Below are 72,089 nucleotides of genomic sequence, written 5' to 3'. Positions count from 1 at the left end.
TATAAACGTGAAATATGTCATTTACATTTTTTTCTTCCATATGTATACACACATGTTGCTTTTTTTAAAATCCGAAATCCTTAACAGTCGTTAGTGTCGGAACCAATGACGATAATATCACGGAAGCAAAACTATACCGTTAGCTTATATAAGATATACATCACTTTTAAGAGAAACACAAAGACTTAGGTCAATTTAATACTTTTGTAACATATCAATAGCTTTGATCGAGAGGTTAATCGTGTTCATAGTGTTTCTAACGTAGGACATCAACTGTATCAGTGATAGTAAATCTGTATTGCTAAAACGGAAATAACAAAGGAAATACAGCAGAAACGATTTGCATGATCAAAACTACGCCTACACTAGAAGTATATAAATACATCAGGTAACATAAGTTCGATGAACTTTCTGACCTGGCTAAACTTGAAAAATTGAGAGCGCGAGAGAGAGATGAAATGAGTCAGAAAGAGTCAGAGTATAAATGCAATATGGATATTAAAATCAATGTAAATGATGCCAATAGACATTGAAACTAAAATTATGGTTTATCATGATAATTCATAAACTCAACATATAATAAAAAAAAAAACAGCGCCCAATCTTATGTTGATCGTTCAGTTAGAAACATAAGCCTGTCACACAATTTTACGAACAGAGTAATTGACATCATGATTTAAATATAATGTATTTTGTTTACTGTATGGGGTAAATAGGGTTACATAAATTCTACATTACAATCTGTCCGTTCAATTGACCACGCCTATCAACGACAGAGTAGTTTCGTTCTGAACTGTTTTTTTTTTTTAATTTGATTGAAGTGCATACGATTCATCCAGGTTTTTTGTTTTAAACTGGATTTTTAATTTGATTGAAGTGCATACGATTCCTCCATCTTTTTTGTTTTAAACTTGATTTTTAATTTATTGATGAAGATGAACATCAAGGAAACTTATGAAATTGAGTATTGAACCGTTACTGTGTAAAAGAGACATCAACACGACCGAAAAGCAGAAATCTGTTACACCCAATTTGTTTGTTTTTTTACATATTTAACTATTACGTCTGTAAGTTTTGCTCACACATTTTTGTCAGTATAATGGAATTCTATTCAACAATTATATCTTCAACACAGCAAGATGCATTATATGCATTATTTGTTTTAATACCTTTAGACAAATGACTTCAATAAATGTGCATTTAAACGTATCGTTGGACACCATTATTGCTAGTTTGAGTCAAGTAGTAATCCAGTTATACATTGACATAGTTTATTTTCAACTTGAACTGTTATGTTATTCATTAATGAGTATCTTAAGACTATTGCTATGCTGCTTTCAGCCAGTTTTAAGTATCAATTAAATGAAAACGGTTGCCTTTATTTAAGTATATATATAACTTAAAGCCAGAAGCATTCATCAACCTGTCGAAAGAACTTTTTTATCATTATGCCACTGCGCTTTAAAGCAAATGACACTTTTTTCAATGTTATAAGTCTTGAAATAAGTAAATTAATTGTTGTGCATACATGTATATCAAAGTATTTCTGTTTTTTCTTGAGTGAAATGCATAAAAATTGTTCATACAATTTAAGTCTAAACGACGACGGTATCGGTATTTTGTTTTGTTAATACTAAGACTAAAATAAACAGTATTAAAAGAATCTAAAAAAGCATAAAGGTTTATGAGCGTTACTGATGAGTCTTGTGTAGACGAAATGCGCGATTGGCGTACACAATTATAATCCTGGTACCTTTGATAAATATTTATAAATAGGAAATACAAACATAACGAAATTGATGATATAGCCAAATATGCTTCCTCAAAATTTGTCAAAAAGGCAGTATTTTATCAGTGGAAGTATCTCGGAGTTCGGTATTTTTGTGTTTTTACTTTTTATATATATACGCATTACAATTGCAATATTGAGCGTTCATAATGTCTAAAACAACCATATTATAGCGTTTAACAAAAGACATTGGATGACCTTACTATAGACATCAATACGTCTCTAAATTTTCATGTTCCTTCATTTTTTTTTTGAGATGAATACATACATAGGATTCTTTACAAAATAAGTATGAGGATTTTCAATATAAAAAAAGCATATAATAAAAATTTTCTGTCAATTTCAGTAGTTTCACATATGGGACCTTTTTTTCTCCAGTAGGGCGATGCTAGATCAGCAATCGCACCACATTTTCCATTCTCTATACTTGTGTTTATGGCGTATAATGCCATTTTTTTCCACAATTCGTTTTCTTAAATCTAAAATCGTTACCATCATTTTTGTTTTTCTCTATAATAATTGTAATTTGATTTAAGTGTTCATTTTTCAAATTCAAAATATTCTGTGTTGTACGTTACCCAAACATCGCCGTTTATGATAGATATAGGAAGATGTTGTGTGAGTGCCAATGAGACAACTCTCCATCCAAATAACAATTTAAAAAGTAAACCATTATAGGTTAAAGTATGGCCTTCAACACAGAGCCTTGGCTCACACCGAACAACAAGCTATAAAGGGCCCCAAAATTACTAGTGTAAAACCATTCAAATGGGAAAAACAACGGTCTAATTTGTATTTCGTGTTTCTCTTAACGCTATTGTTTCGTTATTTGACCTTTGACTAATTCCTTTTTATTATCTATTGATATCGACTATGTTATATAGTTGACATTATTATGTTATTGAATTGCCAGTTTTAAAGTTAGTAATAATCAGTTTTACTGATCGTATTTATATTCTTTTCCATGATACTACAATCAGTATTCCATTCAAACCGCAAAGAAAAAATACATTAGGATGATATGGATTGACCTTACGCATGAAATTCAGGATCTGATCACCCCTCCGGAGCATCTGAGATCACCCGAAGTTGTTGATGGGGGTCGTGTTGCATATTCTTTAGTTTTATATGTTGTGTCATGTGTACTATGGTTTGTCTGTTTGTCTTTTTCATCCTTAGGTATGGCGTTGTCAGTTTATTTTTTTATTGATGAGTTTGACTGTCCCTCTGGTACCTTTCGTCACTCTTTTACAGATCTAAAGAAAAACAAATGAAATTAATTATAAGACACGTCAATTATTTAAGTGTTAGAATGTAAGAACATGTATTTGATTTTGTACATCTTGGACCACAGTTACCATATTTAACCTGGTTTCAAGGCTCATATTGTATATGCTCTTGAAAAAGATTTATGCAGCATTTTACAAGATTTTATAAATAAAGGTTTAGATTTCACAAAGACAACTTTCAATTAAAGTTGGAGTTTTTAATCAGATAAAACAATTTATCGCTATTTTGTGCATCTTTTCCTTTGATCTTCTTTTGTGATAATTATTCATATCATGCCTACTAACTTGAGATTGAAAATTATCGCTGAAAAGGAGGCACGTGGCGTTGCTTATATAATTGACATGAAATTGACATCGTCGTCATAGATGAAATAGCGATAAGCAGATTATCATTGGTCATCGTATCGGTACAAACGAGAAAATCAATCTCGTTGAAATGACCAACGATAATTTATCAGTAAATAACTTTTATGCACCTAGGACAAACAGATACAAACATATAGTATATTATATTGAAGAAATAAAAATGTTTTCCATTACTTCAAATAAATAAGGTATTCGTTGATATCCTTGAAGTGGACAATTTCATAAAACAAAGCCAACACACACTTTTAATTATGAAATTGAAAATAAATATTGAGAAAAGTACAATGTTTTTTTTTAAATTCTTTATTATTTACAATGGAAAACATTGACCTTTAAAAGAAACGAACAGCAAAATAAGTTTTTTTTTTTAATATGACTTTTAAAGTCAATATGAAAATGATTCAGTTTAGGTTATGAAAAGAATCATTCAATGGTTTTTAAAACATGATTCTAATATGACGTGCTTTTTTCGGTTTGTGATATAACCCATGCTCTAAATTCAATAATATTTGTTTGCACATGTGTATATTGACTACGGCAGATTAATGAATTTTATCAAATTGCCTTGCATTTGATATTAATATTTCATTAACTTAAAACACTTCCAAATTCTTATATGTTTGCTTTATTTCTTTTGATATCTTTAATTCTAAACCTTCCGGAGCACATGAGATCACCCTTAGTTTTTTGTGTGGTTCGAGGTGTTTTTTCTTTAGTTTTCTATATTGTGTCATGTGAACTATTGTTTGTCTGTTTGTCTTTTTTCATTTTTAGCCATGGCATTGTCAGTTTAATTTTCTATTAATAAGTTTGACTGTCCCTTTGGTATCTTTCGTCCCTCTTTTAAAGCTTTTTTACAAATTCTATAGGGTAAAATCTGATGAAATATGTTTTAAAAATTAGAACACGACTAAGTATTAATAGTACACTTTTATAATCTTACATATCATGACTTTGGATTTATTTTCAAATCTGAAGTACATTTGAAGCCCTATTTGTTTATATTCATACAGCAATGTTAATATGACACATATATTTTATTGTACATGATGTTAATGCTAGAGAGAATACAATGTCAGATGCAATGATCGACATTTTTTAAAAAGTTTGAATTTTACTTCTTCCATACAAATAAAATACTTGTTTACTAGGATTAAATAATACCTCAGTGGATTGGATAACACGTAGAAACCACATATCTGTCTTTATATCAGTGAAGCTTGAACATATAGCATTACAATAGTTAAATGAATTGAATGATTTAAACATATATAAACTTGTTGGACCAATAAGGTATACGTGCAATACATTGATATGATACTCTTAAACTATTGTCAGATACATTGTACCAGGTATTCATAAAAACAAATGGTAAAAGATAATTTTGGGAAAATTATGATGTAAAATATCTTAAATTAGGTATCTATAAATAAATGTAGAGGTATTATAAAATGTTGATGTATGAGTGTATATTTGAGTTCGCCTTTACATTTCATAAGCAATAATATGCATATACATGTATATTTAAAACTTGTACATAGTTTAATCGAGATATGATTATGAAACAGAAATAAGAATTACTTTTATTGTATTTTATAATATTAGATATAATGTACATGTATGTGGGTATAAAAGCGAAACGTCTTTTTGTATTTTAAATTCCTATATTATGTACATTTTTTTGTTCGTCCATATGCATATACACATGCTTCTTTTGTTATTTCCCGATATCCCTAAAAGTCCAAAGTATCGGAATCTATGACGAAAATAAAAAGGAAATTTTCAAAATAGGCAAAAAATATACCGTAGGCTTATGTAAGATAAACATTATTATAATTTTTTTTTTTAAATAATGTAGAGAAACACAAAAACTCGAGTCAATTCAATCCTTTTGCAACATATCAATAGCTTTGATCGAAAGTTAATCGTGTTCAAGGTTATACTAACGTATGACATCCACTGTATCAGTGATTGTAGATCTTCATTTCTAAAACGGAAACAATAAAGGAAATAAACCACAAACGATTTGATTGATCAAGATTACTCCTACACAAGATTTATACAAATTAACCTGATATCATATTTTCGATGCCCTTTCTGGACGGACATCATTAGAAGAATTGAGTGAGAGAAACAAAGAAAAATATATTTATTCTAAAATTCGAGAAAATTTAAAATATAACGTCCCTTGTCAAATAGCAAAATGAAAAGCTCAGAAACATCATGTGAATGTACAACAATTGTCATATTCCTGTCTTGGTACAGACAATGTCACATTTTCTGCTGTAGAGAGAAATATTTAACTCAAGAGAAACCTGTCTCTTTAGTTTTTGTTTACTTATTCATAAATACAGGAAAAACATAAACATTGAACATTAAAATATTGCTTATTATTATAATTCATAAACTCAAAATACATGTATAATGTAAAAACTGCGCCTAATATGAAATATCGTTTACGAACATCAAGGTAGAAATATTATGTCTGTCACACGATTTCACGAAAAGAGTATTCGACGTGAGTTTTTGTAAATTTTACTATATGGAATAAATAATAGTAGTTCTAGATTTCTTAATACTTCTGCCACTTTGTTTTATATGTTAACAAAATTTCGAATTTTTGAAATACTAAGGCTGTTCTACCTTAGTCATAGATTATCTTAGCTGGATTTGACAAAACTTTTATGAATTTTGGTCCTCAATGCTCTTCAACTTCGTACTTTAGTTGGCCTTTTTTTACTTTTTTGGGATTCAAGCGTCACTGATGAGTCTTTTGTAGACGAAACACGCATCTGGCGTATATCGTCGCTGGGCTTCTAAAATGTTGTAAATTACAATTTTTGATAAAAATATCTTACAAACAGGCTTTTAAAATTTTGGCAAAATGCATGCTTCCAAAATGTTGTATGTGAACTTGAACATTTTTGTAAATAGATTTGACATTTCTTGATTATCCAAGAACTTAAATTATTTTCACAGAAATAAAGAAATGTACATTTATATTTTTCCCAAAGCCATTCTACAACGATTTTCAAGTTTTCATACAACATTTTGGAAGTCAACTTTTCAAACAACTGACATTGGCAATTTTGTAATATGTCTTATTTCACACATTTTGATTGATCTAACTGTATGCTATTTTGTAAAACCACAGATTTCCTCCCGCCCAGACCATCGGTGTCAAAAAGTATTTTTAGCAAAACAATTATATACGACATTTTAGCAGCCCAGCGACAATATACAAAATTTAGCCCTGGTATCTATGATGAGTTTATATGTTATCAAGAAGGAAGGGTTATATAAAGTGTACATTACAAACTGTTGATTGTCCAAGCTTATCAACGACAAAGTAGTTTTGTTCTGAACTAATTTTTTTTTTGTTAATTTGATTGGGAATCATACGATTCCTCCAGATTTTTTTTAACCTTGCTTTTAACATATCGATCGATGTGCTTATGAAGTTTGGACATCAGGAAACTAGTGTAAAATTGAGAATTAAACCGTTAATGTGTCAAGGAGACAAAAGTGAAAAGTATAAAAGGCTGCCTATCCATCTGATTATTGATATAATTTAAATCTAAAAAAACGACCGTAGCTGTCTTTTGTTTTGTGTATACTAAGACTTTAATAAACAGTTTCCAAAGAACCTATACAAAATCATAAAGGTTTAAAAATAGGAAATACAAAAAAAAACTAAAATTTAGGATAAAGTCAAATATGCTTACTCGAAATTGGTCAAAAAGGCAGTGAAATCTTAACTTCACAAGACCGGGAAATTGGCACTGTATTTATTTTGATTTGTTGTTTTTAAAAAGTTTTGCAACGTTGCATTTATGAAAGAGTTTTACATACTTTATAGAACTGAATTTGGTAAGAATGTAAAAATGATTTTAAAATGGAGTTACTTTTTTATCTAAATGAAGTGTTTTTTTCAAATTATAACCACTATTAGCATGATTTGTATTTTACTTCAAATGTTTATCACCACCGTGACTTGTATTCGATCCTCTAACATTATGAATACATAAGTAAAACAAAATGATTAAAATAACTGTTGAAACTAGAAAGGTTCGAAGTAAATTAATGATTAAAAGTAACTTTTGAAATTAGACATGTTTAAAATATGTCAATGTTGTTAGATAAGTAAAAAAATGTTTTTATTAGTCGAATATACACATTACATTTGCAAAACAAATGGTGTTCATTAAGCCTTAAACAATTTTCTGATAGCGTTTAACGAAGTTGCGAAAGAACTCGCGGCGTCCTTACTGTAGACATCCATAACGTCTCTAAAATTTGTTTTCTCTTTTTTATTGTGATAAAGCCATACGTATGTTATAGTTGCATTGATATCACATTTTCCATTCTCTATACTTGTATTGAATTATATTCTCTACCGGATCTGTTATAACATAAGCAACACGACGGTTGCAACATGTGTAACAGGATCTGCTTACCCTTCCGGAGCAACAAATCATCCCCAGTTTTTGGTAGGGTTCGTGTTCCTTATTCTTTAGTATTCTATATTTTGTCATGTGTTTTATTGTTTGTTTGTTTATTCTTTCATTTTTAGCCAGGCTTTGTCAGTTTATTTTTGATATATGAGTTTGACTGTCTCTCTGGTATCTTTCGTCCCTCTTTTATAGTAGACATTAGAATTTTAGTGCATTGCCAGTCTTGCAGCCAATTCAAAGGTAGCAATTTTCCGTTTAACTGATCGTTTTATATTCTTTTTTTTTATGATACAATCATCAGTACATTTGTAATCCATTCAAACAGGAGGGAACATATACCTTAGGATAAAGTACAGATACCTTAGGATAATATGAAATCAAGTTACAGAAAAAGGATAAGAAAAATTGATTAATCATAAGACACGTCAATTTTTCTAATGTCATAATGTAAGAATATGGATTTGCTTTTGTACATCTTGGACCACAGTTACCATATTTCAACTAATTTTAAGGCTTATATTTTTGATGACTTGAAAAAGATTTATGCAGCTTATCAAAAGATATTATATACGTTTTTGCAGCGTTTCGAAGTAAAAGATAAGAGGTTGGTAAACTCAAGAAGATATTTCATATAAAACAAGCGTTATTTCGGTATCATCTGTTAAGCTTTTAGTTATAAATATAAGCGTCGTTTTCATGAATTCCGTTTTCTTATCAAAGTATTCGTTTAGTTATATCAGGTTTATTGACTTTATCTATTGAAATAATGTTTGGTTTCGGTATTTTTGTTAACATCTTTTTCACTTTCTTTCATGATAACTGTTTAATATAGTATTTCAATTTAGTATTGTTTTATTTATACCTTTGTTTTTACAGTGTTCATCATATTATATTTTTTTCAAACCGATGATCGAAATGAAAATGAGAGGTTTAGCAATATAAATTTTAGACAAAGTAAGTTTTTTTATAAGCATTTATCATGTTCATGAAATTATTTTAGTTGTCGTTTTACTATACATAGAATTTGTCTACGATAAAACCATTTGTTACTACTGACGGCAGTATAATGCACTCTGCAAGTCTTTCAGATTCACATTACAGTTTCATGGCAAATTCAATTATATATTATGCACTTTGATACGTTCATGTTCACAAATCGATTGTTTGTGTATGAAAATCAATAAAAATAAATTTACATGATGAGATTGATAAAATTGTGTTTTCTCACGAATTATGAGTTATCAAGTCAATTTGAAAATAATGTTAAGACTGTTTTTGAAACAATGCATGTACATCCCTTCATTGAACTTTTCGAATTGGTGCCTTCAAAAAGGTTTCTTTAGAAGGGACGAAGTTATTGTAATTTTTTAAGGTTATTAGAAATGGCATATTTTGGTTTTAATATTGCCTAACTTAAGGGTTATAAGCATCAGAAATAAACACAAGTATGTTCTTAGTTAACTTGTTCTTAAGTGTTGCAATCCCACAAAATATGTTTCGGTGGCAGCTGAAGTCCACCTCTTTGAGCAGTATTTTCTTGCTGTGCTGAAGACGAATTGGTGGCCTTCGGACTTTGTACGCCGTTATCCTGATTATGTCGTATTGTTATCTACATTCTCTGACAATTATAAATAAAATAAAGTTTCCAGTAATTCCGGTTTGATGACCTACTATTTGATAACCTATAGCTTGTGTCAATTAATTGTAGGATAGTACCACTGTAAATACGACGAGTTGTATTTCCACTATTGATAACAGAGATTAATTGTAAACAAGAGTGAAACAACACTTTTCGTCGACTTAGTACAAACACCTCAACAATCAAAATGACAAAACTACGAAAAGACAATTGACACTCCATATACTCTTAAGAGAAACTTACGATAAGGAAACAGAACTAAAACCAAAAACTTTTGCCGCACCCAGTAACCCTTGAAGTGTAGGCAATAGTATTTGAAAATCATGTCATTATGAGTAACAGAAATCATTCGGGAAATTATGTCAACATGCAAATCCTAAAAGGCATAACATAACACTAACACATAGAAGGACTACAACATCATGGTCAAACGAAATTCTAAAGGCATAAAATAACACTAACACATAGAAGGACTATAACCTTGTGGTCAAATGAAAAAAGGGAAAAACATACAATCACAAAATCTAAGGAAACAGCAAACGTGAAGCGAAACAAAACAAGAACTATATTGAGCAAATATAGGGATGAAGTCTAGTGTTAAGGAAAGGTGATTGACAGGGATGAATTCTAGTGTTGAGGAAAGATAATTGATTTCGTCGTTAGTAATCACAAGAAAATAACTTCCTGGGATCCTATATGGTGCAAACTGAACATGCTGAATAGAGAAAAGAAACAAATGTGTTTAGGTATTGCAAATATAATGTTTTTGGAAATATTCTTTATAAGGCACAAACATGTCGCCAATCAACTCAAAGGCTAATTAAAACCTTTAAACAGATTTATTAAGAAGGGCTATAATAACGATACCATCGTCAGTTCATACATGTGAGATGTGTCATATATTTGGGGTTTAATAATTGAGATTTCAAAAAAATGTATCCATATAAATATCATTGTTTTTTGGTTTTATTTATATTTTTCTTTCTTTTTAATGAATAAATTCCAGAAAGAAAGTGTTTTTTTTTCTTTTTTCCAATCTTTTATCTTTTTCTCCCTGTCAACGTTTGTAATAAAAAAAAAACACTTAGTTCAGAAAGGTGACTGACTGGTGATACAATATGTGTTCAATAAATCGCGTGTAGGTTGACCTCGATCAAGCAAACTGTTTGCAATACATTTTCTTTAGTTGTTTCTGTTTCAGCAGTAAAAATCTGCAATCAGTGATCTGATAAGAGAACGGAACGGTGAACACGAATGACTTTCAACTAGAGCTATATATTGATATGTGATAATACGAATTGGAACTAATCTTACTTCTATTAATCAAGTTTAGATTAAAGATTAAAGCAATTACTAATGTGTATCTTACATCAACTTGCGGTAAATTTATTGCTCCCCTGTTATTTTCTACCCTGTTTGTACTCAAATTAGTCATTTACTTAGGTCTTTTATAATCCTCAGGGTGACAGATGCGACCGAAAAGGAATTGAAAGTTGTAAAAAAAATCAATATGTCCATGCACATGTTATAATATATATGGATAATCTTTAATGAACTAGGTATTTCATAAGTTCTTTTTGAGAACCCGTTATAGATGATCATATCGTATTTTATTTGCATTGAACATTGAAATTTCATAATCGATTTCAAGTCGTCTTTCAGTATGACGTCACACTGTCCCAAAATTGACAACAAATTGTCAAATGCGCATACTTATATGGAATGTTTTATTAAAACCGAAGATTTCCATTATTTGTTCAACATGCAATATATGTATAACAGAGAAAGACGGGATGGCATCATACATTACTATAAAACTTTGTAATTGTTATGGCTTTCAATTGTTTTACATCTGACGTTTTGTGTGGACGAAGCGTGCGTCTGCCGTATAAAAATATTGTTTATCCTGTTAACTTTTGATGGCTACTACATGTACTATATAATTGCTTTTCATTAACAGATATTATTCATATTATATGCATTAATTTATCCACATGTCAACAGTTGAGTTAATGTTTTGTATTTGGGTGAAAATATGTTCAATTTTATACTAATAAGACAAAAATAGAAAAAAAGAAATAATTTATTTTAATGCTAGATAATTTCCCGGGAGTGGTAAATATTTAAGCATATATGCTGTTAATGACACATTCTTTACAATCGGTGTTTAATTTATTTATGACTAGTCTAAACTCGGCTAACTTACATCTCTAAGAGACAACTCGTAATTTCTGAAGTCTTTGCCTTGAACCCCAGATGTATTTTTGGTTTATTGTTGTTTTATAATTATTGCAATCAATTAACTGTTTGATAATCAGTTTGTCTACACTTCCTTCATAAATAATTCAAAATAAACATACCGAGTCGAAAGAAATACATGATAGCATCAACAAATTTTTTCGGACCTTCGATCATCTGTATTTCTAGAGTTCAATAAATTTAAAATATAAAATAAATAAACCATAGATGTTCTCTTAAGTTAATCAATAAAAGATAATTATAATCGTTTTATAACGAATTGATTTAAAATGAATTACTTTAAAAAAAAAAAAAAAGTACTTGCATTGAGCAGGGGCCGGTAACAAGAAATTTTGTTAAGAGAGCTCGTAAGTATAGAATTAAGGGGAAGATAAGATAATTCTAAGATCACTCAAAGAGTTTAAATCAAAGCTCCCTCGTGTTGTTCGTAGATCGCTCTTATTTCTCCCTCAAGTTGCATCGTAATAGTTTTCAAGTTGCGAGTTCTTAATTATTTCCTGGTGTCTCCGTTTTTGGTTCCTCGCAAAGAAATTAGAATCACCTTAAATGAATCATAGAAACGTTTTAATGAACGATTAAATGCACATAATAATCAACTACCCATTTAATCTATCAAAGGAAAACAATTCTGGCCGCAGACCACCATTATTCTTCGGCCCTGTTTTGATAAAAGTAAAATTGAATTAAAAAAAAAATGCACCGCTTCAAACATGAAATTATTTTAACTGCTTATAGAACATTATTATTTTAATAAAAATATGCTTTTCTCAGGACAATACTTTTGAGGGCCCAAATATTCACCGGGCCAATGGTAGGATTTGAATCGAGTATGATGACGAGTCTCATATGACGTAGGCTTATTTTTCTATCCTACCGTCCATGTTGGTCAAATCACTACTAGAATGGTTTACTTTTATAATTTCTAATTTTCAAATGGAGAGTTGTCTCATTGGCACTCATACCACATCTTATATTTTTTTCACTTTAAACAATTATTTTTTACACATTTTAAAAGATCTTACAAAAAATAAAATCACCATAATACTAAACACCGAGGAAAATTCAAAACGGAAATTAAGTCCTGAACCAAATGGCAAAATCAAATGATTAAACAGACGACACTTGTCATAATCCTGACTTGTAACAGGCATGTTCAACGTGTAAAACAATGATGGATTGAACCTGATTTAAAGAGGTGAACCTCTCACTTGTATAACAGTCTTGTCAAATTCCATGATATTGATAACGATGCGTGAACAGAAAAGACACAATAGACAAAAATGTAAAAAAAAAACCAGGTATACAACAAAAACACCCAACCCACTAAAAACTGAAGATGATTTTAGATGATTCGGAAGGGTAAGCAAATCCTGCTCCACGTGTGGCGCCCATCATGTTGTTCATTATATATATTACAAAGCCGGTAAATGATAGGTCAACCAACTCATGATGGCTTCTGTAAAAAAGAGAAACTACTATGGCCAAGAAAACACTGATATATAATTTCCTTTTCAGATGAATTAAAAATTAGAATAAAAAAGTTCTAAGGTTAACGTACTAACTTTTTTAAGCAACTTGTTCTACTATAAACAAGTGAATGTACAGCTAAGAGTTGTCGGGACCACTCTTACAAAAAAGTTTCGAGTGAAGCTATTGCAAATCGTTCTTGGTACACCCCTAAATTGCTAAATTTGTTTTAAGAACACTTAATAACTTACCAAAATTTAAGAATGAATTTGTGTTACCGGAATTAGTTAGAATGCTTTAAGTTAGACGTAAGCATCGTTCTTAAGTCATGCACTTTTTCAAAACATTAAGGGCTGTCAATCATTCTAAGGTGGGTCTGAGGTAGGGTTTTGTTACATTCTTAAATCTTAAGACTCCCTTTAGACATTCATAAGACATATGAATGCTTCTTGTTACCGGCCCCTGGAAAGTAAAGAGGTTAACATCGGCTAGCTATATAAGGCAGTGTTCACATTGACCTAAACTCGGTGTTGTGTAGTGTACCTCACACATAAACTATACATGATTACGTTCCCATTGATAAAACTCAATGTTTACATGTAGTTTAAATCATGTGTGGTCTACATACAGTCGATAGTCGGTATAGGCCTTGTATAGGTTAAGTGTACACAAATCTAGGCATTCAGAACTTTATTTTCCCATGTATATTTAAAAAAGAAATGATTTTTATATAAAATTGATACTTATAACTCTTATTAATAAAGTTCTTTACAGAAATATTTGTCTAAACTTGATATGTTTATTTGCTATGAAAACACTTTGCATAGCCTTAGTAACCCCTTATCGACTTGTCCAATATCATTATCGTTACTCAAACAACGTTTCACTCATAAATGCATAAATGAAAAAGGTGAGGTTAATTGTTTGTTTGTGTAGTATCTCAGATCCATTAATCATCCAAAATTACTTTCTTAAAGGAGCAATCACTTTACTTAAAAAAGGGGGGGTCTGAGTTAGAATTTGTTCTCGGGCGAATGTTAATATTTAGTTTTTTTCGACGGTACCAATTCAATATTTAACACTATATTGTATGGGGAAACTTCGGATTCAGAATATGTGTTCATTCTAATCATCTGTATGACCCAGTTTTTATAAAAATCAAATTGTGGAAAATCCAACCGCCTTTTTTAAAGTCAAATGGTCGTTCCCTAATTGCAAGAAAAGTTGTTCTAAAATTTGAATTCGGTTCTACGTAATGAACATTTAATTGACATAGTTTACAAGTGTGACGAATCTTATGTACAGGTAGCTTAACAAGGTGAATAGATGTGAACAAATTTAATTTGAAACTAGTGTAAATAACATTAAGGTCAAGGAACAGTAAATGAGCTATGTCGCAAATTTTGCTCAAATTTTGCATACAATCTTGGCTCAGTGAACTACAACTGACAATCGAAAAAATTATGCATTTATCTCTTTTATTATCTGAAATATTGCAGATTGATTTCTTTTAATATGGGTGAATATTTGTATAGAAAGCACTAAAAATCAGCGAAAAAACATACAAAATTTGTCTTAAAATCGCCAAATCTTTTATTCTACTCCATAGATATTTTTTTTAAAACTGTATGTTGTTGACACATAAAATTCCGTTATAATGATGCAAAATAAAGATAGGGTCACCGACTTCGTTTGTTGTCTAAAAATCATTTTTTCACCTTGTTGGTAGTGAAAAACGTCAAAAATCAACGTTTTACGGCCGGCAACACGGCGACGTTACGATTATTTCGACGTTTCATAGGATTTTTTCACAAAGAACACAACATTGAATGATGTATACCGTAAAAACGAAGTCGGTGACCCTATCTTTATTTTATATCATTTTAACGGTAATTTATGTATCAACAACATATAGTTTTTTAAAGAAACTCTATGGAGTAGAATTAGAGATTTTGCGATTTTAAGACAAATTTTAGAAGGTTTTATGCCGATTTTATGTGCTTTCTATACAAATGCTCACCAATTTTGTAAGAATTCAATCAGTAATGATTTAAATGATAAATGAGATAAATGCATCATTATTTCGATTTTTAGTTAAAGTTCATCAAGCCAGAGTTGTATGCAAAATTTTACTGAAATCTGTGACATAGCCCATTTACTGTCACTTGACCTGAAATCAAATGTAAACATGTTTACTGTACACGGCGTTTGGTGTGAACACGGCCTTACTCTAGCTCTATTACTCTACAGTTGCGTCCACTGGCATAACCCTTTGGTAATTAAATAACGATTGCAGTTAGGAAAAGAAACAAATACGGTTTGCAAGATGTTAACATGGATGAAAAAAGTAAAATCACAAAAAAACAGAACTCCGAGAAAAAAGGAAAGTTCCTGATTACATTGCGAAATCAAAAGCTTTAACACATCACACGAATGGATAGAAACTGTAATAAACCTGACTTGGTACAGGCAGTTTCTCATGTAGAAAATAGCAAATTTAATCTGGTTTAATAGCTAGCTATACATTTCACTTTCATGACAGTCGAATTATAAAGCCATTCGAAGTTAAAGCAGTAAACTATGTTGACCTCGTTGTATTTTGGCATATACATACATTTCGGCTATATCAATATGAACAGGACGTCAGCGAAAACCTCATTTCTAGTGTTTAAAGTACTCAAGGTTTGTTTGTGATTTATAATGTTTGAAAAACAATTGTGTGATATGCGTATTCTGGCAAACGTCTTTCTTCTATCAGATTTGGATGCTTACATTGACTTTAAAGTGTTGAATTGTCATGACTTGACATTTTGTACTAATGCTTTTGTTATGATGAAAATGGTAGTACATGTACTGTCAACGAGGTAAATTTTCCCTTTAGCCTAAATACAAATAAAATATATCCAGATAATATATAGGTTGTATACGTCCGGTTCTGGCTATAACTGAACGGGAATAACTGTGGTGCTCATAAACTTATTTTTTTCAATCCAACCTGTAATCATTTTGAACACTTATCTTGCCTACAAAAAAATCATTCGCAAATAATAAAAACGATAAAACATATATTTAAAATCTATCAATTGTTATACAAAAACAATAGTAATTAATTCGGCAGTATACGAAAGCACGTGGGTTACAGTTCATGTATAACTTTACTGATGTTATATCGGGTTATATAACCGTCGTCGGTCGCCGCGTGTCAACTCAATGAATAATGATACGAATGAAAAATAGATAAATATGGTTTAAAAGATGATTAGTTTGAAAAGTTAAGTATGCTACTAATAACATATAAGAATTTGGGTCAAATCAGTTAAGATAGGTTTGATAGCTAAGGCCCATTTGAAAAGCAGTGCAAGTTTGAATGTCTCTTTAGACAAGATATAAATCGTCAAGTAAACAATATTATAATCGAGTACAAAATATGTCCCATTGAACCATCTTCTCAACCGAGTATGTCCTTTGTCTGGTTTTGAGATGTATACAAATATATATGTTATATGCCCTCATCATTGCTTTTAGTTTAAATTTATCTGAAATAAATATCATTTATTCTGGTTCAGGTTATCGATTTGCAAACTGTTTACATTTTTATGATTTTTTGACGTGTGGAAAATAATCCACCCTCTGTCTTTGGATCAGTGCATTACCTATATTGAGGGTTATCTAAAAAAAATGTAAACAAAAAATTAGCATACAAAGTATGAGGTAGAACATAGACAATAATTGTTTTGTTCTATTTTCATTTTGCTTTAAACTAGATTAATTTGAAATGGAGATGAGGTGTGAACGCAAACAAAATGGGCTTACCACTACCACCCCGAGCATGTGATTAGTACAGGAATTTCGAATTTAGTTCTTTTATCTTTCTTTATTTGTTTCTATTATTTGTATTATTTTAAAATCGTTTAAAAAATAATATGTTTTTAACATAGACAATTCTTTAACTTGGAGGTGTTGTTCTGTCGAATTGGGGAGTTGATGAGTTATTACAATTAACGATATTTTAATATTCAATGCCTACCCACGATGTGTATTCTTTAATTATTTTTGTTTGTTCTTATGAATGAGTAAGACAACAAAGACAGTTTTCGTATCTATCAATCCTTCTCACTTTATCCATATCGACGTTTCTGGTAAAATAGTAAGTTCAGAAAGGTGATTAAACTTGTGTTTCTTATTTATTTAATACCTTTCGTATAGGCATGACCTAGATCACACAGATTGTTTGCACTAAATTTTCATTTGTGGTTTCCGTTTTAACAATGAAAATCTGTATCAGTGGTAACGGAACGATGAACTCGGATGACTTTGGAATTGAGCTATTGATATGTTATAAGGAGAATACATCAATACAATGGCAGTAACTTCAATTCTCTACATTTACTTAAGATAAAAGTAAATATTAATGTCTGTCTTGTATCAGATTGAGGTATAGTAATTGCTCCCCTGTTATTTTCTACCCTATTTGTCCTCAAACAATAATTTGCTGAGATTTGTTATTATCCATAAGGGGACAAATACGACCGTAAAGGAATTTGGCTTAAAATAAAAATCCATGTGTCGATGCACATGGTTTCAGAAAAGAAGCACAAATGATATTTTATAATCAACAATTACAACCACGTCTCGCTTCGCTACTAACCTAAAAGTATGCACTAAAACACGCAGACATTTCACATGCTATAGCATTACCTTAAATATGAAATACAAAAATTACAAATATCAGGTTAAATCCATATATCTTCCATTGATATTTGGTAAGAAAACGGTTTAATTATTAAAGGAACATTAAAAACAAGAAAGTCTTTTTGGAAATACGTGTTTAACACTTGAGAAGTTATCAAAGGTACCAGGATTATAATTGAATAAGCCGGACGCGCGTTTCGTCTACATAGAACTCATCAGTAACTATCAAATCAAAAAAGGTATAAAGCAAAACAAGTACAAAGTATTAAGGACCCAAAAATTCTACACGTTGTGTCAAATAAAGCTAAGGTAATTCATGCCTGGGATAAGAAAATTATTATTTTTACGAAAACAATCAAAGCTTTCCTAAACATAAAATTAATATGTTGCCTACTGGGCTGATGATACCCTCGGGGACGAAACGTACACCAGCAATTGTATCGACCCAGCGGTGTAAATAGTTATCAACGAATACTGCATAGTTCGACAACATAATAGCCGTGAAAGTGTTGATGCAAAGATTATTAAGATATAAAAAGAACCTTTTTGAAAATATATGTTCGAAAATAAAAAATCCATATCTAATATATCAAGCAAGATAATAAAAAGTTATAAGCAAAAACAACTGTGTAACAAAGGCTAAATAAGAATATAAAAATACAACAGCCATGTTATATATACAGCCGTTTATGTATCAAGTAGATGATTTAGTATTCCGATAAAAGATCTGTAATGCTTTAACAGAAAATGAAACAATCATCTATATGTATGCATAACAATTTCCCAAGAGTTGCAATTGTTTTAAGCATATATGCTGTTCCTGACAGTTCCTTTATAATATATGTTAAATTTACATTAAACATGACTTAGCTAAGCTTATTTACATCTGGTAGAGACAACTTACAAACGCTTGAGAACTTTACTTGACCTGTTGATTTATTTTATAGCTTATCACACTGTTTTGTCGACGAAAACTGAATAACGATATGTTTCACATACTAAGACTGTAATTAGTATGCCGATACTTACTTTATATAGTAAATAAAACAAACAAGGGAGTAAAAAAAGAAATCGAAACAATATCAGACCATATATGATTATATGCTTTGACTTGCCTTGATGATTAGATGTAATAAGCATACTTCTTTTTTCCAGTTACTGGAAACAAAAACAAAATGCACTTTTTTTTTCTCAATAATTATGTATGTTGTGTTCCTGAAATTGATTTTCATCAATGTTTTGATACATAACTTACAACATTAGTCGATACTGTTTGACGTAAACTTGTCTGATCGGTGAATGAACTGTAACGGATGTTTGACAGATCGATGAGTGATCGGTGATCGGTGACCCATGTAATCCGTCAGATAATTCATACGTACGTCAAAGAAGCTATGTGAGAGTAACCATGACAACGGTCAGCGATCGATCAGTACATTAATTTTATGCACAGATCGGACGGATATATATATATATATATATCTAAAAGTCTTATGCAAACCGAAATCCAAAATGTTTACCTTCGACGAACGCGGACGTCTACGAAGATACCTTTATGTTTTAATTTGGAACTTAGTAAAAATAATTTTTCACTACTCATATGTATCACTATATATTCTTTAGTATGGTACAATTAAAAACCTTATAATAAATTGTTCAAATAAGGCCTTCGAAAATAGTGGAATAAATTACTTTTGGAGTGTCAAGAACTCGTTGGAAGTACTTGATAAATTGCATGCATATATTGGTGATTTTGAATCTGTTCAAAGTTTTGATTTTTCTACCCTGTATACCACATTGCCTCACATTCTCATTAAGAAAAAATTCACACACCTAATTAAATGGGCATTCAAAAAATCAGAATGTGAATATATATGTTCAAACTCTTTTAGGTCATTTTTTAGTAGCAATAAACAAAAAAACTATGTTAATTGGACATGCTTTGATACTATATATGCCCTGGAATTTTTACTAGATAACATTTTTGTTCGCTTTGGGGATTCCGTATATCGTCAGATTATCGGAATTCCAATGGGGACTAACTGTGCACCACTTATTGCGGACCTCTTTTTGTATTGTTACGAGTTACAATTTATGACAAAAATAAGCAAAGACCCATCAAAACAACATCTGATAAACAAATTTAATAATACTTTTAGATATTTGGATGATATTTTGGCTCTCAATAATGACGACTTCAGTATGTATATTAATGAAATTTATCCTGGTGAACTTACTTTAAATAAAGCTAATACTGACAATGACCACTGCCCTTTCCTCGATCTTGATATCTATATCACTAACGGAAAGCTGAATACTAAAATTTATGATAAAAGGGATGATTTTTCATTTCCTATCGTTAATTATCCGTTTTTAGATGGTGACGTTCCCTTGTCACCATCTTACGGTGTTTATATTCTCAACTTGTACGATTCGCTCGTGTATGTAACAATGTTTTAGATTTTAACGAGAGAAATTTATGTATTACTGAAAAATTATTACACCAGGGTTTTCGATATCACAAACTAGTCAAAACATTTACTAAATTTTATCATCGGTAAAGGTCTTTGCGTCGGAACTAAACACATTTATTCTAAAAACAGTTGTTGGCATGACACGGGTTATGTTCTTCTCATATATGTTATGATGGTATGATACTAAACCCCTTACGGGAAGGATTGTGCCTGATGTTCATATGATGAAATCATAATCTTTCAGTCAGTTTAATTGAAGTCTGGAGCTGGCATGTCAGTTAACTGCTAGTAGTCTGTTGTTATTTATGTATTATTGTCATTTTGTTTATTTTCTTTGGTTACATCTTCTGACATCAGACTCGGACTTCTCTTGAACTGAATTGTAATGTGCGTATTGTTATGCTTTTACTTTTCTACACTGGTTAGAGGTATAGGGGGAGGGTTGAGATCTCACAAACATGTTTAACCCCGCCGCATTTTTGCGCCTGTCCCAAGTCAGGAGCCTCTGGCCTTTGTTAGTCTTGTATTATTTAAATTTTAGTTTCTTGTGTACAATTTGGAAATTAGTATGGCGTTCATTATCACTGAACTAGTATATATTTGTTTAGGGGCAAGCTGAAGGACGCCTCCGGGTGCGGGAATTTCTCGCTACATTGAAGACCTGTTGGTGACCTTCTGCTGTTGTGTTTTTTTATTTTGGTCGGGTTGTTGTCTCTTTGACACATTCCCCATTTCCATTCTCAATTTTATTTAAATTCAATTTTTACTGAATGAATTACAAAAGTGCAGAATTATGATGTATTCAGATTATAAATGAAAATGAAAAAAAAAATTGACATTTCAGATGCTTGAGCTTTATTTGTGATGACTAAAATTGTTGTTTGAACTATTAATTGTAACAGTTTTAGATGACCTTTATTCCTTCTTTTCATAAAAAGTTATGCATTTTTTTATGTATTTTGTTGATGAAAAGTCCCCAAAATAAGCCTAAAGTCTTTACAAAACATTTTGTTTTGGAATAATTATTTATCAAAGGTACCAGGATTATAATTTAGTACGCCAGTACGGTTTGTCTACATAAGACTCATCAGTGACGCTCATACTAAAAATTTTATAAAGTCAAACAATTACAAAGTTGAAGAGTATTGAGTATCCAAAATTTCAAAAAGTTGTGCCAAATACGGCTAAGGTAATATATGCCTATGCTAAGAAAGTCCTTAGTTTTTAGAAAAAAACATAGTTTTGTAAACAGGAATTTTTTAAAAAGGCCATGATATTGATATACATGTTTACACCGTAGTGTTGACTACTGGGCTGGTGATATCCTCGGGGACGAAACGTCCACCAGCAGTGGAATTTACCCAGTGGTGTAAATATTAATCAAAGGTACAAAAGTATCGAAGGTATAAAATTGCAATTGTTTTTTTATTTTAATACAAATTATAAACTGCCATATGTCTTCAGTACTTTGTGTACATCAGGATTGGTTGTTATTCACAAAATATGCTAGATTTAAGGGAAAAGATACCAAATTATGACGCATTGGCTAAAATGAAAATATTTCTTCTCATACTTGACATAACGCAATATCAATTGCAATCAGTCATTAAAAATGCTTTTTGATAAGTTATTTTGTATCAAATATGAATATTTGAAGGATAAATATGCATAAACTTTTTGATTTTTCATAAATTAGAATGATTTTTTTCCTTATCTGAAAGGAAATTATTAACCGCCATACTATTTTTGTACTTTTTATAGTTTAAGATTTATTATTTTTCATTTGGGCAAAAGAATATCCGAAAAAAATATGCTATAATGTTCTTCGCATTTTTTAAAATTACCAATACTTCTAATCTTTTAAAAGATAATGCAGCAATTTGATTTAAAATTGTAATCTAATTAGTTATCAAAGGTACCAGGATTATAATTTAGTACGCCAGACGCGCGTTTCGTCTACATAAGACTCATCAGTGACGCTCATATCAAAATATTCATAAAGCCAAACAAGTACGAAGTTGAAGAGCATTGAGGATCTAAAATTCCGAAAAGTGGTGCCAAATACGGCTAAGGTAATCTATTCCTGGGTTGAGAAAATCCTTAGTTTTTCGAAAATTCAAAGTTTTATATTCAGGTATATCCAGTATTATAAAAGGCCCTCAAGATAAGTACTTATATAAAATTAAGAAAAAGTTAGAATAAACATACTTCAACTTTTGTTTTTATAAAATAAGAATGCAATTCTTGCCATATCTTAGTACAAATTATAAACCGCCATAACATTTCAGTTCTTTTTTGTACATCACGATTGGTTGTTTTTCACAAAATATGCATGATTTAAGGGATAATATACAAAATTTGTGTACGCGTTGCCAAAAATGCAATTATTTCTTCTCATATTTGACATAATGCAACATAAAGTGCAATCAGTCATTAAAAATACCTTTTATTAAATTATTTTGCATCAAATGTGAATATTTGAAGGATAAATTTGCAAAAACTTTTGTTTTTGATAAAAAAAAAAGAATGCAATTTTTTACCTTATTTGAATGGAAATTATTAACCGCCATAGAATTTATGTACTTTTTATAGTTTAAGATTTATTATTTGTCATTACAGCAAGAGAATATCAGAAAAAATATGCTATTAAGTTCTTCACCTTGTTTGAAAGTACTAACATTTCTTATCCTTTGAAAGAATGCAGCAATTTTTTGTGTAATTTATTTTTTAAATGGCCTCGATTGAGATACGTTTATTTTAAAAGAATTTGAAGATTATAAAGATACAAAACTATCAAATATAAAAAAAATACACCAACAGAAACACCCTTTCTAGATTAGTCCGGGTTGCAAAATAAATATATTCATAAAAAAAAACGACAATGACCATTTTTGTTATGTTTAAGACGTAATTCATGGAATCCATAGATTGTTGGAAACTTACACATTGCCTGGGCCGTGATATTCGAATTTTATCCTGAGCGTTGTTGGAACCTTTTTTCTTTATTTTTTTTTTAAATAACCTTTAACATGTTTAATAGCACATTGAGCAAGTATTTTGATTTTTGTAATTGTAATTTTGGTATGGTCAAATTATTTCTCTGACCCACATGCAACTATTTTTTACAACGTACATATAGTTTAAAGAACTTGAATTCAAAACAAATATAGCATAGGTGACATAATGTATTAGTCAAAAACTATCGAAAAACCATGCTCATGTTATAATTAATTGAATAAAAAAAATCAAACTTTCTTAATAACGAATATTCTATGAATCGGTAAAAAACATAACACCAACTAGTTAACTGTCCTGCAGAAACTTCCGCAGTCAATACCCTTTGGTAATTAAAATAAGATTACAGTTCAGAACATAAAACAATTTAGGTTAACAAGATGTACACAGGAACGAGTTTTATTGCCATCAAAAATGATAGTTAAATTCTTTTGACATTTCATTGTAATAAAAAAATAGACTTATACATAAATGTCAACTGCATTAAATATAAAGAAATTGCGATCATAGCACTTTATAATGTGTAAAGTATTGTGTTTTAAATTATTCAGGGTGTGTTTGTTATTTCTATATAAAGATTTTTCTAGATACACTTGCATGTTATGCATATTCTGACAAGTCTCTCTTTTGTCTACTTTGCATTTGTATTGTGACTTAAAAGTGTCGAGTGCTCATGACTACAACTTTACTTCTTTAAAAAATACAATGTTAAATTTTGAAAAATGAAAATACTTCGACAAAAGAAGATATTCACTTCTTTTAAGACTAAACAAATGATATTCATGGATATCAATGTAGTTAATCTACTTGAAATGATATATATGTTGTATTATTCCGTGTATATGTTACATGTATATTGAGGAGAAATTTTCTGTTCACAATTAACCTAACTATTGTATAAACTGAATTTGGAACCGTTTCCTGGCTCTTCTTCACGAAAATATTAGTCTTACAAGATTAAACATATCTTTTAAATCTATTTTTAGAAATAAGATTCCATATAGCGTATATAGGGTGTAAATTTTCAAAATCAAAAATCGCCAAAATAAATTCCGCCAATTTAAAAGTATGCACGCAAAGGTATTGATCAAAGTTTTGAATCCGCCACAAATAATAACCGCCAAAATATTTCACATACTTAAACTAAATCGCAAATTTTCCACCCGCAAACATGACCCACCATACGGTAGACAAAGGGGGAAATCGACATTTTACTCTTGTACGTCTATGTTAATATCGGGTAAAATGACTGTCGGCGGTCTTTGTGTGTATCTCGATGTGTGTTTATTTTTTAATAACATGAACTACTAAAGATATTGAGTTTTAGAGGTTTAAAATGTATCGTTATCATTTTTTGTAGTTTGAATAGTTTGGGAAGTTAGGTCATATAAATTTGTCAGATATTACCTTTTTATATAACAATGCAAATCTAATATCTATATTAATGCATGTAGAGAAACTATTCATCGTTGGAATTGAGAATACGAGAGAAGTTAATGTTTTAAATGAAATATTACAATATGATCATGGTTTTTAAATAATTTACCTTAACATTGGTTGTAGGCGTTTATGTTCTTGCTACGATTTTGAAATTCATACAATGCTGTTCAATATGCTCTTGCTTTCCTTTGTTTTAAATTGATTTAGTTTAGAACTATGTCAAATATTAATTTAAATAAATAGTATATCACAGTTAGGTTTGTTATTTTAAGGAAAATATTTCATTCCTTGGGATGTAAAATACATGAAGTATGTCGTGTTATAACTCTTCCGCTTACATTAATTTGTGGGTTCATGTGCAATGCATGTTTTACAACATTTCTGAGAAGATAAAAAACAAATTCTGAACGGATTATTTTTTTTGGGGTGAAAATGTAAGATGATTTATAAAATAAACGAAGAACTGTTATGAACGCTACATCGATCAATTTATATAAATGGATGTTTGTCAGTGGGTGTCAAAATTAATATCTTTTTATGGTACAGTTTACAAAAAGCTTCCTTTAAATATGTCTGTGTAATGAGTCATTTTTTTTAATTCTATTTACGAAGCATGCTCCTGTATAAGGCAATGTAAACATGTGTAGGTCACTGAACGTTTAAGATAAATGTGACGCCATTGTCAAAGATGTAAGGATACCATCCAGAAAAGTTAACACTTTGCTGTTCTACTTGCAAAAATAAGGTGTCACGTTCTTTTATATCATTGATCACTTCACAAGAAAACGTGAATCTCAGTGCATGGAATATAGGTCACACTGTGCAGTGTATCGACTGTCCGGAAGTCATCGCACATATTGTGTGTATACAGAATTTAATACACGCTTTAAACAATGTGCGGTTTTTTTTGGCCTCTTTTTTGCTTTTTTCTTTATCTCTCTTGATTACATTTGTGCATTTAATGGGGAAAAAAAATATTTTAAAACAGTTCAACTATGGATGAGAATCGGAAATTATTTTGAAAATATTGCCCTTGAAATAAATTGATCACTCACTAACATGACACATATTGATTCGTAACACCTTCGGGCTTACATTTTTATGATTTGAACATTAAACGTGATTGTTTATTTGTTATACGACCTATATACGTAAATTATTGATACGTAATAATCATAAATAACTACGTGGTAAGGTCAGAAGTTGTTGAGACAAATTATTGATCCTTCGTAAAACCAATTCAAAACAACGTTTGATAAACTAGATACCATTAACGCAATGTATATCACATTGTTCAAAACAGGGATAACATAAATGACATATTTTCCTAAATGAACATGTCAACACGATATGATGGAGTCTTGTAACCCTGTATATAAATAAAGGCAACAGTATTATACCGCTGTTCAAACTCATATATCCAGGGACAAAAACAAAATAGGGGTAACAAACTAAAACCAAGGGAAACGCATTAAACATAAGAGGAGAACAACGACACAACACTGAAATGTAACACACACAGAAACCGACCAAGCATCAGACAAAATTCCACGAGAATAAAAAATAACCAAATACATGAATATGGGATAGACAAGTACCGTGACACGTCTTATCGCAATGTGAATTTACACTATATTCGAGTTCAATGCAAAATGGTAAAAGATATGCTTATACAGATTGTTTACCAAATTGCATTTCATCTCCAGAAAAAGATGATTCCTTGTCGATCGAGTATGTCTGTGTGTATATATTACAATAAGAAATAGTATGTTTACTGCAAAATTAGAATATTAAATAAAGAAATGAAATAACATTAAAAAGATGAAGCAGAATTTAATAAATGGGTTGAGAAAAACTTTAGGAAATAGTATTGAAACGGTTGAAAATCAATTCTGGCCTAGGATGTTCTCCATTGTAATACGGTCACATGTATTGCTATTCGATGATCGAAAACAAAAGGGTAAGCTCAAGATGTCAAAAAAAGTTCAAAATCGGAGTGATTTATCACAGTAGTTGTATGAAAGATATAGCCTTCAACCCAATTTGATTCAAACATCACAGATGATTGTTGAATAGACGAAATGGTGGCATTGCGTGCAATGCGGTAGTTACTACATCTATTATAAATATTTGCATATATACCGGCTATTTATAAATTGAGTTATAAGGTCGTGCAGAAACACACATTGGAATAAATGATATTCTGGATGTAAGCATTGATTTGGATAATAACTTGACTTTGGATTATAAGAATATTCAGTTTTCCTTTTATTTTCACTCTTGTTATCTTTTGCACGGTCACAATACTATAAAACAAAAAATTAAATGGGCCCAATTTCAACTGAGCCTTTTTTATGTTTGTTTCCAATACAAATGTCTTTTGCTGAGGTTTCTCACTTTGATATGCCAATATAAATTTGTAATTACCGTCGACAGGACAATTTAAATACGAGTGCATTCAAAGTATTACATAACACATATGAAGAAGGAAATAATTCATATAATGTTATCATGCGTTTCTTTTAATATGTTTATACATTGCATTGTTTGTCAACAGTTTTAAAATAAATCCAAGAATAATTAGTTAGAACCCGGAATTTCTAAGCAATTTGAATTTATTTCTATAATGTCAAAGGATGAGATTGTTTCGGAAACATGCAAATCATCAAAGGAATTGCAAAGTGCATCATTTAATAATGTGCAAAATTAGAAAATTATTGTAATTATTTGAATCTATCTAATCAATTATTGAAAAGAAAGTTGAAATTAACCTGACACTGCCATATCAGGAAAAGAAGACAACAAAAACGAAACACTACACAACAAGTCCACAAATCAACATGAACAATACATAGAAACATATAAGCTGATCATACGCAACATGAAACCAAACAAAACTTTGGTGGAAGATAAGAGATTTGGCCTGATTAAAAAATGCATTTTTTCATCTGTTAGTCTTAAAACATTCTTGAATATTTAAATTAACACATTACAACTTTACATATTAAGCTATCTTGGATACTTCATACTTGGATACTGGTTCATCAACTTTCTGCTCTGTCTACGCTGATGACGTTTTACAAAATCTTAGTACAAGCTCGAATGAGTTAACAAAATGTAAATATCGTATGTAGATGAAGTTGTTTTATTGCGACTAAAGTTGGAGAAACTGATAAAATCAAAATTAAAATCGTCTCGTTTGTCATTTTTTGGTTCTGACATGTCAGCTTTTGTCCAATCAGATAGATAAGTCTAACACTGAGGCAGAGTAGGCTATGTCTGTTGGTTCCTTTATTAATGTCTTGTTCTGGTAGATATTTTAATGCAAACATAATAAGAAAAGTTTGGACTGATAATGGGCAGGATATCTTTTACTCTGCTACTGTTCATAGTACAAGTTAGCATCCAGAAATGTTGCATTGAGCCTTGCCTAATGACGAAAATAAAAATTCTGTAAAGATTCCGAAGATCTGCTCTGAGATCTCGTTTCGCAGTTTTAATATCTATGCAGATTTATCAAAACTTTAGGTAAATACTGAAACAATCAGTTTGAAATGACATGCTCTAACTTGTTTTAGTCAGTCTACAACTATCATGTTTACGACTTTTGTCTAATAAATTGTCAAAAAAATTTAAATAAAGGTAAACAAAATAATTGACCTTGTTTAAATAACAATGGTTTGTTATTTTCCCTGAGATGATTTTCTTAACATTTAGTCTATACTATATTTGCTCTAAAAGCAAACTTGGGACAACACAGTTTACCTTTTTTTACGTTTTTTTTTTGTGCTCAACAATACTTTTGATGTTTAGTTACACGTACTAATAAAAAATGACAATTCAGACAAATTTACGAAGCATACGAGGTATAATTTTCCACCAACTACTGAGATCCAAAAGATATACACCTAAAAAATGTATAGGTCACCTTTAAGCACTCAACAGTTAGCAAAAGTAACATTGTATAGTAAGATATGGACTGCAGAAAAAAGTTTTAGAATCTCTGAATAATGATAACATTTGGTATGACATTTTTGATACATATTTTATTTTTAAATACAATTTGAATAATATGAAATACAGTTCACCTGATTTATGATATGTTGTGAATTAAATTAAAATATTCAATATTTCTGTAATATTCAGGCGTACACACAATATATCCGGTTAAGGCATGGAATGTATTATTATATTGACATCTGTGTACATTGTTTTATAATGATCATGATTTAGGGTTCCAATTTTTTATACTACCTGGTGTGTCCTGTTGATGACGTTCTATTGGAATGACAGGATGTTTCAAAGTGATATTTCTTTGTACATTTTGTATACAAACCGTTTGTTTTTATTCATTTTGAAGAATTATTCACCTGTAACTTATAGTGTTTCTGATGTTTTCATACGGTTTGTTTTACGTTATCAAATGACTTATGATGTGCAGAACACGATAACCTCAGCGAAGGTTGTCCCTGTCTATTTTGTGTGCATGTATCGCTTTCAGCACCGTGAAGATACGTTTGACGATAAAACTCCGTGATAATGGTTATTATGTAAGGCTTTAATGTTCGGAATGAATATACGAAAGATTGGTTTTACACCTGTATTTTAGTCATGAGTTGATGTTTTTATAAGGTTAGAATCATGTGAAAATTATATTTGAAATATTCCTTATCTGACGATCAAGTACGCCGATATTATTAAGATCACACATGTGTACAATATAATGTTCAATATCGATTTATTATATTTAATTTAATGTGTAATCTTTCGCTTCTCTTTTGATACTCAAAGTCAACATCTCGTGCACTTGTCCAATAATATAACTTCTATGTTCCGATAGTCATGCTCGTGTCTCAACTGTCCGAGAGTATTTATATGACACAGATGGTTTAAACATTCTGTGATTAAAGGACAAAAATATAATTGGATTCAAAACGCTGTTCAAGGGAGACAATGCAGTCAGAATATCAAACCATCCACCATAACCAATAGTTCCATATAAGTTTAATAATCCTGCCAAAACGGATGGCATCCAGCAAAACATAAAAGCTGCAAATAAGAATGTTTCCGTTATAATGCATACAATAGAAAAATTAATTAAAAGTTTGATTCTGATAATATAGTTTTTATATTCTTTTTGATAATGTAACCTAAACTTTTAGATTTAAATATATATTATATACATATAATTATGTCTTTCCTTTAGACTGTCACAAGACTCCTTAGCAATCATATTTTACATTGATATAACGCTTTCTTCAAATAATTTTATACTATTTAAATATCCGGATTTGAAATAAACCCTTCTTGGCGTTTGTTTCAGTAAATGTGTCAAATAAATGACTTTAAAAAAAAGATTTATTCCTTTCCGCTGTTAGTCTCATTGTCAGTTTTAATGTAAAGTCAATTAAACCACTTATTGGTAGTCCCACTGTTTAAATCTGCTCAGTTCTTAAAAAAAAATACATAGCAAGGGTTAATGACGTCATATACGTTGACCTGACAACTTTGACCCGTACACGTTATTGACGTCATAATGTATGAACCGACGTTAATAAGTTTGACCCGAAGTTATCCAGACATCTTCCAGTTTACTGGTGAAAACAAAAAAAGTTTGTTTATCTGCCATGCAACACTGTTCAGTGGCTATCCTTACTTGTTAATAGGGTGCTTATAAATCGTTTTGTTCAACATTCAATACCTGCGAAGCACTACGAATAAACATATGATTCTTTGGAGTTAAACATATATTTTAACTGTTGTTTTACGGACAAAGATATTACCACGAAAAAGTATGTATATTGATGTGATAAGTACAAGTGATGTAAAACAGGCATCCAATTAATTTTATGTTTGATTCATGATGTTTTAATTCAAGAGTATTTGTAATAATAAGTACGCTGATTAGTTGGCTTTTAAAATGATTGTTTTTACAGCATTTTTACAATGCATAAAACATGCATTTTTGAACATTTATCTTTCATCGGTGATATAAATCATACGTTTAATGTACGTGTTATTACAAACGTGAAATGGATTTTAATATTTGGGTGTGCAAATTGCCAAATGAATTTGTATTTAACGTTTCTAAAATACCAGAAGCCAACTGCTACTGTGTCCTAGACAAGTTGGATCATGAAACAGTTTCAAACAATGTACACAGTTAAAGAGGCTTCCATATATTTTGTTCACTAAGCAACTGTGTGAATTATTGCTAATATGGTCAGTTTTAATAACAAAAATCGAAAAAGTGCATATTACATTTTCAGTTTGTTCATAACCATTTCTTTAGTTGGTTGATGATTATATGAACTGCGTCGAATAAAAATCTATTGTCTGCAATTGCACGTAACTGTGTACATGCATACACTTTTATTAATTTTGGAACATTCGAGTACGAAATAACAGATGAATTGAGGTCTGTTTTGCAGAGTTCCTATATCAAATAAATTAAACAATTACAAACTTTCCAAAGATATTGTTGCAAATTAATCAACGTTACGAGGTGTATTGCTATCTATTTATATAAGGTGTATTTCTATCCGACGTAGCTCATATGAAGTAATGCTAAAGAGCGTTACAAGCATCATCAAAGCATTATGACAGGACCTTTTTTCTATAGAAAACATATATTAAATAATAAATTGTTTTACTATATGCAATATACTCACTTATTCCGACTACAAATGTAATAATTGTGCTCCTCCTATTTGCTTTTGTAAATGTTTTTGATGTTTGTGTTGACCTCAGTAAATCTGAAAAAAGAAAGTTTATATATATCGAAAAAAGAACGTTACGTCACATGTCCACGCTTTAAAACTTTAAGACGAGGTTGCTCATTAAATACACGACAAGCGAATGCGAAATGTTTTTTAATGTTTTTGTTGACTTCGGTAAATCTGCATTACAAAGTTTAATCATTGAAATTGAATTATTATCAAAAAAATTAACCCTTTAAAAGTATACATAGGGGAAGTAAAAAACAGACATTAAGGACTGTGCGATATCCCGATGATAATACAAAATAAAGAAAAACGAATGGAAAGACAAACAACCATCCACAAAAATATTACCCGGCAAACTACTTAACGGACAACAAGTAAAACATCTGGGTGATCTTTGTATCCGGAAAGACTGGCAGATTTTGAACACTATATGTTTCGGTTATATCCGGCAAGATAAATTCCAACAATACTCAATTTAACAGCAACTATCATTCGGTCATTATAAATATACTTGCAAACAGAAAAAGAGAATATGTCAAAGAGACTACAACCCGAAAAAAGAGCAGATAACAGCTGAAGGCCACCAATGGATATGTTATACAGGGAGAAAATAGCGAACCAGAGGTTGTTCTCAGCTGGCCTCCCAAAATATGTGTATTATTTATTTCTTTATTTTCTTTCTATATTACTGTGGATTCATTTATAATTGTGGATACCATTTTTTGTGGATTTTCGTTGATACTAGTATTTAATTCCGTGGTTTTGCCGAAGTCTTCATAGTTACATGTCTCGAAATAATTTATTATTCTTTGAACATTTAATTTCATGGTTAACGAGCACCAACGAAATCCACGAAAATTGATATCCAACGAAGAATAATGAATCCACAGTAATTGTTACTAGATGAATTACACAAAAAGACTGTATGCAAACAAGTTGACAAACTCGTTAGATATACAAATTTGACAATCAAGATCACTCAACACTACTAAAAAAACTATAAAATAAAATGAATTCCAGACCCTTGGCTTCTGAGCAATACATGCTGTTTGTAGCTAGTTTGGAGATGATGCCACAATAATCGAATAATTATAGTGATTATACATGTGACGATAAAGAAGAAGAAGAAGAAGAAGAAGACATGTTATAATTGCATGCGACCTAACCGAGTTTCTTGATTAACCATTGTCAGGTACGGTCAAAGCCTAATATTTAAACGTATAATGACCTATACAATTAAAAAGGTTTAGCACTAAAATAAATTAAAAAAAAGTATAATTTATCGCAGATCATATTTGCCTGAGGGAGTTGAAACCTTAGTTTTGATATATCTATGGACATTTGAGACTAAGATAATACATAATGGATATCAAAAATCATTATCAGTTTCTGTAATATATGGGAGTACACCAACGTCTTTCATATGAAAGATATATTTAATCAATAAGCAGATTCAGAAAAAAGAGAGAAGAACTGAATAAAGATTGAATAAATATATGTCAATCTAAATTAGTTTTATTATGTCTATGATAGCTGAACATACTGTAGTTATAGTAAGTTCAAGATGTCGTATCTGTTTTTTGTAAGTTGTTTTGTAATAAACTAGACCGTAGTTTGTTTCAGATAGTTCATAGCCCTACGTAACATCATGATTTATTTTATTATTGTCAACAACCGAAATGTGAACTATACTTACTTACATTCAGTTCATGTAAACTTTGGTGGATAGTTATGTCATTTGAACTCATACCAAATCTAATTATATTTATACTTAATGGTTTGGTACCATTAAAATCTTAATACCGCTGCAAATGTTTGCACCTGTCCTAAGTCAAGAATATGATGTACAGTAGTTGTCGTTTTTTTATGTAATTAATAAGTGTTTCTCGATTCGCGATTTTTTATATAGATTAAACCGTTGGTTTCCCAGTTTGTTTGAATTGTTTTACACTAGTATTTTGGGGCCCTTTATAGCTTGTTGTTCGGTGTGAGCCAAGGCTCCTTGTTGAAGGCCGTACATTGACCTATAATGGTGTACTTTTATAAATTGTTATTTAGATGGAGAGTTGTATCATTGGCACTCACACCACATCTTCCTATATCTAGGTGAGTAGAAGGATTTCGTGTACTCTCTGAATGTCCGGATAATTGATTCGTGACAGTTTAAAAAAGGTTAATCATTTAATCAAGATAAGCACATTGGACATAACAACATTGACATATCATGTGCGTGCAAAAAAAACGACTACCGGAAGCAGATAACTCAGACCACACAATTTACTTAGAAATCTCACAGTTAGTTTTTCGCGTGGTTTTTTTCAATTTGACAGCTCCTACCACTCATCATCATAACTATGAAGTGAATGGGACAAAAATAATAACATGTTACCTTGTTCTCTAAAACCATTGTGTTTTTGTCCTTTTAATCGTTGGCATAAAAGGAATACAATCATTCCATAACATAGGAATATCAATACAGCGGGAATGAATAACAAGAGGAAGGCATTGGACACAATTACAACCTAAAAAATACATCAATAACAGAAATTTAGAAGATGACTGAAAACTGAATAGTGGTTTAAATAAAAACTAAACGCATGTGTGTGCTTTTCTTTTTTAAGTGCGAAAATCAAGTGTTAATAAATCACCCAGTTGCTGTATTTCATACATTAATCGGACTTAACATACAGTATTGATATTGATATTTTCGTAAAACCGGAATTGCCAACCCTTCCGAATAACCTAAGATAAAACCATGATATTTGGGCGGTTCAGTCTGTTTTATCTTTAGTGTTAACATGGCTAAGTTGTTGACTTTTCGATGCTTCTTTTGTTTTTCTTGATTGGTTAAATTTGAGATGGTATGCAGAATGTGCCTTTTTAAAAGGATTTGGAAATCAAAATAATGAAGTATGCTGTTAGCATAATCAGAAGTTGGACTATTACCTGAACCATAAATTCACCGAATATTTCTGGATTATTATAGCTTACTATGCATTATTTCGACGACTGTTGTTTAAATGTAGGTCATTTAATTATACTGCAATCTGTATAGTTTTTCAATACCCAGTTTGCATAAATCAATTTTAACTTATTTTTGTAAGAAGAATGTAACGACATTGGTATGCGTATATGTTAACAAACCTTTCTAATTCCTCTAAGATCTGGAGTACATATGACACGTTCACATATAGGGTACAAAACTGTCCAATATAGAACTGGTATACTAATAAGCGTCCCTAGTGTCCATGGTGATAATACCATTAGCAGACGATAATGTCGCATTTGGCGCACCGTACTTAGAGGTTTGAACACACTGTGGAATCTATCGATTCCGATTATCACTATCAGGTATGTCGAGGCATATAACGAGACATTACTCAGAAAGAACTGTAATTTACATATGGCGGATCCAAGCGCCCATGTGGATGTAAAATGATTGACAGTTAATGGAAGTATGTGAAGAATGCCAACGCATAGATCTGAAATAGAAAAGAAAAGTTTTACTAATTTATTAAAACAAAATCATATGCGTCACTGTTTCTAATACGTGTTGCACATCCAGAGATTTTTATAACATTCTATATCGAATTAAATTGAGCTGTTTACAGCGTTAAGACGCAGTTTGATAAACAAGACCTCATAAAATGTGGGATAATAAATGAATTTTCTTATGTAGAAAATGGTGGATTGAACCTGGTTATAAAACTATTGATGCAGATCAAGAAAATCTATTTTCAAACGCATGAATTTCAGTTTGCCTCAATTGACAGTGATTGTTTTCGAAATAAATTAATATTTACAAAAGACATTGCATGTAAAATAAACTTATAAATAATGGCAAATGTTATGTACGTTAATCATTTCATTGAACTAACTGCTTTTGTATGTCAATTTTTAGTTTGAATGATTTGTGGTTGTAATAATTGATTTTTAAGTTTGAAGATTTCCAGTTGATACACCGTTGTGGCTAGATGTAACATATTTCCCAGTTAACTCGATTTTTTAGATTATGAGATTATGAAATATATGCATCTTATATTTTAAAACACCCTTTTATAATTCCTTCTACGTGTTTTAGTAAAAAAAGATGCATTCCTCTGTGTCGAGAATGAAAACATTATCGAGCAAGCAACACGCGATTTTTTCACAATTTTTTTTAGTGTTTCCCATTCATTTTGGCTAAAACAAAAACTGATGAAAAGCTGTCTTAAAAACACGTTTCGTTCGCTAGAACATTTTGTTTGACGAAACTTATCATTTCCATCTAATTTATATTAAATTTAACTGGTTTGTTGGGTGTTTGGAGTTTGGTTTATTTTTTTTTGGGGGGGGGGAGTAAGAATTCATGTTGAATTTTGAAGTTTTTTAATTGTCTTAGTCATTAAGATGATGTCGCAGTAGTGCGCATTAACATTGTCATTTGTTCACAAAAACATGAAAAAGATGATTTTAAACAGATATATCATGTTAAGGAGGGTTATTTCCGAAAAAATACCAGTCGGGAGAATGTTAATTTTTGCGAGCCGTAATTCTGTTTAATTACACCGAATGTTAACGTTCACAGACGCCTTGATTATCGTGATGTCACAGGCGTCCAGTCGAACAGAGTATTTATGACAGAGTACCACGACAGAGAGGGTAAAAAGGGCATATCCTTTTTGCACATACCCCGTCGGCATTAACAAAATGAACGATATTTATTTGATGACAGTAAATTGGTGAAAAATACACTGGCTATCAACCAATCAAAACACAGGACATAAGGTTTCATTTTCCAAGAAATTGACAAGGCATTTCACTACTCTCAATTCTAGTATGCATCGTGGGGTAAGTTGGTAGACTCGTGTTCAGTTGCAAAAAAGTATTAAAGATAAAATTAAACATCACGCACATTTAGATATTACGATGTTTGTGACGTTTAAATGCCAGACTCCTGTACCGTTACATAATTCGTTTCAATGCAAAACTATACGACGTAAATTTAACAGTAACTATGACTGTCACGTTCAATGTTTCTTTTGTTGAGAAATTTCAAGTAAGTTGATATTGATTAACTTTTGAATATACTTGTCGTTTTGTTTGAGTCTTTATGAAATTTTATTTGTTATTTAAAAGATGACTAAAACAGAATTTAATATGACATCTCGTTATTATAGATGTTTTTTAATCGGCGTAGCTTAAAATTAAGCTTATATTCACAGACTCGAATTTGAGTTGAAAAGAATGTTCAAGGCAAAAATAGACCACGAAAGTTTGAATATTAAGACGTTTGTCACGTTCAAATGACAGAGTAATGTACCATTACATAATTGTATTCAAGGCAAATTATACGACGTGCTAATTTAACAGTAAAATGATTGTCACGCTCCGTGTTTAAAATGAAAAACAACTTCCGTTTTAAGTTTACAAATTAAAGCAACGTCTGTTCAAACGTACATTAGACAATTGTCTGGCTTTAATGATGCTAATGACTTATGAAGAATGGGGCGACAAGTCTAAGTACCAATTTAAACTTTCATAATACCATTTTTAACTGTAACCATGTTTGTGAATAATGAATACTTATTTCTAAAAACCATCAGCATTCATCAAACTGTCTGCTTTGAACATTTTGTCATTGTTTTACTAGAATTTTCAATTGATTCATATTGCGTTTTCATGGAATGATAAATGTTCTATTTGGTTTAACATTTCGTCATTCTAAAAAGGAGAACAAAAACACAGAGGCACATGCAAACTAATAAGTCGACACATACTGACTACGTCATGTCTAGAATGTAAAAAGAGAAAATGTGGGTGATCTCAGCTATGCCGGAATGGTAGCAAACCAATTGGTAAGACGGTAAACAATTATCCTTTTCAGAATTAAAGGGCTATGTGTACCTTCCTAGTTTGTGCTCCAAAATGAAAAGTAAGTATGTCCTTTTATTTTTAGGTTCTATTATCATGATTATTGTTAAGAACATACTAACAACGTTTCGTTGTACGCTTTTGGATCTTTTCCATTAATGCATTTCAATCTGAGCGAATTGAAATTCTGGTCTCGAAAATAGTTTTAACCAATCTTCTGGAAACAATGTTAACAGAATAAAGATTAAAATGTTTTTTCTGCGTATTTCTGTCTATACCTTTTTGAAGCAGAGCTATGTCTGGCAAACATATCACGAAGATTAACACATTCCCTAAACATGATAAACATAAATATGATGTGTCTTTTAAGCAAATGGAACACGATTTTCGGAATTTACATGTTTGTATGTAAATTTCGGACGATTACTTTCATTTGTTTGGAGGATTTTATCTTCAGGACAACAAATAGTGGATTAAATTTGATGCTATTGAAACTAATACTGATAATGTAACAAGTATTGTATATTTCTTTTTAATAGTTAAAGGAAAAAATCTACAAATTGCCGGTGTCCCATACATTTCACGTTAAAACTCAGCTATCGATAATTGATTATGGTGCCTGCATTGCGTGATGGTATAGGAAATAAATAAACTGAATTCAGATATTGACTACATCAAACGTCTTACATGTTTTCGACAATAAGAAAAATGCATGATGTCGATTGAATTCAGTTTTACCTAGTTGTTTTATTGTAATCTATATTTACACTCTAGTCGTATTACATTCGTGCGTTAGTTAACCACCATTTATCCCATCGTTACGATGACATCGCATGAGGTTTTAAAACGTTTTTGTACTGATAAACCTTCAGTCTGTATTTAAGCTTTGATTAAATGATCGACTAGATCATTAATGCAATATTAGAATATGTCGTGCAAGTAAATGGTTTTCATTAGTTGGTGTTTTTTTTTTCGTTTTTTGGGTGGTGTTGTCAAACCCGGCCTGATTGGTACCAACATTAAACATGTCATGCCATCCACAATTCTGAATTATATAACATACTATTTGTGAATTGAGGCTTCATATCAACTACACTGCTGGTCGTCTACTTGAAGTTATACAGGAATTAAAAGTATTCCTTACAAAACTTAAGATGCAAAATAACCCTAAAACTTTCAAATCTTTCGAACGAAGAACATACATAAATAATAATAATAGAAGAACATTGAGCAATTAATCAAACTATCGATAGCTGTACAAGGTACATATACTGAGTGCAAATAAAAACGCAACACTTTTGTTTTTCAAAAAAAATCTTATAATTTTTATTTTATTTATATTAGAACTTTGTAAAGTTGGTTTAAAATTACCTTTAAGACAATTGACGACAACTTTACGGTTGAGTGATTTTTGGAACAAACGCGAAGTAAGGGTTATTTTGAACGGACATAAACCGAGTTCACTGCTTTTCAACATACGCACCATTTTCACGATTTTGTCATTTAAAGCTTGGCTAATGTCATGAGTTTTCCCGCCCTTATTGTAAGGAAACTGCAATAAACATCTGAGTAAATGACAGGACTTTTGACAACCAGCGACATGCAGTTTTGGGCATGATCCAACAAAGCCTTTCACTGCATACAATTACGAGAAGACTGAAGTTGTAGCCTAAACAATAACCCAAATCATCCACAAACTCAACCAAAATGGATCATTTAATGATAAGCGACATCTCAGTGTACAAAAAGCAAGATACGCTCAGCCAGACCGATACATTTGGTCTTAAACATATTCGATATTGACTCTGATGAGTGTACAAAGGTCACGAGAGTTCAATGTTGGAGCAATTTCAGTAAAGCATCAATTGCATAGAAATTGTTAAAGAGCTCCAAAGTCTTTCCTTAGTGACATCTAAACGGCCGTAAGGCGTAAATATCAAATTCTGTAGACCAAAAATTATTCATTGTGTACCAAAAACCGTCAGTGGTGGTTACATAGACATTTGGCACCCATCTTGGCCAAAAGTCATGTGTTTCGCCCGATTTTTGGTCCGATCGAGCAACTTTTGCATCAGATTGGACATGGTTTAGACGATGAAAACCACCACCAATATCATAAAGTCAGCTTGAGTTTGATATGCGGGTCAAGTGGAACAACATTCCTCGAGATCACGTCCGGGATGATTAGTTTCACGGCGCTGTGGAGATTGCGCTGCACAACGGGGTTGTTACATGTTTTGTTAGGACGGTGAGTTGATGATTCGACATTGGATGTTTCGTTTACCTATAGCGTTTGAAAGATGACGATGAAACCTTTTTGTTTGATATCGATCTATTGCATGGATTGTTATTTTTTTGAAAAACCAAGTGTTGCGTTTTCATTGGCACTCAGTATATATGAATCTATATTTCTGCATCATTATGCCATACAACATAAAAAGGGACCTAACACAAGTGTTCGTTTGAGACAGAGCTATGGTGAATTCATATTTCGGAAAGAAAATTACTACAAAAATTTCGTACACATCGCTTCACCAGAAAAAAACATGATGAAAATTGTCAAAAAAGGAGATGTCGTGTAGACGAAATAGTTAGATAGACATAAACAATAATGATTGGCGACACAAAGTTTTTCTATCTAAAGCTAAAAGTACAATTTTCCGTTCAGCTCCCCTATATTGATGAGAAAAGGAAATTGAAATAGTAATATCTGAATACTATACTGGTTATTAGTGAAAAACATGGTGATAAATTTTAACAAAACATCTGAGTTACGTAGGTGTTTTTCATTATTTTACATGCAAGTTCCAGGTTAGAATTAACAGGACATTTTGCAAGCCAGTTTTGCAACACTGAAATAAAATTGCAGCATATTACGTATTTTGCAGTATATTCATATCTTAAAATGTACAAAATTTTATTTTTTTCTCGAATGCAAACATTTTACATTGCAAATGCAAAATTCTAAAATGCTTTTAATGTCACTTATGCAAATATTTACTGTTGATTCATCAAAATATGTAGTATACTTTTATATAAAACATTAAAATTTCATATTCATGCAAAACAATAGGAATCATGAGCTGTAATGAAAATATTAAAAAAAAAGGAAAAGAGTTCCAATTATTAGAAAGGAGTAATTATATATTAATAGATAAAACAAAAGGTAATTAACATATAACAATAACGATATGACATTAAACGACTGCTTTGTTAAGTAAAGGGGTCATAACATATTGATAGGAAAAAAGCTAATTCACACAACACCATTACAATCGGACGTTAAACGACTACTTTGTTAAGTAAAGGGGTCATAATATATTCATAGAAAAAGAGCTAATTCACATAAAACAATAACAATGGGACGTTAAATGACTTCTCTGATAAGTTAATTGCATGTTTCGTGTAATCAAAATGAATGTCCTATGGTATTTCTGATAGAACGCAAATATCCGTGACAACAAATACAGTTAATTAAGATACAGAATTGGCAATTCTCAACATTTGATATACTTCTTCAATGACTATGAAATAAACATTATTGGCCTTAAATTGGATGTCAACAATATTATCCGGATGGTCAATTGTTGATACGAAAACAAACCTGATTGATTAATGAGATTGCCCAGCACTATAATTGATTTACACAAATATGTCATTATGTGTAATTGGATAACTATAGATTCTTACTACTGAATGCAGTAAGATGCTATAATTCTGCTATCGCAGAGTTCAACGTCTCCATTATATAACCCGAGGCTTGCCGAGTGATTTAGATGTTTAAATTTATTGGTCAAGAGTGTATAAAATATAAACAGTAAATGTAGCGATGTTGAACAATATCCTTTCCTGATCAAAGACATTTCCTATAAATCTGTATAGTTATAACACGATAAACAAAGAACAAATCAGATAATTTAAGTCATCCCTCTATCTCAATCTTACCTGAAAAAGCTAAATTGATGACGAAGAAGACTAAGTTTGACCGTTTCCGAATCCGGCTTAAAAGGACTATTACAGCAATATTTAAGGAAACTGTTAGCAGTAACTCCACACAACGGATCCATTTAGATATTTCCCATTCAATCTGAAAAGAATATAATTATAATATCAAAAAATTATTCTGACTGTAAGGTACAACAACACCGGTTTACGCATCAATATATGCCAGGTCATAAAAATATATATGTGGAAATTAAACATGACAGAAATTAAAACTCCATATTGTTCAATTAGTCTTTAGGGCATGAACATATTAGTTGCATTGTACTGATATTTTGGGAAAATAAATCATAAATTGTCTTTTTAAAATTCAGCATCTATTATCCAGCTAAGACGGAAAGACGATAAAGTGACATGTATCGAAAGATGTACTGCACACTGTTCATAAAGTCTAAGAAAACATAGTATAACAAAAGATTGTCTATATTACAGTTATCTCTTAGAAACGGAAGGATGATGAAATACATCTATAGATGTGTACTACATTGTTCATATAGTCTCCAAGATTATTTCATAGAAAAGGATTGTCTTTATTAGATTGTGCATCTATCATTCAGATATTGCAGGTTGAAGTGACATATGAAAAGATGTATTGCATTCTTCTGATATACGGAGAATGAGAAATAACAATTGATATTAAAGGATAGTCCTCATTACAGCAATCTCCTAGAAATTGCAGGACGAATATATGACATGTATCTGTGTATTGAAAGATATACTGCATATTGTTTAGGTACTGTTTATATCTCTAAGACAATATTTTATGGAAAATGATTGTTTTTATAATAGATCTATCTCCAACGAATAAAAAGACGAAACAATATCACGTATCAAAAGATGTACTGCATTGTTTAGACATTCTAAGACGAAAATTCATTGACAATGATTATATTTTGACAATCTTTTCCCCAAAAATACAAATATATTATTCACGTGTTATTACACGTATGAAAAGAATGGATGGACGATAAAATGACTGTTTTGTACGACAGTGCATGGTAAGACAGTCGGCAAATGATATCCATGGCGAAGGGTTATCTTTTTCACAGCTATCTATAAACATGTAGTTATCAAAGGTACCAGGCTTATAATTTGATACGCCAGACGCGAGTTTCGTCTACAGAAGACTCGTCAGTGACGTTCAGATCAAAATATTTTGAAAGCCAAAACAAGTACAAAGTTGAAGAGCATTGATGATTCAAAATTCTAAAACAAATATCATAGATATAGGTGCGATATCGTTTCAAAGTATGATCAGATGACCCATATATAATACATTTAGGACATTGTCGAACTATAGTGTATGACGAAGTATGTATTGCATTTAATTGTCTAAAATATCACGCTTTCGGTATATTCAGATAATCGTGTGTGTTTGCGTCTGATTTGGGCTTTTCCTTCTGAAGTGCATATCACATTAGTACATATAAGCACTGTTTTAAACATTTGAGCATACGTCAATTGGGCAGTTTTACAATGACAGAAATAGCATAGATCGACAACAATAGAAACTAGAAAAAATAAAAAGCGTTGGACAAGTGCTATGTATGTTTGCTTGTTTTATTTGTATGGTAACTTTGAAGATCTATAAATATTCATCCTCGTTTTGTTTCTGCTGTATGTACATTCAGGTATTATCAATGGGATAAGTAATCTGCATTTTACTATTAAATCGTCATATCTTTTTTTTTAAATAAACATAAACATTATAAAATTATTATATAATTCGAGGCAAGTAGAAATGATTGTATGTATCGAATAACTGGAAATTTCCGATAGTGTCTATTTAGCTATATTTTATTTCTACTGATGACGTCATGCGTTGATCTTTGTCATCTTAAACAGAAGGTCTGTTCACTTTTTATATTGCATCATTTTAAGTTTATTTTAAAAATTTAAAAATTTCTATACTGGAAATCTAATAACAAAATCAAAGTGATAATATTATGCATGAGCAGCAGATAGTAAATTACGCTAAAACAAGTTTATTTAGGACGATAAATGGTAAAAACAAAACTCAGTTACATGTATAAATTATATCCCATCTTCAAACTATTAGTATAATGCTGCTACTAAATTAACAGGATCGTATTTGTTTGAGTCTGTACTGCTGATTTGTCAATCACTTTAAAAAAAAATAAACATGTTTTTTTTATCTTTAACTATGGATACTTATTTAAGAATAGGTCGAAGAGACAGAAATGCCATAACATACCTTGAATGGGAATGCAAAATTCAAAACTCATTTGAACACGACTTAGAATACATTTAAGTCGTCATTAAAGTGCAATATAATGTCTGCTTGTGGAAACCTTGGAAATTTAAGCACATTTTAAGTAATACTGTTTATTTAGTGATTCATTTATTATGATGAATTGATAATCAACTTCCGCATAATCGATAACATTGTGATCTTTTAATCAAAATATGACTGGATGTCAGTCAAAATGTATTAATGTATCGAATGAATGTAAACTTGTGATAGTCTTATTTTCTTTTTCTTTTTTTCTACAAGTTATGTATATCTGTGTCATCTGAGATGGTCTACTATCTCCACTAACAGAGCATTTTTATTATTATTATGACACATTTTAATTTTTATGTTGAACTCATAAAATGTTAAATCTTTAAAACATTTCAAAATTTATAATTCAGTTGGGATTTTGATAACAAAATCTGATTTATAATGTTGGTAAGCAGCAGACGGTTAATTTATATGTATGCCAAGCAATCACAGAGAACTGATATATTCAAGTTTTGATTTTGCAAGATAAGAAAAAGGCAATGTGATCAATTGTTTAAATTTTCAACATTTGAAGCACACATGTTGTAGTGAACAGGTTTTCGAATTCATAGCCGAGTTAGATTCTAACGCTATTTTTTTTTATATCACATGGATATTTATGAGGCAATTCTTATCAAATAGTTTTGAAGAAAATGAGAATTTCTGACAATACTTAGAACGTGACCACTGTATATCGTGACATAAATGTATGTAGTTACAACTCTCTATGTTATTTTGCTTCATTTTATCTGCAACGTAACAAGAGCAATGTTGAATCTATGTTTGCATAAAGTCGAACCCGACTGAATATTTTCATCCTTGTTCTTACTTAGTCAGAGATATTTTACATTTTACATAAATGATGTTTTCATTATGTCATAAGTATACTATATTTCACTGTTTATTCTTAAATATTATAACACGCATTCCTTATTGGGATTTTTCAAGAATGGTAAATACTGCGAGACTAATTTATTGCGATTTCAGCAATAGGTAAATACATATACATGTATCAGGAATATCAGATAATGAGTTTTTATCATTGTAATGCTCCTTTAATGGCACAGTCCGCGTTAGCACACATCTTGCAATTATATCTGAATTTACATTAATTACAGTAATTCATTATGTTGTCTGCTCTTTGGTTGGTTTGTTGCCTCTGTGACACATATCTCATTTCCATTCTCAATTTTATTAACGTTCGTTCATTCATCTTTCTAAGTTCTAAGAAATATCAAAAGCTACGCCAATCAACTGATGAGGAAATCAATGCTAAAAAATAAAAACAAATGCTTGAAACCCCAACTAATATAAGAAGTGGTTTTTGGTGGCATTTGCTTTTGTATACCCAATTGGAAGTAGTTTCTGTCAATAGGGACTAAACACTTCGACCCGATATATATCGTAAAAGGTCATTATCCAACTGTGCATCTTATACGGATACGATATAAAAAAAGCAGATATCATTTACGTAGATCTATTTCAACTTCCGGCTCAAACTCAACATTTGTAATTTGTCAATTGGCATATTTTTCATTTCTTTATGTCTTTATAATCTTAAGCGATCAACGTTTCAGCGGATATTGCAATATTTATGTTCGTATTCGGTCCATTAGGAATCCTTGGTATTACTCTAGATTGATCTGCTTTTAAATAACATAGCACGCAAACTTCATTAACTTAATATTATAAACATAAGCAGACTAATGTAAATGTTAATATTCGAGTTTATTAACGACAAATGCAGCAGGCAGCAGTATTTTTTTTTTTTAAATTTGCTACAATGTATCTTATTTCTTTGTAGTAAATCTGGCTAGACTGAAGAAGTAGCGATGAAGTGTTTCAAAATGAGTTTCCATAAGTAAACAAATGACTGTCCCGGTAAGATCTTCAGTATCATTTCTGTCCGTCCTTTCGTTACTTTTGGGTATGTTGGTTGCTGGTTCATCAACGTTTACCCTCATTTACAATGTGTTCATATCTAATACTAGCAAGAAAGGAGGAGTTAGAGGGCTTCATCTAGAATTCACTAAAAAACAACGTGTCTGTTCCTTAATCGCGATATATTTTGATAAAAAATTGAGACAAAATTATATATCGGAAATGAAAAAGTTATAAAATGACATGTATCATAGGGTGTAATGTACTTTGTTCCGATAGTCTGAGTAAATAATTGATATAAAAGATTGTTGTTATTACATCTATTTCCAACAGATGGAAGTACGATAAAGTGACATGTATGATCAGATTTACTGTTTTAGTAGACAGTCTGCGAAACAATTTTCATGTATATAGAGGGATTGTCTTTATCACATTTATCTGCCATTTATCGTACATGTAGGATGCATGGAGATATGTGGTAAGAAGATAAAGTGACTTGTATAAATTGTATTTATTGGTACTACATTGAGAGTAGTGTAAGTGTTTGCGTCTGGACTGCTAAAGTGAATGTCAAACTTGTTGTTTAAGGCACTGTTAAATATCAGTAAATAGAAATTTCAATTAAGTTATAATGTATCTAAATGCCAAAAATGCCTTTGAACTAAATAAGTGTGAATACAAAATGCAAAAATACACCTAACTAGACCTTACATACGTTGTCTAAAAAAATAAGTGCATTGCATTGGTTGTTAATCAGTCTCATATGAATGGTCACTTAGGGAATGTTTGTTTTTCCGTTTTATTTACAAAAATATTCGAATAAATTGATAAGTACAAAACCAGTATAACCGATAAATACATGGTCTTATAATCAATATATAATTTGAATTTTCTTTTAATTAGATGTAAGTAAAAATTATTTATCACATATTTTGTACTGATATGTACGTTTTTGTATGGACAATAATAGCCGGAAATCAAGGTTGGTTATCAGCCCTTGTGACCGATATCGATATCAGCCCTCGAAATCCATATCAAGCCCCCGAGTTTAACTTCGGGTAACCTGTCAATCAAAGACTTTTTTGTAAACAAGTTGAACACAATGAAAAGAAATTGAGAAAGTTGCGAATCTGCTGTAGAAGAAAAAAGTAGAAATCAAAGGGGAAATCACAAAAGTGTTCGTAAAATTTTGACGTCATAAAGAATTTAAAAAATATATGAAGCCACACTGGAATGAGTAGCGATATAGGATTCTTCTAAAGCATTTTTAACATTTGTAATGTAACACTTTAAAGTTGTTTAATATTTGCTATTCTTAGAATTAATGTATGTATTGTTAATTATTTCTGAAACTTTTAACAAAACTTTGCATGTTTACCTACTGTGATACGAACTTTGTTTTAACTCACAGTGATACATTATTATTTTTTTCGTTAAACATCTTTTTGATTTTTGAAGAAATATCAAACATAATTTGATGTAAGCGATTTGTGTTCTCTTGCTTAAAAATAGTTGATAAATAGATTATTACATGTCATTTTTCATATGGTCCATGGTATCAGCCCACGACCCATATCAAGCCCTCTGACTTGATATGGGAGTCTAGGACTGATACCAGGGCCATATGGAAAATGCCATGTAAAATCTATAAATAATCAATCGAAAAATCCCACTTTCCTATAATGTTTCGGTTTTCATGTTGTATCGATTGTATATCCTTTCTGATGATGTCATGGTGGTATATATGGCTGATTAAACAAAACATTAAGCTTACTACATTTTCATTTGTTTTACTCTTTTTTCCTTTTTCTGTATAACATTTAAAAATTCAAATCTTGTGAAGTTTGTAAAATTCTTGATATCAGTATGTTATTTATATAATTCACTCGATTGCGTACGTATAAGTGTACTTATATAACAAAGCAGTTTTTAACATACATACAAATATTCAAACTCGGTTTATTATTTATGAGTAATATTTGAAAATATGTCAGAGAAATTATTTATATTTTACATAAGTAAAATTTTGTCATCACTATGCGTAGTTTCATAACCAATTATGGTTATCGATATTCTCTGTCATAAGACCACTTTAATCCTCTTTTATATACTCGCAGTTGTTTACAAACTAATCTTGGGATTAACTTCCATTAAGTATTTTAACGTATACAAAAAAAATATAATTCTAGCACAGTAGTTCTGTGTGATCTCCTATTATATATCGTTAAAATCAAAGATCTATTACTAACATATAATATTTAATATACTTCCTATAGAATTATGGGGATATGATTGGTTAATGGATTACACGTGATATCTAATATACTTCCTTGTTTGCAGAGTTCAATTTAATCTTTACATTTTAACATTTGTAATTTTTAATTTGCAAATGGGCATATTTTTTCTGTCTTCATAATCCTCAGCGATCAAAATTTTAGCGGATAAAGCTATTTATATATGTTGATTTGCAGTCCATTATGTCTCTTTGGCGGGTAATATTACCGAATTGATCAACTTTAAGTATTATATCACGTAAACTTCATTTAATTTAACATGTTTAATAAAGCCAGACTTAAATATGTGCAAATATTATAAATGAATTTATTTCTTTATCAACAACAATTGCAAGAAGCAAAGCAAAATTTCACGATTTAATAATATTTACGTAATTTGTAACGCTTTTTATAGCTTCGTTTTGTTAATCAAAGAAAGAGTAATGAATTCCTCAATGTAAAATGGGCGAAACGTGACATGATTATCAATGAGGAAATTATACACTAAAAGACAGGGATATTGAAAATTTAAAACAGGTCAACAAAGAGCATTCAACAATAAATAATATTTGCCCTTGTCCTACTGACTCTAAACTGCTTGTAATGAAGCTAGAATAAGAATTTCGATAATTTATGCTTTTACTGCATTGGTTTTAAGAGTGGGTTCTCATCCGAACCACTCATATCTATTCTACTTTTGATATACACGCAAAGATGTGAAATAATTGAAATACAAAGGATTTCTTAATCCAAGGAATAGAATACCTTAGCCGTATTTGGCACAATATGTTGGAAATTTGGGTCTTCAGTGCTCTTCAACTTTGTACTCGCTTTAGATTTCTACCTTTTTTTATATGAGCGTCAATGATGAGTCGTATGGAGACGAAATACACGTATGGCGTATTAAATTATAAGCCATATACCTTTGATAACTATTAACACCACAGGGTCGATGGCACTCCTAGTGGACGTATTGTTCCCGAGGGTATATTTATATGCTTTTTTTTTTAAATTTACTATTTGCAAAAGTATGATTTATTTGAAATACTATGAACTGTATCATCAAAGGCAGATATTACTTTAGCCGTATTTGGCACAACATTTTGTAATTTCGGATCCTAAACGCTCTTCAACTTTGCTTTACGTTTTTGTTTTCTAACTATTTTGATATGAGCGTCACTGATACAGCTTATTAGCCAAATCGAGTGTCTGATGTATCAAGTTATAAGCCAAGTATCTTATAACTTATTACAGTTTAAAATTTAGATGAAAATACATAGATATGGCTTGTATGAAACTATTCGAGGATTAACTTCTAAAAGTAAGGAAAGGATGTATTTCTTTTTAGATTCACAGGGATGTATATAAACGATAACACGATGTGTTATTTTATGTTTCCTCTCATCAGATGCGCCTTTCGTCAATCAATATCAATTCAGTAATCCGTTTGGGGACAAAGGCATGTGAAAATACAATATGTAATAAAATCGTTGATGTGTTGGATTAACCGGAAAAACACAGGTAGTATAGTCGAATATGATCCTAACAAGGAACCAGAGCTATACATGAGGGAGATGTATTTCTTGTCTTCAATTCATCTATACAACTTCAATAATACGATATCCGTATATGAGTATGTCAGTACTAATATACTCAGCTACAAAAAAATAATAGCATTCTACAAATTTGCACTGAATTCAGTAAAAAGACCATGCTGTTTTATTTTATTTTAATTTCATTAATCATGTTTATGATGACATAAGAACATTATGCAGATATTAATTTTGAAAAAAAATCATCGGTAACTTTGGACTACTTTGCAAGGAAGACAGCAATAATTTTATACAGACTGTTCTCCGCTTCTTATTAATTCAAAATTTAAGTAGCAGACGCCCGAGGGTTCAGCATGTTGTACACTCATATTGTAATTATGATGTTCAACATTAATTTTTTTTTAATTCAGAATTATACACAAGAGATTAAAAAAAATGTAAAAAGAGGCGAAAATGTGTACATTCAAATTAATAAATATAAAATGAACCGACGAAGACATAACTCAAAAATGTAAAGCGCCCAATAGACAAACAGCACTATACACATAGGTAATTCAAGTCTGAGCAACACGACCACCACCAAAAACGGGATTGTCTCAGGTGCTCCAAATTGTGTTCCTGTGCGTTTAAGATATTCCTTTTACACTGGGATAAAAATAATCTAATCTATTTACAATTAGATTCGTTTTAATGTGCATCTTTGACATTTGAAGATATAAACAGCCATTCAACTTTAGAAGTGCATATTTAAAAGATTAAGGGAAAAACGCTTGGAACTGCTTTCTTGTATAAGTGATTGAAATTAAGTATTATGCAGCTATTGCAGGGAAATCTACAGAAAGGTATCAGTTATATAATAAATGTAGGCAAGACAAATCATATAAATGATTGTTTCATTGCAACGTGTGAACAATTTTCTACTTTTAAGGAGATATGCGAATATCTTTATTTAGTAAAAGTTGTACCTTGTTGCCGAGATTTTGTAAGAGATTGTAATTTTTATTACTACACGTATTTTTGACGTCAATTCGTCTATATATATGACCATGTGAATCTATCGTAAGGGTAAAATAAAAATCATATACTTTTGTCCTGCCCTTTGACTTAAATAACAAAATAGTGTTAGGTAGGTATAATTATCTTATGGATGAAATATTATTCACGGTCAATACTGAGAAATTCTCCGAAATTTAATGGTAACAAACCAAAATGTCTAGACATTAACAGTGAATAACCAAATATGTCTGGACGATTACGTTGCTTTTCCAGAAATGTATGGATGTTTAAGATGAATACACAAAAATGTCTTGACATTAACGGTGATTAACTAAATATGTCTGGAAGTTTACGGTGCTTCATCAAATATGTCTTCACATCAACCGTGACTTCCAAAAATGTCTGGACGTTTACGGTGCTATACAAAAAAAATTCTTGACGTAAACTTTGATTAACCGAAAACATCAAGGCGCTTGTAGAGCGTAAATTAACTATTACGTGTGTTAGAGCGACAGTGACAATTTTAGCGGATTGTTTAACCAAAAGACTTAGCTATATTAGTTTGCCTAGTGATTTTTGTTCCAAAAATGAGTTAAATCAGGCCATACATGACTGTTCTAATTACTAAGTCTTCAATGGTTTCATAGTTTCGAATCTTTGTTGGTGGCAGATCATTGACATTCAAAACACGCCCCTATGTAGCCTTGCTCAACGGAAGGAAAGGCCAATCAGGTGTTTCGAAAATGAATTCAAGCAGGTCTCAAATGCCTGTTGCGTAACATATTCACCAGATGTCATATCTTTATGATTTCTGTTTGACTAATCATTTATACTGTGTTAATGACAGATCAATGATATTCGCTCTTTCAATTATCCAAATTTTTTTGTATTTTCGATTGCTGTTTCCTCAAGACAAACACCTATTTCAAACCATGCATATAATATATATATACCAAACTGTATCATGTGTATACAGTGACTGTACCAAGTCAGAAATGTGACTGTTATTTGATGTGTTTGAACTTTTGATTTTTCCATTTGATAGCAGACTTTCTTTTTTTTATTTTCCTCGGAGTTTGGTATTTATTTTTAATTTATTACAAACAATGGAATAATAAACGATAAAATAAGGTGATAAAACCTTTGGACTTTCCCTATTATTTGTCATAAATAGCTAATCTTATAGAAGATTAAATCGTTAATGTTAAAAATTCAACCTTGAAACAAAGTGAACATTGCAAACATTGCTCATATAGTTTTTATTGGCATCATGGGATACCCTAGTGTAATTATTGTCTCATAATCTCTGCTAATGAAAACTCATAGGATGTTAAGTAAAGTAATTAATTACAGTTTCTGTCAGAACGATGTTCTGACTAATTAATTATTAAAAGATATAATAAAATATAAAATCAGTAAAATTCTCACCATGTCTTACAATATGGCTTTCTAATACATCATCTATTAACTAAGAATTGTATTGAGCCTGAACATAGCATATGCTCTAATTCATCTGAAGTATTTTAACGTTAGTTCATCGTTCTTATTATATTTCACTTTCACATTGCACCAAGAGGATTATATTGACAAGAAAGTGATAGATTTCCAATTGATTTCAATCAAGCAGTGGTTTTTTCCTGAACACAGTGAGAAGTTTTCAAGTAGATTTTTCTACATTACAATTCCTTATGTCAGTTTCGTGTATTTGTTTTCTATTCAGAGATATATCTCTTCATGTAATACCCAGACTCAAGATTACATTTTGACAAATGTAACCACCTCATGATCATCTACACTTTTTTTTAATCAAAATGTAGTCTTTCCTCTGTCAACTTTCTATTACGAAATTTTCTTGGAGACATGTGTATATCATTCATACAAATTAATACATTAAATATGAAATAATTGCACTAGCCATGGTCTCAATGGTGATCATGAACATTCGTATATCTTCCTGGCTTTTTATTCACAACAGACATAAAGGTTGTGACTTGAGAGTATGAAGTAATCATGGTAATCGCAATTTCTCGTAAACCGCTTACAATTATTTGGGTTTTTTTTTCTTAACATCAGAACCAATAAAATTGAGGATGGAAATGGGGAATGTGTCAAAGCGACAACAAACCGACTATAAATCAGACAACAGCCGAAGGCCACCAATAGGTCTTCAATGTAGCGAGAAACTTCCGCACCAATAGGCGTCCTTCAGCTTCAAATTCGATTTAACTTGCGAGTGACAAAAACTATCATATCTGCATTGTATAATTCACGAGTGAATCTATTTGTCACGATTTTTCTCGGTAAATTGGTATGTTATAAATAAGGCCATTAGTTTTTGTCTAGTTTGTATATGTTCACATTTTGTCATGTCAGAGCCTGTTACAGCAGAGTAAAAAGTATGGGTGTTGTACTATTCTGAAGGTCGTAGATTGACCTATAATTGCTTGTATTAACCTCATTTGAACTTTGTTGGTCAGTAATTTCATTTTCAATAATACCACATCTCCTTATTCTTACATTGTTTTTCTCCTACAATTATTACTTACGCTTAGATATCTTTATAAAAAATGACATTTCATGAACGAATACTATGGGGAGAAACAAACTGTGACATTAACAGTAATTTCATCATTACGGTTTCCGCTCACACAATCAGTATTGTATACGAATGATCTTTGATGCCACATTAGAGTATATAGATGGCTTTATTTGCATACAAGATTTGTCAACTGAAGGATACAGTTATATACGACTTGATGTCAAGGAACAGGAAATGAGCTATGTCTCAGATCTAAGCATTTTGCAAACAATTGTCACACAACCCATTTACTTAAACCTTGAACATGTCTCAAGCAATATCCATTGCATTTTTTGGGCAGGACAATTTTTGTATAGACTAAGTGATTCTTCATTGAGACCAAACTTGTTGACGCCAAATGTTTTGTTTCGAAAGGCAATCTCATTGTTTATATCAAAATATGTAAAGGAAGTACCGTTTATCTTGAATATGAGTTGTTTATAATGTTACCAATATCAACTGTAAGTTTACACTTTTGAAAATTTTATCAGCACTCATTTTGAGACCGCGAATTTGAAATAAAGAAAGGACCACCTACTTAATACAAGGACGTTAACAGAAGAGTAAGAGAAACTATCAACCGTGAACAACAATTGAATGTTTATATATATATATCAGTAGAATCGCATTAGAACACGTGTAAGAGAAGCACTGCACGACCTGCACTTTATAATTGCTAAAAAGAAAGTTTCATATTTATTGATTTCAGTATTTCAATATGACTTTTTTTATAATAGTCCTTATCATGTGCATGTATATGACGCATACACTACTCATACTCTAATCATACATGTACAAAACTGATTGATTTATTGTTGGTTGCTTAACGTACAGTGGAAATCATTTCATGCAATGACGAGAACAATTTATCAATAAGAACAATAGGTAGATCTTATGATAGAGACCATCCGGGATGAAGATCGGAGACATTAGGATTACCATTGGAACAAAAGGGTAAATAGGATAGGGACATAAATTTGGCCTTGCAACAGGCCACCTCCTGACCCCTCAAAGATTTGTTCCTAGGGTTCTTAACGTGCAAAGAGCGTGGTACTCTCTTTACACAAGGCATCGGATTTAACGTCCCCATTCTGACAGGACTTCTTTTTATTGTAATCTATAATAATACTTTTAGTTCTTTAATGACAAAATCTGTGGCGTTTGAGCTAAAATGCTGACTGATGCATAATTTATCAGCTGAACACGACATAAATGTAACTACAAATTGAACAGTAGCATTTATTGTCCCTCTGTCTATTGATTTTGTGATAATTTGTCTCGTCTCAGTCCAAAGGGAAATTGTCAAATTCATTTGGAGAGTAAGCATTGGACTTAATAGTTCAAAGAACACGAAACTAATTCATTGACTGAAAATGTTTCCAAATGCAAAGTGTACAAACCTAATCCGTGGACTAAATATCCATTTAAATGCAAAGTTTACTATATTTAAATATTATGTGCTTAAGGGGAATTTAGATAATCAAAAAACTTTAAATAGTTTAATAGACGGCAAAACAAAATTGTAAAGAAAAAACATATCAGGATTTTATATATTAACCTCAATTGAAACAAGACTGGAAACCTTTTTTATGACTTTGACGCAAAATACTTTAAACTCTTCATTTTTTTGCGTTCGATTTACTTTGGGACTTTTGCGTGAAGAAAAATAATGCTAATAAAAAAATTAAAATAATGGCGGCGAATACGTCAAACTTGGATCCTACTACATTTAATTATATTTGAATATTACGAAATTAAATCGAAATGAAGTGGGCTATCAAGGGGTAAACGAGAAATAAAGTTTCGGCAAAAGTAAGTTGGTTTGGGGTAATATTTTTCTGATTATTTAAAAGTTATTATGTAGCTTCCCTATTGTTTATGGGCGACATGCACAAACTAAAAAGCAACTTAAAAATGTTCAGATGAAACTTTAAACCCTTTTGTTGGGCAAAAAAGATATAATGTCAGTAATTATATTGTTTGTCTTTATCCACTTTTCTTAATCGAATTTGTCGAACCAGAATGACTGATCTAATACCATTGTCTTAACCATTCAATAAGCATGACCGGTGCAGAAAATTATTTAACTTAGAATGTTGTAGGGTTAAACACATTATCCTTGAGGTTATTGATGTGATTAACTAGAAAACTGAATGAATAAGAAAGTGGTGAAAAATACCAATACAAATATTCAAACTAAAAAAACTGACATTTTCATGGTAGAACAAAAAACAACGAAATCCTGCAGCAGTACACAAAATAGTTAACTATAGACTATGTAACAGAAACCCCAACAGATTATCATTCCAAACATTTGTAATTTTCCTCCTCAATTTCAAACTTCATGAAACACCGAAATTTCACAAGAAAATGCACCCAAAGGAACTTTTTCTAGAAAATGCAGATATGAATAGCAATAAATAAATGTCTTTTTCTATATATTTCAGTTTTACACCGGAAATTCGACCCAAATAAACGGATTTGCGTTCCCTTTTTGTTATTTTTTAAGTTCCAGACGGTGATTCTCGTTTAATAACAGACCTCAACCGAGCCTGTATACATCTTGATATTGTTCATGTTTGATTTGTTTTCTCATGAATCACTTTGTTGATGATGTTGTAATGAGGAATGTTTTTAATTTGTAAGATTTGCTATCATTGTGTATACGTCTATATCATGCACCTGTTTATTAATAAAAGTATAAGATTTGCTTATAACAGATAGTGAAAATGCATATACAGATTATTTTGTATGTGTTTTACGTCAATCAGACAGTAACTTACCTGCACTAAGGGCAAAAGCATCACAAAGCCATACTTGATATGCTAGATTATGTAATTTTTTGGCGGGGTTTGTGTTGTTCCGTATTTAATTGTTTATATTGCGTCTCGTAACTTATGTGAGGTTGGGGTTTCTCTGTCATTGCATGTTTAATGATTTTTTACTTCTGAATTTACTTATCCATTTGAAATATTTTAAATAGTTTATCTACGAAAAAAATTAAATAGATTAGAAATAAGAAATTAATAAGAAAATATGAATGATCTTCTTAAACGAAATATATAATTGAGCATACACTTTTTTTGTTTTGATTCGAATTTTGTCATGTTAGAGTTTTTTATGGCAGAGTAACCGGTATGGGTGTTGCACGTTTCTGAAGGTCGTTCATTGACCTATAATTGCTTCCGTTCACCTCACTTGCACCCTGGTGGTCAGTTTTATCATTGGCAATATTATCATATTTTCTTATTATCATGTTGTTTTTCTCCTATAATTACTACTCAACCTTAGATATCTTTATAAACATTTACATTGCATGGAAGCATACTACGGGGTAAACAAACTGTGACATTAACAATAATTTGATTATTACGGTGTCCGCTCACACACGCCGAATTGTATAAAAATGATCGTTGATGCCACATTATTGTATATATATATGGCTTTATTTGCATATTCGATTTGTTATCTGAAGGATAAAGTTTTAAGATTAGTAGCATATAACCAATATACGACTTTAGTTCAAGGTCCTGTAAATATTATATGACACAGGTATAAGCACGTTGCATATGACTGTGGCATAGCTTGTCTATATACTGTAACCTCAATAGGCGAGTGATATGAGAGCCAAATTTACATTTTTAATGCACCTACTTAACACACGGCTAAATTATATATCACTAGAAAGCTAAGAATGTGTACTTTCTAAATATCCCGGTCGTCAAAAGAAATTATGGTGCATTTTTTTTTAATCGAGGTCAAAGGTCATGGGTGCAATTTCAATTCACGGATACTTCCAGTACAAAATTCAAGTCAAAACAAATGCAAAAACGAAACAATTTTATAGGAATGCTGTATTACTGTTGGGAAAATATATTTCTATCCTAATATTAATTTATTTTGGTTGATTTCAACGGTAACGCATGTTACGTAACGTTTTCTCTCGGAGTCTTTGAAAATCAACCATTAAGTCACACAAATGTATCGGTAGTCGGCTTTTCATTATCTAAATCTTATAATACCTCCATATCATTTGATTACACGTATTTACAAACATATATTTTGATATAAATAATCCGAAACAAAATATTTGAAGCAAGGAGAAAATATAACATATGACGTATGTTTAATTGTTTAGAAAAGTCCCATGATGAGCTGTACATTAAAATTGAGGAAGCGTATGGTCTCCTGTTAGTTTGGAAGCCTGCCAACCGCTTCAAGATTCAATTATTTTTTTTTTATTATTGTAGTCTGGATCATACCGCAATTTCATATACATCACTAAATCAGATATGATAAGATTACTAACTAACATTACTAAAAAAAAATGAGTAAAGTGCTACCAGTATATTTATATCAACAAATTGACAATTTTAATATAAAACATCACAAGGAAAATATCATTGTACGTCAAATTGTGTTTGATTTTACTTTATTCGGCCGACGTGTATCTTAATTGAGATATCTAATTAATCAAACAACACTTGACAAAGTAGTTTGTACTTTTTTTAAATTCCGCTAGTGATGACTTTGGCTACTTTGGCACTAAGTATTACTTTTTTTTATCTTGTTTCACCGCTTCAAACGGAGGACTATAGGTTATCCTAATATTGAACTTTTATTTGGCTTTCTTATGTTAAAATTTCGTTAGCGTATAACCCAAATATCGAAACGTCGGACCAATGGGATGTTGAAGCATTAAGAAGTCGGAATATTGCGATATCGGAATATTATAGCTTCATTTCAACCTGTAATCTCATCATTCTTATCGGTCAACATATCCATACAAAGACAACTTCCTTGGCATGGGCATATAACAGTACAGCAGAGGTTTTGCTCAAAGCGGACACAAGATCTACTATAAACAGATTGAATTAAAATTTGGGAATGGACATGAGGGATTTGTCAAAGAGACACCAACCCGTTCAAAAAACAGGCAACGACCGAAGACCACCAATGGGTCATCAATGCAGCAAGAAACTCCCAAACCCGGAGGCGTTCTTCAGCTGGCCTCTAAACAAACATGTACTAGTTTGATAGGATAATGGACGTCATACTAAGCTTCGAAATATACTCCAGAAATTAAAATAAAAATCCTACAAAACTAAGAAAGGCCAGAGGCTCCTGACTTGGGACAGGGGCAAAATTGTGGCGGGGTTCAACATGTTTTTTGGAAATATCAAACCCCCCCCTTTATACATATACCAATGCGTGAATAGATCAAATCTTGTAGAAAGTTGGATGACATCATACCAGACCAATGTTGCCTTTTAGCTAACCAAAGTAATACGGAGAACTTTTATTGTTTCTGTAGTTAGGTCGACATTGTCTTGGATAAAATTTTGACCCCCAGCAGAAAAATAATGCCATGAAGAATGTATGACCCATTTTCAATTTTTCTAATCTACTGATCAGTAAAACTTGTTAATAGTTATCAAAGGTGTGTCCATAAATACTGTGCATTTGTAATGATAAACCTAAATGAAAAAGAATTAAAATATTGATATTCTACTAAAGCCATACATCTAAGAACTTTGTCAATAGGAATATCGTACGCTTTATTAACAGCCGCAGATGCGCCATCATTCAAAAGACAATACAGAAACATGTTTAAAGCAGGTGGCATAAAAATATAAATTCAATTGAATAATCCAGTGAAACGTTTTAAGATATTGGATATTCATCTGATTGGATTACAACGTTACCCTATATCTGCTTCCGTAAAAGACTAGTAGCTGCATAAAGTACTTGCAACCAGTTTCGCAGTCACTGCTCAGATCTTTAAATTTGACAGACTGTATATCACAGTCATTTTAAACGGGTAATTTTCCGTCATTACGGCATAAGACAAAATTATAGGGCTACTGTATACAATATTGGATGTACCTTGGCCTTGTTGAGGCTGTATACATGTAACTATAAATTGGCCATATATTTTTAGAAGCGAATCATCGGGCAGAAATTAAGCCCGGTTGACTGATTAAGTAATTAAAGTTGTTAACCAGAATACTTCTTTTTGTACAGGCAAGTCATCTTTAATCGTCGAAATGTTAGTAAAAGCTGTTTTATGTTCAGAATTAAATAGCTCTTAACTTTCTGATTTCAAATTGTGTAGTAAATATTTAGCGATGCAAGCTCGGTGGTATAATCATGAGTTATTTTGTAAATCAGATCATTGTAGGAGATATATGTAGTAACACTCAATACAGCTCGAGTTTGCTCCTCAGAGGATACCTTATGAAGTTGTGTAACTTGCTTATATACTTAATACATTTGCAAACTATACTAACAGACAAATCAAGATGAGTTGTAGATCTACTGCCCTCGTTGATATATGAGAAGAGACTGGTCGGTAGAATTGGTACATGTAGTACAAAGTCTTTGACTTGTACAGACAAAACAGGAAATGATAGGTTGTGCTTACTTTTGAAATATTTATAGCAACTCTTATGATATTTTGTATTTTCAAATGGTGTGTAACGTTTTCATTTTTTTTTTATATTCATCCACCAGTCTTCTTTAAACTTCATCTTTTCGTTTTCCCACTGCGGCAATACAACTTCTTCTTCATTTTAGTGTTTAACTACATAGTTTCTATGTAGTAAATACATGACAGACTATGCATCTGTGTCAATCAATGGATATTCTTTGCTTTTTAACATAGGAAGGGCTTCATTGTGAACTGGACTGTGAAAACTTGACACGACTCGGAAGATTTTCTACAATTTTCCGATACGATTCCTTATTTAGAAAGGGGTGAATTCTACAGAGCTCAAAAACTATGTTTGACTTTGATTTGATCGTAATTTCGGACGATTTTATATCTATTTCAGCTACACTGAAGTTAAAGATAGAAATAGAACCGTTTTAAATGATTTATCGTACTCTAATAGCACTATTAAGTACACAGAAATCGAGTAATATATTCAGTAAAAAAACGATAACGAAATAGATAAAGATTCCGGAAACTATAGTGATTTTACCCAACATCATAAAATTACAGAAATTCGTGATTTTAAGAATGTTGAGATAAAGTCTTGATCTTGAATAAAAAAAACGATAACTGATGAGTAATTTGGTGTGTTCTATAACGTATAGAGTGCAGAAGCATTTAATAAAAATTTAATTGTAGATCAGAAAAGGTTAGGATTATGAAAATTTTCGTACAAAATGTCAAATATTTAGAAGGAATGCAAAAGCATGCGGACTTACAGTTGTAAATATTATTTTTCTTTATATTAAGAATCTAATTCACTAAATTATTCCGTCTAAAAGAAGAGATACGAATAATTTCCTTAGCTTGAAAACATGCCGTAATTTTATAATTTTCAACTTATTTCTGAAATAAGCGTCAATTTTACAAAAACTGCACCGTACGATTTTGTGACGACCGGGTTAACATCAAAGTTAAATCATTTCTCTTTCATTTAAAAATAAAATTAGCCGTGTGTTAGGTGGGTGCATTAAAGTCCTTAACTAGACGTCTTTTTTCAAATATTACACTCGCCTACAACAGGTGTATTTCTAAAGAAATATTCAAACATTAAATAAGCTTGATTTTTTGTTTTTTTGAAAATACATAAGTTGTCATCGATACCAAGCATATGAACTGCAAGTTTTTCGTTTCGAAGGGCAATAATGCTCATATACACTCGCATTAGAACGTGTACAGAATAGGCACAGCCTGAACTGCATTCAATATATGATTGCAAAAGATAAAGTTTGACATCTATTCGTGTTAGCATGTCAAAATGGCTTATTGTATTATTACTTATTATGTGCATGCATATGGCTCATAACCTACCTAAACTTTAGTTATACCATATCAGATTCTTTGTTGTAAACGAGGGACGGAAGATACCAAAGGGACAGTCAAACTCATAAATCTAAAATAAATTGACAACGCCATGGCTAAAAAGAAAAAGACAAACAGACAAACAATAGTACGCATTACACAACAAAGAAAACTAAAGAATAAACAACACAAACCCCACCAAAAACTAGGGGTTATCTCAGGTGCTCCGGAAGGGTAAGCAGATCCTGCTCCACATGTACATGTGGCACCCGTCGTGTTGCTTATGTGATAACAAATCCGGTAAAAAGTGTAATTCGGTAGGTTTTATTCATGAAAGGGAAGGGGACTGTAGTTACGACGTAAGGAACATATCCGATATCATTTCGAAACGGTTATTCAATAACGGTCAACCAACTCGTGATGGCGTTCGTAAAATTTCCGAAGGGATAATTTCAACTTCACCATTTGGAGCTCTTGGTGTAATAGCTTCCTTGTGAGCAGCAACCCTTTATCAAAAAATCATGATAGGAAATGCAAGCACAGGAATATTGTATCCATTTGAGAGATATATACCCCGTATGCAGGTGCTGCTGGAATGTTGCTACTTAGAAATGGAAAATTCATAATTGAAAAGCTGAAATCATCTCTTTTGTCGAAAAGTCTTGTTTTCAACCGATCATCATTGTAAATTTTTAGATGTAAGTCAATATATGAGGCCGACTTAACTGTATCAGTAGTATCATATATCCTAATTCGATGGGATAGATGCGTTCCACATAGTCACCAAATTTTGAATTATTAAGTGAAAGAACATCATTTATATAACGGTGAGTAAAGTTAAAGGATATTGCTAACTTTTTATCTTTCTTCATAAGAAGTTCCTGCATGAAGTCAGCCCCATAATAATAAAGAAACAAGTCGGCAAGTAGAGGAGCACAGTTTGTTTCCATAGGAATGCCGACAGTCTGTTGCAAAAACATGTTCTCCGACCGTATCAGATATGTTGTCAATCAAGAAATCATGCATCTTGATAAAATCAGTTTCAGAGAAAAAAAAATTGAATCCTGAGTGATCCTTTACAAAGCAGGATTTACCCCTCTCTAAGACAAGATACTTTTATCTACGTTGGCCATTCTTTTTATGAAGCAAAGCAATACCAACTCTTTCAATTTGTCTTTTAGTTTGAAATGTAGAATACTTGTGTAACATGTGTAAAGAGTAGAAAAAACAAATGGTTTAATACTGTTACAAGATGAAAGAGTTACATTGTATGCACTCTAAAAGATCTTTAATTTTTTTAAGTATCTATATCTGATGCACGCCACCTCTAGAATAGGCAGTTTCCCAATATTTTTGAACCCCGTCTTTGATTGCTGATAAAATAGATGTTAATATTTTAGAAAGAAGTTTCGTGGAGCAATCGGAAGACCCAGCATTATACCGTTGTTTGTAAGGACACTTATGTTGTAATCTATAACACTACTTTTAGTTCCTATGTGACAAAATCTGTGGCATTAAGGCTAAGATGCTGACTAATGCATAATTCATCAGCTGAACACGACATAAATGTAACTACAAATTAAACCGTAGCATTTTATTGTCTCTCTGTCTATTGATTTTGTCATAATTTGTCTCGTCTCAGTCCAAAGGGAAATTGTCAAATTCATTTGCAGAGTAAACATTTGAATTAGTAGTTAGAATATGCGACACTAGTCCATTGACTGAATATATCTCCAAAGGCAACGTGTACGCACTTAATCCGTAGACTAAATATCTTTTGAAATGCAAAGTATATGAAACCAATCGGTGGACTGAATATCTTTTCAAATGCAAAGTATACGAAACTAATACGTGGACTAAATATCTTTTGAAATGCAAAGTATACGAAACTAATCGGTGGACTGAATATCTTTTCATATGCAAAATATACGAAACTAATACGTGGACTAACTATCTTTTGAAATGTAAAGTATACGAAACCAACTAGAGGACTTACTATCTTTTCAAATGCAAAGTATACGAAACTCATCGGTGGACTGAATATCTTTTCAAATGCAAAGTATACGAAACTAAGCAGTGGACTAAATATCTTTTCAAATGCAAAGTATACAACACTAATCGGTGAACTGAATATCTTTTCATATGAAAAATAAAGGCAACAGTAGTATACCGCTGTAGTATACCGTTGGACAGTTGCATATACTTTGTATACTGCTGTTAAAATATACGAAACGAATACGTGGACTAACTATCTTTTGAAATGCAAAGTATACGAAACTAATCAGTGGACTAAATATCTTTTCAAATGCAAAGTTTAAATGCAAAGTATACGAAACTAATCAGTGGACTAAATATCTTTTCAAATGCAAAGTATACGAAACTTATCGGTGGACTGAATATCTTTTCAAATGCAAAGTATACCAAACTAATCACTGATTCAGTGCACTGCATATCGTACCACATGAATAAAAAGCTAGTCAAAGAGAAATTGACAACTCCGTTGCAATAAACCTAAAACGACCTAACAGTCCAACAAAATGGTGCTTTGGAGACTCTCGTGTTCTCTGCAAGGGTATTATGACAAAGATACACGCATAAGACAAAGTACATTTTACATGATACATGTACGACCTACACACGAATATAAAAAAAAATGATAAAAATTCAAGACTTAAAAAAGTAATCACAAAAAAAAGAACAAGGAACCAAATTTTCGGTTACATGTACAGATCAAAACGCAACAAACAAAAGAGTTCATTATATATTATCCGACTCTCTTGATAAAAAAGATCTAATGACATTTATTATTCGTTTTTTCTCTATTCCCTTTTCCTAATCGAATTTATCGAACCATAATGACTTATCGTACACCATTGTCTCATTCAATTAATGAGAATGACCGGTGCAGAAAATTCTTTAACTTAGAAAGTCATAGGGTTAAACACATTGTCCTTCGGGTTATTGATGTGAAAGCTAGGCCGATTAACTAACAAACAGAATGAGAATCCTTAAAATGGGAGGCGAAAGGTACAAAGAAGGCCACCAACTTAAACAAAATGACAATGTCAAAGCAAAACACGAACATCCACGAAAAAATACAGCAGTATACAAAACTCAACACAGAAAACTATAAACATACAACAGAAACCTACACTCAAATATTTTAACCCCTCCCAAACCCACCCCCAACACCTAAAATATCAAATCTCCCGAAACACCGCAATTCCAAGAAAATGCACCAAAGGGTACTTCTTTTAAAGAAAACCAGATATAAATACATATACCAGTAACTGTTTTCCCTAGATTTAGATATGTCTGTTTTACACAGGAAACTCTACCCAAATGTTAACGACAAAAGGGACTGTTCTAATATTTGTCATGTTTGTTTTGTATTATCATGGCTCACTGTGTTGATGATTTTGTAATGAGGAAAGTTTTTAATTTTGTAAGATAAGTTATCATTGTGCATACGTCTGCTTCACGAACCTGTCTAATAAAAGTATAGATTCAAGATACTTGCTTATAACAGATAGTGAAAATTCATATAAAGATAATTATTTATTTGTTTAACGTCAATCAGACAGTAACTTAACTGCACTAAGGTCAAAAGCATCATGAAGATGAACATGAAATGCTAGATGATGTAATTTTACCAACGGTTTTTGAGGGGTTTTGTTGCTCAGTCGTGATGGTTCAATATTACGTTCAGCATACAGTTATTTGAATGTCGTTTATTTTGGTTTGTGTTCTGCCATTGAATTATCAATGACTTCTGCGTTTGATTGTCCATTTAATATTTTTTTATAGTTTATCTATGAATAGTTATTATAATTTGAAAGTTATAATATTTAATGAAATTGTCAAGCGAAAACCAAAGTTAATTTTCAATAGATTTAATATATGATTGATAGTAAATTGTAGAAACTCAAACCTAATAAAACTGACTTTGAAAGCCTCATGCATGTCATGTACAATCAATGTATTAAATTTCAAAAGTGGCATTTTATACAATATGTAACTGATCAATTCTGCAAACTGTAATCAAGTGTGCAAAGTGGCTAATCTGTTTTTAGCACTGTTGCTCAATAACAAAAAAATACGAATGAATTTTATTTCGAATGCATTTTTTTTAACACATATAACTGGAATTCGTTAACAAATTACCTTTATGGTGAAACCCCTATCATACAAAAAATCCAAGAAAAATATGAAATAGGCGAAGTATGATGAATTACAAAAGAACTTGAACAGATTTGAACTAAATGTCAACGGTTGTTTTTACTTCAAAAGTATCCTTCGTCTAAATGCATGAAGAACATTATAACCAAAATGTATTTAAAATAAATCAGCCCAACTTTGTCTAATATGAATGTTTGATTATCAGCGCTGGAAAATAAATAAACTACCGGGCGCATAATCCAGTTCTTTAATGTGTTTGATTTAGGATTAATATCAACACACTATAGCGGTCAAAGATTTTTCTTTTAGTAAGACATAAGGGTTGATGAAGGATAGGATAAACTCATCATAGATACTGGGATTAAAAGTTTGTTTGCCAGACACGGGTTTTGTCTTTCAAAAACTCATCAAAAACGCTCGAATAAAAAAAGTGACATGCTTAAATAAATTATGAAACTGAAGACCATTAAGAGCACAAGATTCCAAAAGTACAGCTATCTATTCCTGTTGTAAAACATCCTTAGCATTTTGAAAAAAAACTCAAGGAAAGTGCCCCTGAAATGGAACCATGAACAGGTTTATAGAATATGAGGGTTTGGGTCCCTTAGTTCTGTATGTTTTAATTTTTATGGAGAAAAAAAGCTTATTCTGTAATATTCTCAACAAAATTATAAGACATTTTTATTTCATTTTTTTTTTTATATCTTTTGAACCTCATTATTATTTGTTCTTTTTTATTTCCTGATTTTTTTTCTCTATCCATTATTTTCTAAGCCCATTGTTGTCTATTCTGAAAAAACCATCCTGGTCCGAGACCACAATTATTTCGTATTTTATTTCTTTTAGAACATAAATGAAAATAAAAAAAAATCCAACCTGCGCTTTCTCAATGAAATTTTTACAGTCTGGTGTACTACTGTTGGGACAAATTCTATCAAAATTAAAGAAATCTTCATCAGCTCTAACTCAAAATATGGACAATTTTATGTTTAGGGAGTCTTGAAATCTTTTGACAGCTTCCGAAGGGCTAATGTTAAACTTTTTCCAGCTGGACCATATCATTACTTTCCTTTAAAATTCTGGACCCACATTTTTTTACAGTGTAATATCACCCCCTACTTGCAATTTGAGGCATTAAACATAGAGAAATAAATTTGGAAGTGGTATAAAAATTAATGGCAAGTTATCAACTGTCAACTGAACACTAGAGACTATAGAACAACGAAAATCAAGTGACGACAATGTAGTCACGGACCAGGTCATTCACTGTCCCACTTATATAGACACGAAAATGCTGGTGTCAAGATGTGGTATGAATACCAACGAGACAACTCTCCACAAGAGACCAAAATGACACAGAAATTAAGAACTTTAAGTCATCGTACGGCCTTCAACAATAAACAAAGCCCATCTGCTATAAAATACCCCGAAACTACAATGTAAAACAATTCAAACGAGAAAACTAACGGCCTTATTTATGTACAAAAAATGTCCATTAAATTTAAATTTTACCATAAGATTTTTTTTTCATTTGTTTTCTTATAAACAGCATCACCAAGGATACACAGGTTTTCTGTTATTGTATCAATTGAGAGATGTTTACTGCTTGAATGTTGCAGTTTAAAATAGAAAGTTTACAAACAGAGAATTGAAGTCATGTCTTCTGTCGTATGGTTTTGTCCTCAACCGAGTTGAAGAACATATGGGCTCTGTTCATTGTTGAAGGCCGTACGGTGACCTATAGTTGTTAATGTTTGTGTCATTGTGGTCTTTTGTGGATAGTTGTCTCATTGGCAATCATACCACATCTTATATATATATATATCGCATACAAAAGCAAACAAAAGTGTCTGAATTAGGAAATGTATTGCTTTGCAGTGGAAGAAAGACTTATGAAAGAGACGATATCTTGTCTTAATTATTATAAGAGTCTTAAATCCTTTTCAAGAAATGTAAAGGTTTGTAATGTAAATAAGGCTTCACGCAAAAATACAGATGTTATTCTACCCAATTCTTTAACATCTTCTTATAAGACATATTTTGGCAAAATATCATTTGGTTTCTCCTGATATCGTTTGCAATATCTCAAAATGAAGATAGTATAGGATTAAGCATTGTTGCATTTAAATCAAGAGAAAGATCCAATTTGAAAATATAACTCCGATTTCTGACAAAATAAAAAAAAGTCTTATTACTATTATTTTTATTCAAATTCAAAGAGTCATTAACGCAGCGTTACCATACATTTTCGTCTAGGTTAACTAAATGTGTATACCAATAATAAATCTTATTCATAAAGATGTGTTGCACACACGAAATCAAATATAATATTGGTTTCTCTCACTTGATGGATAATGGCGTTAACTAAAACTAATGTATATAAACTACGTATAATGACGGATTATTAAATAAATATTAGAGATGCAACTATAAATTGTTATATTTCACTATAAAAGAAATTTAATCTTAGGTTATACGATCGTTGCTCGAGTTCTTTTTTTACGATATGATTGATTTATAAGTCAAACTTAATAGTCATTTACGTTTGAACATACATTTGTACATCTCTTACATTTCAAACAAATTATGAAAAGTGCAATAACAAATCACCATCGTGTTATTCTAATTTCTACATATAACCTTGTAAAAATATATCTACAACATTTGAAAAATGAATTCAAAAGCCCCAATGAAATATACCGGTAGATGTTAAAAGATAGTCAAAGTCATGACAAAAAAAATAAATAATTTCTAACTTACCGGAAAATTAGTGAATACTCCACCAGAGCACCCAGAAATGTTTGTAGAAGTACTGGCGTTCATATCCATGGAATTAAGTCCGTATAAAAGCACAACCTGGTGTCAGGTTAAAAAAGAGTCTTTACTTATCAGTCCGTTTTAGTTGTCCACAAAGTACGCGCACTGATTTTTTTGTTGAAACAAATCTTAAAAATTGGTTGTTTTAATCATATGCAAACTCACACTCCTATACCGCAATTAAAATTAGCCAAGATACTAATAGTCGGCTCAAAAAAGCTCACTAATGATGCACTAACATTTTTATAAATATATGTCGGGTTTGAGCTTGCTTCCAATCGCACTATTACGTAACGTCAACGAAAATCTTAAAAATCAGTTGTTTAAGTCAGCTTTAGCTTCATACTGAGGTAAAAATAATTTATTAAAAATCTGTTGTTTTCAGTAGGCTGCAAACTTCTAACTAGTGGAACGTAAACAAGTTACTTAAAAATCGTGCAGGGTTTTTTTTTTTTTGCCGGCTGCAAGCACACAAACTAATGCTAAATTAGAAATTATCCTCCTACTCATTAAAAAGTGAATAAATAAAATGAACAAAAAATTGAAGTCTTATTTATCACTTTTTCCCGCCTACAACTGATTTGTCCATTTATACATCCGACCTCAGTTAAAGATGTTGTGTTATAGTTTAATGTTTCTGTGCTGTCTAGTGAAAGTTAGCACATCTAAAAACTAAATAAACAAAATTAAAAAAATTCCAAAGTCTTATTTATCAGTTTCTCCGCCTACAACTAATTTATCCATTTATACATCCGACCTCAGTTAAAGATGTTGTGTTACAGTTTAATTTGTCTGTGCTGTCTAGTGAAAGTTTAGCACATTGAAAAATTAAATAAACAAAATTAAAAAATCCAAAGTCTTATTTATTAGTTTCCCCGCCTACAACTAATTTGTCCATTTATACGTCCGACCTCAGTTAAAGATGTTGTGTTATAACTTAATGTTTCTGTGCTGCCGAGTGATAGCTTAACACATCTTCCTTGTCAAACTGACAGCTAAAATCTGAAATGACAACGTGCCTTATTACTAATAGTATAATTATACGTATAATAGTTTGGTTATTGAGTTTGTGTCTATTGATTGACTGATTGAAAGCCTTGCTTGGATTGCTTAGGCTTTTGAATGTTCACAGCGATGCTTCTCTTTTATAACATTCAATTCTCCTTCAATCTGTCTTTTAATCCATGTTTAGATTGCTTCAGCTTTTGAATGTTAAGAGCGATAAGATTCTTTAATCGCATTCAAGTATACTTGAATCTGGTTTTTTTTTCTTTCTTAAGGGTGTTTACGGCAATGCTTCTCTTTTATAGTATTCATGTCTACTTCGATCGATCTTATTTTGCATTTGAAGCATTTAAATATTGATATTGTTTTGCACATTTATTTCAAATCTTGCTATACTTGCTTGGATTTCTTAGACTGTTGAATATGTAAGACGATACGACTCTTTTATAGCATTCAATTATTATTGAATCTGTTTTTTTTTTTGCAAAAATGATGTTTTGAAGAATTTGAATGTTATAATTGGATTTTACATTTTTCTCACATCTTGTTATACTTGCTTGGATTGCTTAGACTTTTGGATGTTTACTGCATTACGACGTTTTTATAACATTCAATTCTCATTCAATCTGTTTTTTAAATCCTTGCTTAGATTTTTTCAGCTTTTGAAAATTTACAACGATAAAATTTGTGTATAGCATTCAGTTATAATTAAATCTTTCTTTTTGGCAAAAATACTATTTTAAGCGTTCAAATGTAACAATTGCATTGTTCATTTTTTCAAATCTTGTAATTCTTGCTTGGGATTCTTAGGATATTGGATGTTTATGGGAGTACTTCTCTTTCATAGCAGTCAGGTCTACTTCAATCTATCTTTATTCCTTAGTTTTTTATTGTTTAATAGGCTTTTGACTGCTTAAAGCGATGCGGCATTATTATAGAATTCTATCTGTTTATTGTAGCAAACATACTTTAATATGACTCTTTTAATGCTATCAAATTCTACTGAAATCCATCTGTTTTAGCAAAACAAACTTTTTTGACGCATTACAACTTTGCAATTGCTCATCACTTTTTTAAAATCATTTCTAATTTAAATTGCGTTCTTTCTCTTAGATTGATTCATGGGGGATTTTTTTATGTCGTAATTGACTTTGTCTGGAGTAATCAATATTGTAACACATTTTTAAGACTCGTCATCGTTTTGTCAGTCATTTTTTTCTCTCTATTTTTTGGAAAAGCTGTTTATTGACTTTTGAATGCATTTAAAAAAAACTGATCAATGCATATAAAGAACTTAATAACTGAAATATAAGTTGAACTTCCAACAATTGCTTAGGCTTTTGGCTGATTACGGCGGTACTGGGCTGTTGTAGCATTCAGTTATATTCTATCTGTCTCCTTTAAAGCAAAAATACTGTTTGAAGTATCACAATTTTTTAATTTGAACTATGTTATTTCTCTTTGATTCATGAGGAATTTTTTCTTGTCGTAATCGATTGTGTCTGGCTTTATCAGTTGTAACACCTTTTTCAGCGTAGTAATCGTTTCATCTTTTTTATTTGTTTCATTTTTTTCTTCAGATTTTAGTGTTTCATGTCTAGCGAATTATTGACTTTTGAATTCATTTCAAAGTAAAATGATCAATTCATCTAAATTATTAGATAACACAATATAGATCGCGATTGAACATATTTAATCCTTTTAGTGTATGCACTTCCGAAAGAATTATGAACAACAAAAGTTGACATATTTGCCAAGGAAATTCCAACAAATTTTTAAAAAAATATAATCTCTGATCTTTTATAGTGTCATAAATACTCTTTCAAGAGAATCGAGGCTGGTCGTAATGGCGGATCCAAAAACAATATCACAAGGGTGCCCAGCAACTGCACGAAATTATCCTCAAAAGGGCTGGCCTCTGGGTTGACGTATGTCTGCTTGCCGTTGAACTATTTTGTTCGCTTGTATAACTTTAATGTTTCAACAGCTTCTAGTGAAATACTTGAAGTAGTTTGAAAGACACAACAAATCTTCGGCACGTTTATGACAACCTTACGTTACATCAATACATGCGAAGCTTTTTAGTAACACAGATTATTATAAACCTTGATATAACTGAATTTTAAAATGCGTATTCCTTATTTAAAAGGTTATCTACTTTCCAAAATTATTTTCCTGATAAGGATCGTGATTTGGTGAGACAGTCTTGAAAAGTCATGGAAACACACGACGCCACTGGTACATAAATAAATAAGGAAAGCCTCCCCTTCTTTTTTTCTAGGAGAGATCAGACGAAAACAATCAACTGTTTATTTGCAGTTATTTCCCTTTTTTTTTACAGGGAGACGGATTAATATAAGTGCAAACTTGTTTCCAAATTGTATTACTGTATTTGTAAGTATATGTCATGTGTATGGTTTTTTTAAATAAAATTTGTTTACAGAAAAAGTATTTTCTACAAATTAGTTATAGTTCCATGTTTTAGCATTGCACAGACCAATTCATCCGTATTTTTCAATTATTTCAGAAACCAGACCGTTCCAGTATAGAGTTTATTCTGAAATGCATATTTATCCAATATCAAAGATAATATTAATGCAATTGGTTATGTTGATATAACAAGTTAACTTACCGCTTTCGATCATGAACGTGTAAATACAGTTTCCAGAGAAAATGTAATGAATGTAATCTAAAATAGCTCTACCAAGTGATTTTAATCTAGAGTGCAGTCATTTGTATCACAATGAAATTAACTTTGGATAATTTGCCTTTTGTCGTCTTTTAGTGCAGTAAAGGCGCATACAAATCATGTTCTCGATTATTTTCTCACTTTCGATATCTTTGTATTAGTTCACGAACGATATTATATGCATGCAGTTGTGATTTTTTTTTTGTTATGAATGTAATTGAGTGTAAACGAGACAAGAATGGATTTGTGGCTTGATGTAATGTAACATCTGGTCAAGGGCTTAACTGGTTCGTTCGTTTAATAAACATCACGATCAAAGGGTACTATGAATGATTTTTTATATTTTTTTAATATTTTGTTACTTTGTTGGCGGTTGATTTATCAATCAACATGCACACATTGTAAATAGAAAATTAAATTGATAAAAATTTTCAAATAAAATAATATCAAATTAAATGTTTATGTATTAATTGCAAAATCGTGCTTCGACAAATCGTATGTAGAATTTGTTCGATTAATTGCTTTGTTTTACACCACATTCTAATCGTCAGCAGTATTTCTGTATTTCTGCACTT

At 31.1% G+C, this 72,089-nt stretch overlaps 1 protein-coding gene across 1 annotated transcript; it reads right to left on the bottom strand.

Annotated features, from left to right (window-relative positions):
- Positions 1-28,978: 28,978 nt before the first annotated feature.
- On the bottom strand, positions 28,979-68,036 carry LOC134694910 (cardioacceleratory peptide receptor-like). The gene is made up of 6 exons (XM_063556017.1): positions 67,764-68,036; positions 41,408-41,549; positions 34,754-35,091; positions 33,999-34,131; positions 31,556-31,639; positions 28,979-29,933 (listed from the first exon to the last, which is right to left on the bottom strand). The coding sequence occupies exons 1-6, from the start codon at positions 67,830-67,832 to the stop codon at positions 29,725-29,727; spliced, it is 975 nt and encodes a 324-aa protein (XP_063412087.1). The 5' UTR covers positions 67,833-68,036; the 3' UTR covers positions 28,979-29,724.
- Between the last annotated feature and the right edge of the window lie 4,053 nt (positions 68,037-72,089).

This window comes from Mytilus trossulus, chromosome 13 (genome assembly GCF_036588685.1).
Source record: "Mytilus trossulus isolate FHL-02 chromosome 13, PNRI_Mtr1.1.1.hap1, whole genome shotgun sequence".
Classification (NCBI taxonomy): domain Eukaryota; kingdom Metazoa; phylum Mollusca; class Bivalvia; order Mytilida; family Mytilidae; genus Mytilus; species Mytilus trossulus.
This window is presented reverse-complemented; position numbering and strand designations above follow the sequence as displayed.

What these genes read in the sequence shown, in the direction of transcription:
- LOC134694910 (XM_063556017.1), bottom strand. Translation starts at nt 67,832, where the DNA reads ATGGATATGAACGCCAGTACTTCTACAAACATTTCTGGGTGCTCTGGT. An exon ending in CAATGGTTTTAGAGAACAAG is followed by an intron (nt 31,640 to 33,998) that starts GTAACATGTTAT and finishes TTCTTTTTTCAG; the next exon opens with ATTTACTGAGGTCAACACAA. An exon ending in TACATTTGTAGTCGGAATAA is followed by an intron (nt 29,934 to 31,555) that starts GTGAGTATATTG and finishes TCTTATTTGCAG; the next exon opens with CTTTTATGTTTTGCTGGATG.